The sequence below is a fragment of the Parus major genome, chromosome 3 (assembly GCF_001522545.3).
Source record: "Parus major isolate Abel chromosome 3, Parus_major1.1, whole genome shotgun sequence".
In the NCBI taxonomy this organism is placed as follows: domain Eukaryota; kingdom Metazoa; phylum Chordata; class Aves; order Passeriformes; family Paridae; genus Parus; species Parus major.
In genome coordinates this window covers 65,735,933-65,808,021 of record NC_031770.1, presented here as the reverse complement: position 1 = coordinate 65,808,021, position 72,089 = coordinate 65,735,933, and the positions used below count along the sequence as shown (strand labels likewise).

The window sequence follows — 72,089 nt, the reverse complement described above, 5'->3', positions numbered from 1 at the left end:
TGCCTACAGTACTCTGATAACTATGTGAGAACACATAGCTACTGAACTCTGGTGACTATTAATTCTGTCAAGAAAAAGGGATCAACCAGTGTAAGTAAATTAAATTGAAGGAAATGGATGGATGCTACAAATGGTGCAATTTGTCCAAAAGACGTTTCAAAAACATTAATGAAGATTTTCTGCTGGGTAAGCTGGTATAATTGTGCTGCACTGTATATTGATTATACAAGAGAAGAAATCTAAGATAAGACTTCATGCTGTTAATACCTTGTCAGGCTGGGTTAAATGTTGTTTCTTGGACTATTCATATTTGAAATTGAAGTACTGATGCTATTTTTATGCTTAATTTCTTATTTTTTATTATTAATTTAGAGCAGAAGTTAGATATCATCTGTAAACATCATCTATGTTGCTGGTTGCTTTTACAAACAAAATTATATATCATTGTCAAGACTTAGCCTTCATAGCTAGAGAGAGAAACTTAAGTTGTGTAAAATCATGAGACCTTCCATAGTAAATGAAAAAAATACTTCTCTGTTTACTAAAAAAAAACATATTCAAAGCAAGTAAAAAAACCCAAAAACCTCAAGTATTTGGAGTGATTCAGTTCCAAAACAGAGGTTAGCATTTTTGTATTTGAAATTGTATTATTTTTTGTTTCTTTGAAAGTTGTTCGTTCTGTTGGAATACCATGTTTTATACTACATAAAAAGGAAAAGAGAAATGACTGTGTTTAGAATGAAGAGGTTTGTGATCAGTGGGTGAATTGCAATCTTTACACTGGTTAACAACCACCACATCTGTTCTCAAACAAGGTGCAAGATATGTATGTTTATTTCACCTAGATGTTTAAGTGACAGAACACAAAATCTGGTGTAAGACTTCCTACACTTAGACATGCCAGCGAGTCAAAAAAATTCTGGATGACAGTTTTTCTTCTCCCTAGTTAAGTGCCAGATACATTGGTTTAACTAGAGGATATTTGGTCTTCAAGGAAATATAATAATTTTTATTATAATGAAGATATATGATAAGATCATGATTTCAGCAAGGAGAAACAGGATTATCCTCAGAAAAATTAAGATCTATCTGTCTTGCTGGGGTAAGATTTTCACTTTCAAGTGGAAATCAGCTTCAAAATTAAGACATTCCACTAAGATGAAGTATTATGCTAATGAAGGCTCTCTCACAGGAAAGACCTAAGAAATCAACTTGTCCAGGCAGAAGAGCACTGGTCTTAATGAAACATCTCCTGGTCCAACAGTAAGAATGTGTAGATTAAGAAATTTTCATCTTTCACTTTCTCAGTCATTTATAAAGATGCCAATAATGTATGCAATTGATAACAGTGCTACTGCAGTAAGTTATGTGCATGATATTTTAACATAAGGTAAGCATTAACTTAAATTTATAATAGTAAAGATTTTCTTTCCCAACACAGTGGCAAATCCAGAAACTAAATATAGGCATCTTAAATACCCAGATCTCCAGCATATTGCTTCATTCATTTAAAATGCTACAGTGTAACCTTAGCTCAGTTACAGGGTCCAGATGAAGAACTAATATTAAAATTGTCAAATGAAAATTAAAATTAAAATGATGATAAAAATGAAAATGAAAAGAAAATGAAAATGAAAATGAAAATTAAAATTAAAATTAAAATTAAAATTGTCTGGTAAAAAATAACATCCAGAAAAACTCCTTAACATACAGAGGGAGATCAAAGTGTAAACCTGAGCTGCAAGGGCTGCCAAGATGTATGCATACTGTGCCTCTGTATCTCTGGACCCCTTTAGCCCATGTGCCAACAGAAAAAAAAACAATGAAAAAAACACAGCAAAATTCTGCTGCTTTCCCCAGTGCATTGGAGGAAGTTTGCAGGCAACCATTAGAATTTTTTTGCAAAATATTGTTTGGTTGAGGTTGATTAGAGGGCTCTATATATGGCATGAATAACAGTCTGTCAAGCATGATATTGCAATCAATATCACAAATCAAACTGCTTCATTTCTGCTGGCTCACATAAGATGGAATAGATCCCTTGGTGAATTAATGAGAAAAGTTTACCTGTGACTACTCCAGTCAGCTACTTGTTAGGTACATTGTATATGAGGTTTATAGCTTAAAATATAAACTCTTGAGCAGACCTGTGTATTACAGAATTACATAATCACAGAATAGTCTCAGTTGGAAGGAATCCAGAAGGATCATCAAGTCCAACTTGTCACCCTACACAGGACCACCCCAAGAGTCACACCATGTGCCTGAGAGCATTGTCCAAACACTGGGGAGTCTGTTCCAATTCCTCATCCCCCTCTGGGTGAAGAACTTTTTACCAATATCCAACCTAAACTTCATCTGATACAACTTCAGGACATTCGCTTGCATCCTATCATTGGTCAACACAGAGAAAACATCAGTTTTTGCCACTCCTCTTCCCCTCTAAAGGATGTTGCAGACTTCAATGAGGTCTCCCCTCAGTCTCCTCTTCTCCAGTCTCAAGAGACCAAGTGACCTCAGCCACTCTTCATACAACTTCACTTCAAGGCCTTTTGCCTTCTTTGTTGCCCTCCTTTGGACACTCTCTAATGGCTCAATGTCTTTCGTGAATTGTGGCACCCAAAATTGCCCCCAGCACTGGAGGTGAGGCTGCCCCAGCTCAGAGCAGAGCAGGACAATCCCCTCCCTTGCCCAGCTGGCCATGCTGTGCCTGATGTCCTCCAGGGCAGAGTTGGCCCTCCTGGCCACCAGGGCACTGCTGGCTCATGTTCCACTTGCCATTGACCAGGATCCCCAGGTCACTTTTCATGGGCCTGATCTCCAGCCTCTCATTCCCCAGTCTGTCCATGCACCCATCCCAGGTGTGGAATCTGGCACTTTCCTTGTTCATACAGTTGGTGATTTCCCAGTGCTGTGATTTATGAAGGTCTCTATGCGGGGACTTCAAGGGAGTCAACAGCTCCTCCCAGTTTTGTAACATCTGTGAACTTGCTCAGTATCCCTTAGAGTCCTGCATCTGAATTGTTTATTAAGATGTTGAAGAGCACTGGCGCTAAGATACAACCCTGTGGAACCCAAGTGCTGACCAATTGCCAGCTGATATTCTGAAGGATCAGCTCAGATAACAACCAAACTGTGGGTACCTTGCAGAGTTTCCTGTTCCTTCTTTGGACACTGTTCCTTCTTTGGACACTGAATGATTGCCAGGCAGAGAAAATTTCAAGGTCTTCCAATAAGGAAAAATTAATCTTTTTATTTCTGAAGCATGAATTTAATAGCTGCTGCCTTATTATCATTTTTCTTATGAGATTCCGTATCATTCAGCCACAAAAAGAGTTTTAATAAATAGCTATGTTAGACTTGACACTTGGACAACTTGAACAGACTGCAGTGGCCAAACATAAACAGGTACAAGTCATTTTGAAAGAAAAAAGTGAGGGATGGTAATTTAAATTAGCTGTGGAAAAGCAACAGGCTTTATGATGGACTTGACTCACGACATCAGAAGAAAGCACAGTGAATTACTTTGTTATTAGACTCTAAGACAATTTCAGCAAAGAAAAGACCAGTGGTAGAAGGCTGCACCTTGATTATTAAATGCAGTTAAAACAAAAGTTCCTAGATTGGTTCTTAAAGTACAATAAACTTCTAAATATTTTGGAACTTAGCTTGAAGATCTTCCTATAACAAAATGGTCCAGGAGGAAATGAGCAGAGAAGAGGTGTGGAGGAAGCAGAAGAGAATGAAAAGGTAACAATAAAAAATCATTCAGGAGATAAGGACAGAGAAGCAATACAGAAGAAGGAAGAATGACAGGATGTCATTTTATTGGCCACAATAAAACTGAGAACACATGGTGCAAACCAAAATGTAGGAGCCAAGGAAACACCATAATGACTGTAGAGTATAACATATAATAACTGCATGTGGGTTTTGCAGGTGAATACACTCTAACTTGATCAGTGCTGAAACACGGGAATGCAGAACTCTGTTTCCCATACCAAAAATATACTCTTTTATTCTCCTGGTGCACTAGACTAGATTATGTAGAATACTATTAACTATGACTTTCTTGATGATTCATTAAGTACAAACTAGAAAATACACATACACTGAGTGATAGTACCAAAAAGGGCATAATTTGCTAAAAAGAGAGCTATTTTGAATCTTCATTATATAAACAAAGAATTTGTTTGTTATTTTACTTAATTTGTATTTTTAAAAAGAATAGATCACGAATTCTTCTCAGATTCTGGTCCAAAAAGACAGGGAGTACAACAGTAGCTTGTGGAAAGGGAGACTTGTAAAGATGTGAGGGAAAATATTTGGAAACTTGAAACTTACAAGGAGCAATCAATTACATAACTTCATTCCATACTGCTAAGAGGCTTTAGAGTTTGTACTCTACTTTTATTCTGAACATTACTCATCTAGACACAACTGAAATACCAGTCTTCTTGCACAAGCAGTGTCCTGATTACTGAAACACAATCCCACATCAAGGGATGCAGCAAGCTAGGACACAGTGATTCCTCTCCCTGCAGGAGATGAAGTCCATTGCCAAGACACTTCAGAACAGCATGCTGAGGCCTGTGAATGCAATAGGACATGCAGAGGAAGCGGATGACTGAGATGAGAGAAAAGAGACACATTATGCTGATGAAGGCTCTCTGGCAGAAAGGCTCTATCAGATTTAAAATAATGCATAGGGTTACTCACAAAGAGGAAGCTTTGGCTGCCAGCTTGTCAGGAGAGAACAGCAAACCTGTGAAAGAGAGGTTTTCTAATCCAACAGGAAGCCAGTGTTGAATTGGACTGGTAGGGTAAAGATATGACAGAACTGAGATGCAGTGATAGGGTAGACTGGACAAAAAAATTAGTGGTAAGGACTGAGAGAAAAATAAAAGTAGATATGAACAAAACTGAAGACATATTGGGGAAAAAAAATTGTAAAGTGTAATGTGTCTAATATTGCCATAAAAACCCATCTACTATTTGCAAGGCCCATAGAAAGGCTTGCTGATAATCATCCATTGGAAAATAATACCAAGATTAGGCAACCTCAGCTGTGGCAGAGGAAAACTTAAAAAAAATTAATAAAAGGCAGGAAAAAAGTGTTCCAGAACCTGTGTTAAGGAAACTTCCCTGTTTGACCATTCTGGAGGCACTCTGGAAGTGACACTCTGATCACCAAGACTGTTACTGATGGGACTGAAGCCACTTAGCAGCGGGCAGCCCCAGTGAGCTCCCCGGGAATCCCTGCACATCCCACTCTCACTCAGTCAGACCAGGTTTCCCAGAGCAGAGTCTGAGACCTCTGGGTCCTTAAATTCAGTCATAACACCACAACAGCAGAGCAGCTTGAGCTTGTGCCTCCGAGGAGGGACCCTGGGCAAAGGAATCCCTGGGCTTTTACACCCTGAGAGTCTGTGCACTTGAGGGTCTGGGGTCTCCCATCTGAGTCATGGGGTCCTGTTGTGTGTCTGGGTGTCCAGTCACCTGGTGGGTACTCAAGTCCCTTGTCCTTTCGTATGCCAAGTATCCTCTGGCTCTTGCCTGGGGCTGTCTCCACTTCTCCACCCTCTCAGCCTGCAGCTCACACTGGAGCTGCACACCCAGCTACCCTCACCAAATGCATTCCTCAGCACTTCCTTCAGCTTTACCCAGAGCTTCAAACACTCAGCTGAGGTTTTATGTTTCAAATCCTACAGCTATCCCACAGCAATGCTGCCTGCAGCAGTCTGACAGCATGCGAATTTATGGCAGCAGAGGCAGCTCTGATGGCTCAGTCACACCTAAAACCCCAGCAGGTTTCAGATCTACAAATAAAAAACCAACAGGTGTAGCCTTGCCCATTCCTGGGGCATCAGTGTGCTGCACTGAGATAATGCTCATCAAGGTGTTCATAAAATGTAATGATATATATACATAATGAAAACTCTTATTCATAAGTAGTTTTCAAATGTTTGCATGAAAGAAAGGTGTTCAACACAGAGATTTCCCAGTCCAAGGCCCACTGAAGTCAATGACAGCTTGAATTGGACTGTATACTAGAAAAAAAAAAAAAAATATACAGAATTTTGATTTTTTCAATGTTGAATTTTATTAATAAGTCCCTTTTAAAATATACTGTGGTTGTTAAATGGCAATTTAGTTGCAGGCCCAGAAATAAGAAAATTTGTATAAGATTTAGTCATGGCTAGATTTTCAGGTTGAGTACAGATATGTAGATAAACATGTAAACTACAGGCAAGCAGACACCACGATTCAGGGCCACCAGTAATTACATCAAGATTGAAGAACTAAGCCTTTTTTAGCATACCATACTGAGAAATTCATGGGCTTGGGTTGGATTTTTTCCTTTATGAAAAGGAAACAGGAATTAATGGTTGATCAATGGCACACAACAGACTGATGCTGCTGCTGTTCAAAACGTTAATGATCTCCCCAAATGTCATACAGTTTTATTTCTTGTCATATTACTTTATCCAGGGCTCGTAGATGATATGTATCCAACTTCCTTTCAACACTGAAATATTAGCAGGTATTGAATAGATATCATGCTAGAGTATTTCTGTTCGTTTGTCCAATGTTTACCTAATTTAGATACTTATGATTATTATTTCTAAAGGATTAATAAAGCAAAGTGCTTGCTCTATTGCTTTTTAAAAATAGATTAGGCAAAGGAAGAACCAAAGAAAATTTTACAGAGATGACAACTTTGCTGCTGTACCATTAGAAAAAGTATTAGGAATTTACAAAACACATTAGTTTAAGACTATGAAATGGTTACTACAGAGAAAATTATTTGATAAATCAAGTGAGGAAAATAAAATAAAAAACAAACCTGCACTCATACAGCAGCAGTGTGAGAGGCAATCTGGAAATGTGTCAAGGTAGATACAGCTTTTTTCATTTTAGAACTCAAAACTTATCATTATAGCCTCAGTTTGGACACATGGCTCAGTTCCAAGAAAATCATAAAGCCAAATCCCTTGCAGGAGGTTTCAATATGATCACTAAAGAAAGATCTCTGGCTAGCTGATAATATTTAGCTGAACTTTTTCCACAGCACCATTCATGAAAACCACTCTCAGACCTGTAATCTCCCAGACTCCAAGGTTAACTGCCTCCCTAAGATGCAGCTGGTTTCTTCCATCAGCTGCAAAACACCTTCATAACATCCTCTCCAGTAATATCTCATAGCTTTCTACAACATACCCTGTCCTAGGTACTTCAGACAGCAAGACTAATGTTTATAGCATATGCTCAGGGATATCATTCATTCTCTTCTACCAACAACTTTACTTTCAATAATGAAAATGACCTCTAGATAACAGGAACAAAACCATGCCAATTTTTTTAATATGCCATCTTGGAGAGATTTTAAATAGTTCTCACACTGCTTCCTCTACCTGAGACACACACCAGAACCTGCAGTGGATAATTAATACTTCTAACAGCCTTGTCACTAAATTTGTCTTTTCAAACAACCTCTCCAGAGTCTGATGTGCACTGAATGAATCCAGGTTGTGCCTCAAGTCATAATTTAATCTTGCCAAAGACCTCCACAACCACCACAAGAATACTCCCTGCAGCAGATCCATCAAAATCCTCAGATTCTTTACCTCAGTTTCTCAAAGAGCATTTCTATATTTCATCCAGTGCACTCAGTACTATTACTGAAATTATGTGTGTGGAAACAATCATTATGCACCAAAATAAACTCATTCAGACAATCAATAAAGGATGGAATGACCCAGCTACCAGTAGGGGGAAAAATGTTTCTGAGAAAATAACTTCTTGATCATCTCAGTCTACATCTTTACAAAATGAACTTTGGAAGTATATTCATAATTTTATGAGATAGAAAAAATCATAAATTCTATAGGAATATTGGTTCTAGAACATAAGTAACCACTCCACCCACAGACACATAAATATGTTCCTGAAAAGTGTGCTATGCACCTAAATTTCAGCTGATTTTACTCCCTGTCTTTGGCAGATAGTTACTTTACTACCCCTTCTATGTTAAGTTCCCCTTTTATCTCAAATTATTTGGTATTTTCTGTAATATAGAATTTAATTAAATTTAGTTAATCTAATTAAATATAAAACTGGTTCTAAATCTAAAACTATTCTCAAATTTTATTTATTATTAAAGTTTGGTTTTTAGACTTCAGTCCTCAAAGATCTACATGCCCAAATTATTTGCTTCATATATTGTACCATGTACTTAAAAATTTTGGCTGGTCAGAACAATTTATGTCCTTTCTAAAGCTTTTCACTTTTAAATGATCCTTATCAAAACTGAAGATAGATTCTCTTATACCTGTCATATACTGTTGCCCATTTTTTATCTGATCTTTGTCAGTATCTCATTCTCTTTTTGCTGTTAGAACAGCAGGACTGCTGAGCAGTATTGTACATGAAATAGATGGCTGATTAACCATCCCCACAAAGCTGTTGAAATAAAAAGTGGTTATCATCATTGTCCAAACTGTCTTCCTGTTAAGAGATGACACAGTGCATTACATCCTTATTTCTGCAAATCAAGATGTTTTTGTTTGGGTTATACTATATTTTTAGGTGCCTATCTTGTGATGAGTTTGGTTTACATCATATAACTATGGCTACTTAAGAATTGGGCATGACTAAATTAGTGATGTAAGCTCTTCCCTGGCTTCTGTGGGTTCTGTATTCCCTGGTCTTACAGACTCCTCCAGAAGGTGATTCATCCCATTCCAAAATAAGTGTCTAAGACAGGTGGAACAGATTTCTCCCACTAGTCTGAGAGTTAACCACCTGCCTTGGTAACTTGTTTGAGTCATTGGTTACAGCCTCACATTACAAATACTTCACTGTAATACTGATCTGAATATTCTATTGCCAGTCTTCATGACCTTTACCACCTTATTTTTTAAGATTTAATTGGGAAAATATTTCTATGCAGTATGTTGATAATACAATTGTTTTTCTTCAGTTTGACTCCAGACCTTTGCTAGGCTTGGGTATGAGATGAGTACTCTCATTTTGATGTCTGGAAACTCAAAGTTTCACAATCGCTTTCAATCTGAGCTGATAGATTCAATAAAGCATTTAATTTTCTTCATTAAGAGCACAGACCAGATGTATATATATTCATTAATTAATCCTTTTAAAGTCTTAGGAAATCTTTGTACAATCCTCAGCAAATTTCAACTTTAAAAAAAATAAAAAAATGCTAGTCCCTTTATTAGGGAATAGCTTTATCATGGCTATTTGCCAGTCTTTTCAGACTGGACTTTATTCAATCAGTGGAAGTTTGTCTAAATGTTTTTATGATACTTCATCCCGGCTGGAAGTATATTTTGGGGTCTTTATCAATTAACTTCCTCTTGACTTTGAACAATAATTCCTGGTCTGTTTTGCTATGTATACTTTCTACTTTATGCTGTAAAAGTCATATTGGCAAACATCCATTTTACTAATTTGTTGGAATAGATGGAGAATAATTGTTTAACCCCTGATATGGGTCACATTTTTTATTATCTCTCAATAAAAGAGCTGCATAAGGTATGGAACAGACTACTCTCCTACCCTAGGGAAAAAATTGTCTTTTATTAAAGCTATTGACTTAAACTAACCCATTCTAATAATGACTGCCCTACTAAACATAGTGGAACAAGAAATAGTCTTAGTTATAGAATAGATACAGTTCCACAGAATTGTTTGTGTACAGAAGGATTAAACAGAAAAGATGATCACATTTCTTCAGTAGAAGTCTTGGTTGACACCCATTCAAAACTTTACACTGGAAATTCAGAACAAATACTACAGAGGATGCTGCAAGAAATCTCAAGAGATATTGTTCTTCCATTATCAGTTAGTGATTTTTTTTTCTTTACGTTTTATACTCATTTCACCTCTTATGTCTATTATTTTCTTGAAAGGTCTTGTAGAGGGCTAATGGAGCAATGAGACATAGGTCTGCCACAGGCTGACAAAAATATCTGAGCTCAAAATTTTAACACACCACCTTAGCAGATCAAAGTGCTTTCTATGCCTCCTTGTGTTTTGTACGAAAATTAATTTTGTTACTGCTTTGTAATGAATGTTTGCAAAATATGCAGCGAGGATCTACATATGTTTCTGTACAGAACTTTTTACTAAAGTCGATGGAATTAGATGATCATAACCAATGCAAGTGTTACATGTTTAACTGTTTATCTGGATGCCATATGTACCTCTCTTTTTATGAGTAAAATAAACAGCAGAATTATTTTTTTTTGCCTTGTTACATTCCAACTAAAAGCTTTAGCTAAGCAGTAAAGCTGCCAAGCCCACAGGTTTACACAGCTTTAACCATCTCTGCTCTTTCCTGCTGCTCATTCTTGGGCACAGGTGTAATTCATTTAAATTGGGGCATTGCCCCTACTCCTTTATATGTTCAAGCTCAAGTGCACAGTTAAGGTCTTTTTTCTCCTTTCTTTTCTTTCACTGTAATATAGGTACAGCATTTTGATGTGGTATGGAGTAACTTCAAAAAGTGGTCTGAAATGAAGAGCAGAGGAAATTTTTCCTTGTATAACCTAATAGAAAGGTACACAGATTTTTTCTTTTCCTTTTCCTCTCTGCATTTGTTCTATTAAATGAAGAAAATACACATAGGACCAGTGAGGAGGGCAGTGTCTTAGTTTCACCCGCTTTCAGCTGGGCTAGAGCTCATATTTTTCTTAAGTAGCTGGTACAGTACTGTGTTTCTAGGATTTAGTATAACATTGACAGCACAATGATGTTTTGGTTGTTACTGAGTACTGTGAACACTTAATCAAGGGCTTTTCAGTGTCTTATGCTCTGCAAGTCAGGGGATACACCAAAGCTAGGAGGCAGCATGGCTGGGACAGCTGACCTGGTCTGTCCAAAGGGATATACCACACCATGGAGTGTCATGCTCAGTATATAAACTGTGGGAGTTACTCAGGAGTCACTGACTGCTGGCCATCTGTCAGTGGATAATAATTGCAGCCTTCTCTGGATCCTGTTCATCCCACTTCTCAGGGTGAGGAAGCAGGGGGAAGGTACACAGAATCATAGCACCATAGAATGCTTTGGGTTGGAAGGGACTTAAAGATCTTCTAATTCCAAACCTGCTGCCCTGGTTGGGGACACCTTGGACTAGGCCAGTGTGCTCAAAGCTTCATCCAGCCTGGCATTGGATACTACAAGGGATGCGACATCCATGGATGCTCTGGGTAATCTGTGGCAGTGCCTTACCACATTCACAGTAAAAAATTTCTTCCTAATATCTATTCTCCACTGACACTTGTACAGTATAAAGTCATTTCCCCTTGTTCTATTACTACTTGTCCTGCCAAAATGTTCCTCTCCTGCTTTTTTGAAGGCTCCTCTGCTTGCTGGATGAGGGTCTGCAGGGCTCTGGGCCAGATAGCAGTGCCCAGCTCCCAACTTTTACAGGAAAATATCCTGCATGACATCACTGCCTCTTTGGAAAGTTAGTTCTCTGCCACCCTGCTCTCTGCAACCATTTGACACCAGCTGCTTCCCAAAACTAGGAATTGGAAATCTGAGAATCTTCTGTGGGAAGCATAGCACAAAAAAGTTTCTCTGACATTCTGACTCCATATACATCCTGCTTATCTTCCTCACTACCTGTTGTTTTTCCCTGTGTGATCTGCAAGAACCCTTGCACCCAGCTTTTGTAGTGGAAATAATCAGGAGTTAAATCTCCCTGATGGTGTTGGCATTAGCCTTGGCATCTGAGGGTGGTTTGAGGCAGGAATGACTCCATGCCATAGGCAGAAACATCTTGCACCAGAGCACCTTGCAGCAGACACTGTCAGCAGGATGGCCAACTGTGTCCTGAGGTGCATCTGGCACAGCTTTTCCCCCCCATGATTTTCTTGCCAGAAAATTGAGCACATTTGAAACAGCAGCTGCACAACTTAGAACTCACTGCCTACTTGCTGTCCCTCAGATAAGATTCAGTATGTCAGTATTACTGGCCAATTCAGGACACAGCATAACAAATAAATCTAATGGTCTTTATTCTCACCTGTTAGATTTTGTCCCAAAAATGGATGAGAAGTATTTTCAAGGTCAGGTTCAGCAGAGAGATTTTATAAGAAATTCTGTTTGTGCCTTTCAGCTACTGTCTCCCTACAGCTACAGTACTCTCACTGATAATTGAATTCTCTGATAAATCTAAATTTGCTTTTCCTCTCACTGATGTGTTTTTCTTCACTATATCATCTTTTCTATTTTTTTTTTTCAGAATAGTAACCTAGGTAGTGACAGTCAAACTGTATTACCTTGTATTATTTCATGCAATATAGAGTGAATAGACAGTTCTAACTTTTCACATCTTGCCAGCTGTGTGCTGAGGATTCAGTTACGTTTCACTGAGACCCCTTGAGCCAGGGCTAGTCAACACTCACTGGGATCTATTAGATACTCTTACTCATGTTAGCTGTTAGAGAGCTCTGTTGGGTATTTGTGCCTTGATCTGCCCAGACAGATAGATTTTTCATGGCTGGAAACCATGTGCTGCCTTTATGTGCCGCAGCTGCTCTCTGAGTTGTTTATTTATCTATTTCCCTTGATTAAAAATAAAGGTCATCTGAGTCCTTGTTCAAGCCTTCCTTTTCAACCAATTCTGGGAACAGAATCACAGAATAATTTAGGTTGGAAAAGTTCTCTAAGATCATTGAGCCCAACCATTAACTTAACACTGCCAAGTCCACCACTCAACCATGCCTATAAGTGCCATATCCACACATTTCAGAGTACTTCCAGGGATTGTGACTCCACTGCTTGCCTGAGCAGCATGTTACAATGGTTGATAACACTTTCTGTGAAGAAGAGCTTCTCTGATAATTTTTTTTCTTAATAGCTGATCTAAGCCTTCTCTGGCACAACTTGAGGCCATTTCCTCTTCTCCTATCACCTGCTACTTGGGAGAAGAGACCAACACCCACCCACTACAGGCTTCTTTCAGGGAGCTGTAGAGAGTGATATGTTCTCCCCTAAGCCTCCTTTTCTGTGGCACCAAGGTCAGCCTGACAAGAGCTCCCTTGCTCCTCCTTCTAGCCCTTCCTGAAGTTTCCATTTCCTAACTTCCAGTCAAATGGAACCTTCCTGATAAGCAAGAACTAATCATGTAAATCATTGTAAATGGCTTGGTGAGCCCTTCTGCCAGTTCCTTCAGTACTTTTGGGATCCCATCTGGCTTCACAGACTTTTATGTGTCTAAGTGGTATAGCAAGTCTGCTTGGACAATTAGGACCCTCTTTTGGCTCTCCATCTCTGTCTTTCATCTCAGAGACCTGGATACCTGGAGAACAACTGATTTTACTATTAAGAGCCAAGGAAAAGAAGGCAATTAAGTACCTCAGCCTTTTCCTCTTTATCACCATGTTTCCTCCTACATATAATAAAGGACAGAAATTCTCCTTAGCCTTTCTTCTCTTTTCTGGATTTATAGAAAATTTTTATTGTCTTTTACACAAGTAGCTAGATTAAGTTCTGAAATTGCAACAATCAAGCCTCATCTCTAGATCCACAGACAGTGATATCTTTCCTTTCCACTAAGTAACATCTTCCTTACTTATACAAGAATTGAGAACTCTATTATTTTGTGACTGTTGTGTCCAAGACAGCTTCCAGCCATCATATCACCTACCAGTCCTTCTCTGTTCACCAGCATCACTTATCAGCTGTGCCAGGAAGTTCTTTCCCACACACTTCAGGAACCTCCTAGACCATTTTTTTTCTCTCCTATGTTGCATTTTCAGCGGACATCTGGTAAATTGAAGTCCTTCATGAGAACAAGAGCTAGAAACTGTGGGACTTCACTCCCAGCTACTTACAGACTACTTTATTTTCTTCTTTATCCTGGCTGGCATCCAGTTGTACAAGGCATCCCACCATGTCTCCTTTATGGCAATTATCATAGTTTTTCTGCTGCACAGTGTCTTCCAGCTCCTCCTGGTTTCTTAACCGTTTGTTGCCTGAGTCTATTAGGTCAGATGCACTTGGCCCCTTATTGATCTTGCCCCCTTTTTGGGGGAGAAGCCCTAATTCCTATATGGCCATTCTCAGGAATTTCCATGGTTTCTAAGACATCAATAGCCCTCATGTCTTTACTCTTGCATGGATCTTCATCCTCTACCTCCACTGAGACAGCAGACCAAAGCATCTCACTTGCGCACAGTCCCTCAAATATTGGCATGATGCTCTACAGATCTTTAGCAAGCCTGGTTTTATCCCTTTTCCCCTTCAAATCCAGTTTAGATTTCTTTCCGAGAGCCTTGTTGACTCCTGAATGAAGATAATTTTCCACCTTGGAGACAGGTGTACCTCATCTGTCACTGACAGATGAAGTCATGTAGAATAATTCATGATCAAAAATCCCAAAATTCTGCTGGTGATACCAGACTCAGATATCTGTATCAATCTGCTGGACCTTCCTGTTTCTTTCCTCATCATTCCCTGCAATTGAAAGGATAGAGAAGAGCACTAATTGTGCTCTACGTCCCTTAACTGGTCAGGCCAAGGCCCAGCAGTCTCTTTTGATTGACCTAGAGCTTCTTATTGCAACTTCATTGCCTGCCTAACAAAATCAATAATGGATGATAACCTGAGGGTTCTAACAGAACAGGAAGCTTTCTCTTCAGATCATTAAACCAGGCCCCAGGAAGACAGCAGGCTTCCCGAAGAAGTGGGTCCACTATGAATACTGGGTCTGCTGCTCTTTTCAGAAGGGAGTCTCCTGGGACAATGACCCTGTTGACCAGCTCAGACACAGGGCATGGGCTGACTCAACCTCAGCAACATCTCTGTGTTAAATGAACCATCGCCCTCGTCACTCTTCAGTTACGCTTGCAGAGCCTTGTACGTGATGCTGCCTGGACACATGGGGCATTCACACAGGACATGCACCTGCTGTGCCACATACAGACTTGTCACCACTGCCCCCTGACCCTTAATTCACCTGGACACCCCTGCATTCAGCCAGGCAGAGAGAGAAAAAGGAATTCTCTCTATTAGGCATCCTGTCCACCTCTTGGCCTTTTGGGCCTCCCAAATGAAACGAGAGCTTTTCTGTCAGGGGCAAAGGGCAGTGCAGGAGTGGTAATTTGTGCTAAGTCTAGCTTAATATTCTTCATATTTCTGGCATTTGGGCAAGCATAATCCTGTTTGGTTTCTTTGCAATTTTGCTGATGCTGTGTGAGGTCTGACTACCTTTGGCGTTGTTCCAATGGTTAAATCTTTAAATACTTAAATTTCAAGCTAGTTTGAAAGTTTACACTCTTGTATCCCAGTTCTTACTTATCTAAGAATGTCCACATAAGCCTGTCTTTTTTTGCCCATGCATCCTGAGGAAAAACTGAAGAAAGGGGTGTAACCTGCATGTACAAGAGCTGAGGGTAGTAAGTAATAGATGAGTAGGTATTTTTATATGTAACACATTCAACTGGAATATCTTCAAAAAGAACACTGATATGAAAAGAACCCACAAAAACAAAAAATCTAGTAAATAAACACAAAAACATTGGTAGAGCTCACCATGCAACTTTTGCTTTATTTATTCCATGAGTATAAATACATTGATACTGTTCAAAGCAAGAACACACTGTTGCAGATCAAATTACACATTTTATCAGCCAGAAACCTATTCCTTTAATTAGACTTTCCTCCATATTCAGTTTATATACTAGCTTTGTTGATGGTGAAGAAAGGCTGATGTATGTTTGGGGAGAAAAGAAAGAAAGAAAAGGGAATGAGATAATCAGGCACTAAGGAAAAACCTTGCCCCTCTCTCATCTGGGAAATGTCTGAAGGGACCTTTCCTTCATGTCAGGTGGGAAGAGTATCTGAGGATGCTCAATGTTTGCCTCGGGATAAAGTGCATCCTGAAGTCAGATGAGAGAGATCTTCTACTGAAGCCACCCTCTTGTAATAGATTCTTTAGCTGTGCAACCGAGGTACTTCAAAAGTGATTGAGGAATATGGGCAAAGAAAGGATTTCACTCATGAATACCCATGTAACAGAGACATTAATCAGAATTTTAGTCCTTTCCTGATTAGGGGATAAAAAAAGCAAAGATCTGAGATAAATTTCACATATGAACAGCAGTATCTGACATTGTTGTCTAATAATACGATCAAAGGAAAAATTGAAAGAGGTGAGCAAAAATCAAAGGTTTTGTAGAGCCTACTTACATTTAAAGGTAGTCTCCTGCCCCTCTGCTTTCAAATGAAAAGCAGGTGGAAGAGCAATAATTGATAAGCTTGCTTTAGAAGCTCTTGCTGGTGATCAACAGTTCGGGTTTAATTAAATACATATAAAGTAGAGGAAGCAGTGAATGACACTTGAATTTTTAGTTTGTAGTTCCTCCAAAATCCACTGAAGTCAGGGTAATAGTATTTGTTATGTATTTTGACATTAAAGATAAAATTCAATAAAGTAATAGAAGTAAAACTACAATAGAAGTTGTTTAACTTTTAAGAAAATAAGAGGGGATTTTTAATTTATTTATTCAGAACAGGAGGTAGAGAAAGCATAATAACTTTTGCTGCTTGGGGTGTTCACAGTGACATGCTGTTTGTTATTAACAAGGACAATGGGCATACCAGCAAGAAAAACTCCCAAGATTGTTTTAGAAATTAGTATTGCTGAGAGATTTACTGGAGTTCACCTGTCTGCATTCAGATGGATTTTTAGATCAATCATATCTACTCTTAATAAAACTTACTACCTTTACTTTGTTATCTAAATAGACTAAGACCTGCTATTATTTTTCCTTTATTCTTAAATATTTTTTATGAATATCTTAGTAGGAAAGAATAAAGATATGCCACTAACATAAAACAATCTCTCATGTACCAATACAGAGTTTGAAAGTGATGACTTGTAGGTGGAACCTCAACCAAATTTGACAGTCACAAGGGCAAAAAACCCTGAAAATGAAGCTGTTGAAGCAACTAATAAATCCAAAAGAAACTTGTATCCAAGTCTTTAGAAGGGGCTGAAGTGGATGCTAATGAACATAGTTCTTGTTAAGTATACCACGGTTTGGGTTTTGGGTTTCTTGGGGTTTTGTTTGTTCTTTTTTTTTTGGTTGTTTTTCTTATTAAATATAACTCTGTAGATTAACTGGACTTTGAACTACTGGAAAGTAAATGTCTTTTGAAATGTCAAGGTAATTGGAGAGACAAGAATTCCAGCAAGACAACAAACAAGAATTCTCTCTATAACTTCCTATTGCTAAGGTACTACTCGTTTAATTACATGCAGATGTATTTATGCTCAGTGAATCATTAGTCTTCATCAGCATACAAAGGAAAATCATTACATGATTTTCAGCTGCTGCAAATATAGCACATGGTATTTGCCTTCCAAGTCAGTACTTCAGTATATGAGCTTTACCTTTTTCATTTTTCCTTTTTAAAATAAAAATACTAAAATAAAAAGCTAAGACTTAGTTTTAATAAGAACTCTTTTTACTGAAGAATAAATGACTCTTCAGTAAAAAAAAACAAAAACAGGAAGCTTGCTCTGCACCATAAATCTTAATATCTTATGTACTAGCTGGTACAGTTTTAGGAAATGTTTAAAATCTTAAGTTTAGAGAGGTAAACCTAGTATGCACCAAAAAAAAAAACCCACAAAAAAACCAAAAAAACAACCCCAACAAACTGAAACTGATTGGAAGACTGTTCTCTCTGTGTAATTGCCAAATTTCAGTTCTTTGTTACACATACTTTAGGTTGTTAATTTTCTCATTCAATCCCCAGCAATAAGTTTGATGTCTTATTTCCTGATGTCTTCTGTAAAGGCAAATCTTTCTACAGTGCAAACTATAGTTTACAAATCAACTTAATCTCATTTACTTTTACCTGCTCTACTGATCCAAGCTTTTGTGACTGAAAATATGACCTCATTATTGCTTTCTATTCAGATATAATATTTCCTTCTGGTTTAGGTTTTTTGAGTGGGAAAAGATAACAAAGTTGCCAAAACAAGCCTCTGTTTTTGCCCTGATTTGAGGGTACAGAATCAACACATAAAACTCGCGGGTTTTTATACAGTTAACATCCCAATTCTTACTAACAGAAAATAATTTACTAGAATGCATGAATATGGAAGAAATAGGTTCTTTGAGAGGGAATAGGTTTGCTTAAAATTTTAAGGTGATATACTACAGGAGCATGTCCTACTCCAGATTATCGGGTCTGTTGACCTTAACATCTTCTTAGATGGTTTCCTGTTTCTATTTAACTATGATTTTTGTCCTGAAGAAAAGAGATATTATATATGCCACTGCGTGTGTTGAATGTTTCCTTGGTGCCATTCTGTGGTATTTGCAGCCCTCTTTGACATTATCAAATGGATTGACATTTCAAATATTTGCAGTGCTCAGCGGGTACTAATTCAGTGAAGGTGAACCATGAGTTGCTCACATAGTGGCACAGCAAGTGATGTGTGTCTATTTAATCACAGCTGCCGAAATGAGATCAAAAGGTACTGTGTTGTTAAACCCTTAAAGCGGCTGTCACAGTGGAGACATCAGGAGGGGCCCACCACAGGAAGCAGAATAAAGAATAAACTTGGACTTGCAGCCAATGCAATTCTGCTGTTGGCTGTATCCTGGTGGAGATGACTAAAAGAGGACATTCAGATGAGTGACTGTACATCTGAACTGCACCTGACCAAAACTCTCTCCCACACAGTGTCAGGAGCACCAAGAGAAATTTCTTCAAATGAATTTTTGGAATCGTTGTTCCCTAGGTATATGATGGTTTTAAGTTCACTTCCAGTATTATCCAATTTTACTGGTTTTCTCTCTGAAAGAGAACTTGTTCAGCTTTTAGCTGGTATTCTGGGCTGTGAGAAGGCTTCCTGTAACCCCAGAGTTCAACCACAGCAGATACTTATTTGGTATCTGGATCTCCCTGGCTGTTTTTCCTTTACCCTCTGAGAGCATGTACTAATTGCACAGCTGCACTGCACAGTTTCTAGCCAGGAGAGGGCAATAGCATCCACCAGCTGCTGTGCAGGTGCAGGAGAAGGCTTGGAATATGTGGGGTACATGATGGAACAGAGGGTAGGGAAAGAGAGGATAAAGCAGCAAGTGGTTGCAGATGATGCACTATAAGTGTGACAGCATCTAGTTCCACTTAAATATTTGGTCAGGACTCCATTACTGCTTCAAGCTTTATTTTGGCTCTTTCTTGTTTAATATACCACCACATGTTAACAGTTGTGTTAGCACCAGCAAACAGAAGCTCCACTAGATAATTCAAAACACAGCCCTCTACTGAATTACATTACTTCAAATGATCATGTTCCTTACCTTTGCTGAAAGAAGTAGGGATAATGATACAGAGAATGAGGTAAGGTTTTCTATTTATCTAAAGCCAAATCACCTGGCTTTTAAGATCAAATATTGAAAAAAACTTGACAATGAAGCACCTGTGACTTATGACTCCACACTGGATATCTGGCTCAGTACAAAAAACTCTGCACAATATTTTATGATGTGTCACGCAGAAGGTCAGAAGGCATGATCTAATAGTCCCTTCTGGCTTTGAAATATTGGAATCAGAATCTGGACTAGACTCTAATGGAACTCTTTCTCTCTGTGTGTATAATCTAAATGCACAGAATGTTACCAGATTCTGGGCCTGGAAGTGTTGTCTCTGCCCTCAGCTGTGTAACAGCAGACATTGTCAGTCTGAGTGGTTTACTTGAGAGCCACTGTGGTCAGGGGTTTCCTGCTTCTAAGACGACAGAACACACATGAAACTTTGAAGAATTTTCTATCTTTTCTCAGTTATTTGTAAACTATTTCTTCATCACCTACCCTCATTCAGAATGCTAGATTAAGACATCTGGAGTTAAGCAATGTAAAAATTATTTCGGATTATTTTTGTAAACATTCCAATTGTCAGTTACCTCAAAGCAAACTCTGTTGGTCATCAGATCATACCATGAAAAATCCAGCACCATTTTGGAAGGGAGAATGGAACTGCTCACACTGAATTAAAAGCTCTGAGTTTGCCTATCCCAGTGATGCTCAAGAATTTTACAGAGTCTTTACTGTTTATTATTTTTCATGGAAAATTGTCTCATTGAGAACCTGTCCACTTGAAGTCTCTAGTGTTTTCTGTCCTCATTTTGGAAAGTATAGCTGCAAAAGTAACTAAGGACTTTATTATTTTTTATACTCCCCTGGGAGATATTTCTACATCTTTTTAGTCTCCAGTGACCACACTGCACATAGTAGTCACTGTAAAATTAAATGAAGCATGTATTGGAGCACCTGAGAGCAACTGAAAATAATTGAAATGAGCTGTAAACTCTCATTACACCCATTAAGGTTTATTTCTCACAAGAAACATTACTGGTGAGTTTGATGTCAACCCTTTTGATTCCTCTTGATGTGGGCTGGAAGAAGAGTGGCGTACAAGACATTAGAATAGGACACAACAAAAAAACCTGCTGGTGTTGATGTATAACTGGGCATAAGCTAGTAAAGGAATCAGAGTGAAACTGAGGAAGAGACATTTCTTATGTCTTTCTGTGGGAGGAGACTGAGCCCTCCACTCTCTGCCTTTGTACCAGCTGCATTATGAATTAATAAAGAGACACTTTATGAATATGCACATGAGGTCTTTAATGAATAATTCATGAGGCCAGCAGTCAAGCAGCTGCACATTCAACACCGGAAATTGAGGTTAGGCCTGTTCTGCCCTGCTTTTTGAATTATAACTGGAGGCACAAGGTGGAAGGGTGGGAGAAGAGAGAATAAAATGTTTATCAGGAAAGGGGTGGATGGGAATGAGGCATTCTGACACCTTCTTCAAAAAGTAGCTGAGAAAGAGTGTTTGAAATAAAGGTATCTTGACAAGTGTGGGGGAAGGGGAATGGGAAGGCAAGACAAAATGCAAGTGATGTTTTATAGAGTTTGTCATACAGTACATCTTCAAGGTGATGTAACAATCAGTGGCAGAAAGCTGCTCTGATCCTCAGGTAGTAGGAATGGTATGTAGCTGCACCTTAAAGAGCTGTTGAGAATGTAGAAGACCATTAATTTCTTTTTAGTAAAGGCTACATCAGGCATTTAGCTTTCTAATTATTTTTTTCTTTTTTTTGGAGGCTAGCTTTGAAAAAAAAAAAAAAAATAAAGGGAAAGTGTGGAAAAAAGTCTAACGCAGTCCAAACACATTTCTTCTCTAAGTATTTTATTTCTGTGAGTAAATCTGTGGATAAAATAATCCATGCGTTTGAGAGACAAAAATCAAAGGTGATTAAGGTTATGAATCTTCCTGTAAAATAGTAGTTCATTGAAATATGAAAGCTTACTGGAGTTAATATTTTGTACAACTCATAGTAAATGCCTATGATATTGTGTTTTTGTTTCTCACATTTCTCAGTTCTCAGAGAATCAGATTAATAAAGGATTTAGATCTTTTAAATTTAAAATAATGTCATCTTCATCTTTTTCATACCTTTGAAAATCCAGTCCTTCTTTTTCATGCCATTGCCTTCTCTAGTTCCTCTGTTTGTGGTACTTAATTTGCAGGGTGAAATGCCACATACCATAAAACATTGTGTATTGTGTTACTGCTTTGAACATGTCATGGTTGGGGGCTAAGTGGCAGTGCATATAATGATATAGGGGTTGACGTCCTGGTAAGGTCAGTTAAGGCAGCACCTCATGTGAAGCTGAAGGTTTTCTGTCAAATGAAGAAATGTGGATTTAAAGTAATGTGAAGCATAAAAAAATAATAAGTTTTTAGGTCTGTTTCAAGGTTTGGACTGTAATTGTGCACAGCATAGAATTTTGAATCTGGGCTTGAAACTTCTACTCAGTGCAGCTTTCTAACTTCAGAGGTAATAAACTGTTGAAGCAACCTGTCTATTGAAACAGGAATCTTTTGTGTTTTAAAATAATTTAGAGATTTTAGGCACAGACTTTCTGAAATCTGCACACTTTGGACTCAGTATATTCTGTTCAATATAATTATGTCTGTTTGAATTTCAGAGTTAGAACTTTAAACAAGTCCTTGTGTTCTTCTCTAAACTTTAGAAGCTGAGTTTTCAACACGGAAAATTTCTGGTAGAGGATATTAGTTTGGATTGCCTGACTACATTATTGTTCTACAGTAGTAGTAAAGAAATGGTAGGTATTCTCTGATTTTTTCCTGACAAATTATTACATGTCTATTTTGGACAAGTAAGATTTTAGATGAAGAACTTAGTTCTTCACATCAAATTTTAGTTTGAAGAGCTGCACATCATAAAGAAGATTGCAGTCCACTAAGTGTCTGTTAATACTGATGAAGCAAGTTCTATATTTGCCCTTTCTAACAATTGGGGGTTTTTCAAAATCTCCATATTATGGGGGAGGAGGGTATATGAGAAGAAAATGAAATTTCCAACTGAAAAAAAATTGTGCAATTTTAAAATATAATATTTGTGTATTTTTAATGCTAGTGACATATATGATATAAAGCATAAATAAGATAAATTTTAAGATAAAGTAAGATAAATTCTATACTTCAAAATTATCATTAAATCTCTTTTCTAATTGTGTTTTAGAAAACTGTGAATTAGAAAAATAAGACTTTTCACTCTTTTCTCTGCACCAGAACTATATGCAGAGTAAAACATTTTTAAAAAATTGAGTCTACTTCAGCAAATAGTTCCAGTCTTTCCCTGTCCTTTGGCTTTGTTGGCCACACTATCCTTTATGCTTCCACTTTGAAGTAAGCAACCAAAACAGAAATGTGAGAGTGTGAGCTCTGCTACTGCATCGGTTTCTGTCACTATGGACAGGGATCTGGAAGTCACAGAAAGCAAACCTAACACCTTCATGGTTTTAAAATCCTAAAATTTGATTTCTTCAATATTTTTTTTAAGGCAAACAACTGGAATTAGCACTCATTACCCAGTAGGGGTGAAGAGAGGAAGGTAAAATTTCCTTTATAAAACATTAAAGTAAATAATTAAATTAAATAAACCCTAAATAAAAAATGAAACTGCAGGAAAAAATATGTTCTCACATTATTTAACTTGATATTATACTAGTGCCATATGGGGATAAGCAAGATGTAAACTTATTAGAGACCAGTTCTTCTGTATCTTATAATAATGATCACTTAGTAAAAAGGAGTTTTTTACTTAGCAAAAGGTTTTTCATGCACTCTGGGTCTTTCCCCCTTTCCTCACATGTCAAACATGACACCCTTCAACCTTTCTGGCTCCTTCCAGTCAGTTTCCCTACAAAACTTCAGGCCAGCTTTCTGTCATGGCCAGGGCAACTCCATGGACTTGGGTATCTTGTTCTTTTTCATCCTAGCTTATCTCTGCTAACTTGCTCTAAACAACACAGCCAGAACACTCACTGTATTGATGGATTATAGCATTTCCAGAGAGAGACTGATTCCATATGCCTACATCACTACTGACAACTTTCCAATTAAATTAACACAGAGGCTTCCAAACTGTCTTTGGTCAGTGGCCCATTTCTGAAGCTTTCCCAGGTTTCCCTTGTCTTTCAGATAGTCACATAAGAAATGCATAGCATGGCATTGACATAGAAGGTGAATTATCTACAGAAACACAAGGTATGCATTACTGATCTGTTTGCAAAGTTGAGGGCAATGAGCTGTACTTCTGTACTTTTCATCTACAGCTGACTGGTAAAGTCACTAATTTTTTTTCTCTTCATTCTCACCTTTTACAAAAATATCTATGGAAGAAAAGCTTTTCTTTCCACAGGGCACCTTTCCTGAAAAAGCCCACAGAATAATCATCTTTTTCCAAGGAGAAGAGCTGGGGCAGAGCACTGCTACATCTCTGACATGTGAAGCTGCTGGGAGCTAATTCTCCCTACTAAACGACCTTACATGGTTCAGTAACAATCCACTGCAGGAATCACTGACATGGATGATTGTTCTTTGACTTTTAACCTCCAGGTAATAGAGATTAAGTGCCACTTGGATGGAGACAATATTTTATAACATTGAGTTTCTAATAACTACACTATCCTACAACACATACACACACACACAAAAAAAAAAAAATGGAGTTTACAATAAGAAGCTACTGATTCTTTTCTTCCTGTGTTATAAGCTCCATTTGCCTCTGGGAGATATTTATTCAAATACATTGTCCATTGAGTCTGAAAGTTTTTCTGTGTTTCAAAGATGACTTGATATGCAGGAAGAAATACTGTTATTATCCATCCCCATTTAAATTTCACTCCAGAAATTTGAGTAAGGCTAGATGGTGAAAGAATTCATATTATTTCTTCCTTTAAGGAATACATAGAAAATCACAGCTGCCAGGTTAGTCATTATATGCATTCTAAGCTGGGGGTTTGTATCAACTAAGTAATAGCTTGTTTATATTTTAAAGGCTTCTTATTAATTTTACTTTCCACTAAAGCATATATTGTCTTTCCTTTGAAAAACAGGACAAAATTGTTAACTTTTTTTCCTCTTTTTATTAATGTATTCTCTGAAATCCTGGACAGTCTTTACTTTGTCACATAATAGAGCTCAGAATTGCTCTCTTTGCATGAGTTCTGTTGTCCTTAGTGCTTCAATGAAAGGTTTCACTCTATGAGGGAAGAATGAATTTTCTTTTCAGGCTGATCAGTCTCTCCCTATCAGATGAAAAAGGTAGATAAATACTTTACCTCATCTTGTGTGGGCTGAAATTTGTGCAGTCCATCCTGAACTGACACAGCTTTGCTTTATCACCCCAGAACAGCCTTCAGGAACCAAGTTCATTTAAGATCCACAATACACTTTTTTTCTTTTTTACTTACAGGTGAGTGATCTCACATGCAATCTTGTAGACAGAGAGATTACTGCATGGCTTATGGTGTGGTGCAGTACATGCAATGACCTCATGCAGCATGTTTTACAGCACATCAGATGTGTTGTGCTGGGACATCACCAATAAAGGGCCAGGGCCTGACAGCTTCTGTCCTTCATACAGTGGCAGTTCCACCTAGACCACCTCTGGCAGACAACCCACCTGCACAGGAAATCATCTTCAGCTTTGAAAAGTCAGCTGGAGACCCCAATGCATTAAATTTCCAATATATAGGTGCACTTGTAAATGTCTTCTTTAATACTTACAGTAGCAATACCTAAAGGCCACTGTCTGCTGTAGGGAGCAGAAAAACTTTTCATGCCTACTGAGGTGCTTGCTAGCTCTAACTAATGTGAACTCAGACTGCCTGAGTTACAATTATCTGGACATTTGATAAACAGCACCAACAAAAAAGCTGTTACTTCCACATGAGCCAAAAAATAACATCACTGATCAATTTAGATGGGGAGCCTGGGTGAAAAAAATACCAAAAAATATTAATGAATAATTTAAACTAGGTGGGATGAGCCTATGAAACAACTACAGCTCTGGCTATGGTTCAGAGTAGCAAAAATGTTCTTTCTCAGCAAGGAAGTTTAATCACTTTTATCTGCTTAAGTGGAAGAAAAAAGTATGCTATTATCAAAACTTGAATATTTAGTAGTAGTCAATGCCTTCTAAACAGCAACCTCTAACTCTAGGTTAATGTAGGAAGTAAACACAAACTATAAAGAGCATAATGGTTTCTGAATTTATGCAAGTTCCTGCAGTAGTGACTGATCAACTCAATCTCGCATTCAGGATAGAGGGATCTTTATGTGAAGTGCAAGTATCAGTAATTACATTAAGGTTTGACTCCACTGGTGTTGTACTGTCATCACATCTACAAATCTGTTCAGGAAGGATGAAGCTCATGGGGAAATCTTAGAATTGTAAAGGATTAAATTAAATGAAGGACCATTAAAAACACACACCAAATAAGGTGAAAAATGTGCCTTCCTCTTCTTTCCTTGTCTTTTTCAACACATTTACACATTAGGAGTTATAAAAATTTAATGCTCATGTTTAAAACAAAAATAACAGAAAGTAATTACAATACATTTGTGGCAGGCACTAAAGTGAGGAGGACAAACATTTATGGTCAAATAGAAAAAAAATATTTTTTGACACCAGATTCCAACAAGATTTCATCATTTGGAAGATGATTTTAGTGCTGGCAATACTTGAGAGAGTTACATAATCCTACTTAGTACTTGTTGTTTAACATATTCACTGTATCTTACTGGTAAAAGAACTTTTCGTTCCAATTTTATCCTGACATACATGGGTTTATGTAGAGCAAGATAATATGAAAAGCTAGCCCATTAACCTACATTGTAATGATTTGAGGTGATCATGAGGGCAGGAGGCTTGAGATATAAGGTAAAATTTTCAAAAATTTTCAATGAAATTGAAAGTAACTTCAAGGCCAAGTGTCATTTTCAGAAATATCTGAGATAATTAGCATGAGTTTTCAAAAGAAGTCAATGGGAACTAAATGTCAAGTGCTTAAGTCTTATCTGCCAATAGGCCTTAAGTATTAAACTCATTTTTCAGCCTTGCCATTTCTCATGTTTTCCAGAAGACTACTTTGAATATAAAGTTCCTACCCATGTATACACATCTTGATATTTTGATATATAAATACTAATTTTACTCCTTAAATCACAAGTAGATGTTTTCTAATATTCATCTCTATAATTTATTATTTTAAGAAGGGGAAAGCTATACTCAATAATGCTCAGCAAACTCACAGCATAAGATAAAATTTATTCAAAAGAGTGGATGAAAATACCATTCATATCAATGAGTATTGTAATCTTCAAGGAGCAGGATAGATGGTTTTAAGGTCAGAGAAGAGTGGAAATGACAAACAGATGTATGAGCCACCACTTTAATTTTTTTAAATCTCTGATTAGTCTCTCTCAGGAGAAATGAAGAGGTCTTCTCCTCTGAAGAGAAGAAAAACATTGAGAATAAGCTCATTATCCTCTCTTTATATCTCCCTTCTCCCTCCCCCACCAACATACTGCAATATCTCATCGACTAGAGAACATAAAATTTACCCTTGACTTTTCCGTAATTTCTAATGATTTAAGTCTGTATTCATTAATTTCTTTGTACATGTGATATTTTCCCCAAATCCCAGCAGTAAAAAAGTTAATTGTTTTTCCTACATTTTCCTCTGTCATTTCACCCTTTCCTCTTCTTCGGCGGATAGGGACAGCCTATTGTTTCAGTCCTGTAAATGGATAACCAATATGTGCAAAAAAAAAAATCTTTGGAAAGCTAATATATCATGGAAAAATAAATGAAGCTGCTGTGTACTCCCTAAGGGATAACAGACTTCTCTTACATTTCATGGAAAATTATGGTACCTATGCTGCTTCAATAGCAAAGCAATAATATTTTACTTTATCAAGTAGAGTGGTTAAATTAGGCTGAGAACATTTCATGTTGTCTCTATAAGATTTAAATATTTGCTTTAGAATTCACATCAAAAGGACAAAGAACATTTAGTTATCTACTAAGCATAGGAAATTCTTTCCACCTTTTCTTCACTTTTGCTACGTCTGGAGATAAAGGCTATAAAGAGGACATAATTTCTGCCCTATGACTCAAATGAGGCAAGTATAAAATACCATAAACTACCTGATAAAAACTACTTTTTCAGAATAGAAATGTATAGAATTTGTAAGCAATCTGACAGATAAGGAGACATGAATCTTCAATTTATACATGAAATATCAACACCTCATACCTCTAAATCCTTTCTGTTTAGTAGTGAATAGTACTCCTTTCAGTGGAGAAAAAATGTGTTTTATGAGAGCATCATTCATTTTACTCACACTGACTTTATTCCAAATTGTTGCACATTTTCTAAAAACAGTTAATATCAAGTGCACATAGTGTCTTTAATAAGGAAAAGAAATCTTAGAAATATGGAAGCATAAGGATGTGTTTGCATGTCGGTGAATTATGGAATTATAGTTTTATGAATGACCACTTAATTTTAATATTCTGCTAATTTGTCCATGCATTTGATTGTACAGTTCTCTCTAAATGGTTTCTTTATATTAGGGACAGTTAGTCAGACAGAGAGAGAAATCATTCTCCTCATTGTTTCTAATATAAACTGTGCAACTTATTTTCAGAAACAGCCAGTCAGTAGCCATTGATTTTCCATCTGTGCTGGAGTAGGAAATATTCCATTCTAGAGCTACAAGTTTCAGTTTGAATCCTTGTCTGGGCTAAAGTCCCCATAAGGGACTGGAGGTCAATCTGGACAAAGATCAAGTACTTCAAACCACAGCTGTTTTCCACGGCTTTTCTCACTTAGTTGATTTTCCAACACTGCCTTTTTCAGAAAAAAACTGTGTTAGTACAGCATGTCGATGAAGCTCATAAAAGGCTGTGCTGCAATGTACTATTCAGTGTCCCTGGGTAAGCCTGGTCTCTTTGAAGAGTCTTTGCAGGAAGGGTGAGAACAGTCTTCAGATCAAGATGCAGCATGGATAAATAGTGCCTCTTTCTAGCCTAGTATTCCCCTGTCAAAGGGAACCGTCAGAGATGACACAAGAGCAACACCAGGAGGGTAAGATTCAATTCCAGATTACTCTCCAGCATGACATACTTTATATTGTCTCACTCAGAAGCAGGTATTCTAAGACAAAGGAAGTCGGATTTCCCTGGTTAACCCCTTATTTCTTCCACAGAAGAGTTTGATTGTCCACCAGTATTTGTGCTTTAGGCTGACTCATCAGTGTTTGCTGTACAGAGAACCTCATAAACATCTTAATTTATGGTGAATTTACAGAAAAATACAGTTTTATTAGCAATTGCTGCGCTTACTTTAAAGGGGTTAATTTCATTAAAATTTCTATTATTTATTAAATAATTAGAGAGTTCTGTTACCCACATTGCTGTTTACAATGGTTTATCAGAGTTAAAACTGTGTCTAGAAGAACTGGAAATGCAATTACCTTTTTTTGAGGCATCTTCTTTAAGAAGTGTGCATTTCGTTATAAAATGTTTAGTAAGCAGAAAACCTCACCCATTTGGAATGAAATGTGAAAACTTGTTTTAATAGTAAATGTATTTGTGGAGGACCTGTTACCCCCCCCTTACTACTGCATAAACGTGAACTGTGATTTTGTTGGAAAAGAGAAAAAATCTGATTCTTACACTGAATGCATACCGAGAATGCTCTGGTTTTTAGAAAACAACAGATAGCCTTTATTATGCCTTTTCATTTTTATTTCCTTTTATTCTTTATGGATCATAAAATAAGACAAGGAGCCAAATAACTCTAATATGACAAGAAAAAAATGTTCCCAATGTTTATATGAATGAAAGAGTGGAAAATCATCTTTGGAATTCTCAAATGAATCTTTATTTCTTCAGCAAATGCCTGATTAAAACAGCCAATATTTTAACTTTCAAAGGTCCTTAATTGTGCTGATTTACTTATATCTAAATACTTTTACAATAAATGTAAACAACCACACATTGAAGAATTCTGTAACTTATGAGTGAGAATTTTCTGACCACACTTGGTAAGTAGCTAGTCTGTTTAAAAGCTGTAAGACTATGAAATCTCAGTTACTTAACTCCATTTAAAAATAACATGCAAGAGAATGAAAAGGTTTTGATATCTGGGATAAGCTTATTACTATAGTAAATGGAAATGTGAAGCAAGAACAGAAAAGATTTGTGATGCTTTCCCTGAGCCATATTTTTTTTCAGAAAAAAATGGAATTTAGAAAATAACACAGCCTCTAAAAGTATGAAAAATCCTAAGAGAGGTTTTCAAGTAAGTATAAGTTAAATCTACTGAGGATCTTTTGTGACTAAAAATTGTGAATTTAAATGTCCTGGTATGCATGAGTAACAAAGGAAAATAAAATAGGAATGGAACACAATAATTTTTTAGTTAGACAGCTATGCAGATTATAGATGTGTGTGATTGCAGGTACATGTATTTAGGTTATACAGTAACAGTTCACCTACTAAAGCTAATAGTTGATTTGACTATTTTTTTGCATAGACCTGAATGTTAAAGTAACATTCACGATGGGTTTGCTGCCCATAACCATTATCTGTAATGTCTGCCATTTCAGCCATGTGCATAAAAATTCTTTGTCTCTAGAGTTAGGAGTCTAAAAACATCAAGATTCTGACTTTATGTTTCTTTATTTTTGAAGAAATTAGATTTTGTTTAAATTAAGTTGCTTAGCAAGCAGTGGGGAATAGCAGAGCCTCTATACAACTGCATATGGGAAATAGGCATGGTGTGGTATGACACAAAACCTAGCACTTCACATCAAAAGTAGTTTAGAGAAACTCATGCAATACTTGAAATTAATAAGTCTGTGTCAAGCAAACTTTCCTGTCTGACTGTTCTGGAGCTACTCTGGCAGTGGTGACACCCCCCACACGAGATTGTCACAGCTGGGACCAAAGCCTCTTCTCAGAGGGCAGCTCCTTGGGACTCCCTGCACACCCCACTCCATGCAGTCATGCCAGGTTTCCTGAAACAACAGCCCAACAATTTGAATGGGTGCCTCCAGGGGATGCAGAACAAAGGAATCCCTGGGTTTTTACACCCTCACAGTCTCTGCATGTGGGGTCTCCCACCTAAGCCATCAGCTCCTGCTGTGACTCTGAGTGTCTGGTCACCTGGACCTCAATGTCACACAAAGGGTTGGTGCTCTTGCCTGGGGGTCTCACCATTCATTTCCCACTCCTGCCAAACCTGCAGCTCTCACTGCAGCTGCATACCCAGCTACAGATGCATTCCTCAACGTCTCTAGTATCTCTGCACCATCCCAAACCAATCTGAATGTCTTATTAGTATTTCTGCTATTGATTTGGATACAAAATTTAGCTGCTGCTATGCCCTGAACCAGTAAGAACTGAGGAAATGAACCAGTCTTTTGAAGGGTAGCTGAAAGAGGTTACACCTATTTAGTGTCACAGTTGTTTGATTCACTAAGGGAATAATTGAAATGTCTCTTCAGCAGGCTCAAACTTGAGATTACTTTCCTGATGGGATACACCCAGGAATTCAGAGGAAGCTGAGAAATGTGGTCACAGGAGGTGGAGGAAATAATCCTATAAACCATTTTTAAACACAGGAAGGACAAGGTGATTTGGAATAGTCAGCAAAGGGAGAATCATGCTTTAGCAATCTTGTTGATAGACACCTATAATGAGCTGACTAGGTTGGTGAATGAGCTGGGATTTCTGCTGTGGCCACTACTATTTACTGTCTTTATTAATGACACAAGTAAGGGGACAGGGGACATTCTCAGAATATTTCAGATTATATAAAAATGGAGGGAGTGGTTGATACACCAAATAGCTGGGTAGCTTTTAAATATCTTCAGGGACAGAACAACCACAACCTCTCTGAGCAAAGTGTTTCAGTGTTTTGTTAACCTCACAGGAAAAAAACGGATCATGGCTGTACCTCAGGGGTTGATACTGAGGCAGTGCTGCTTTGGCTGTGCTGCTGTTCACAGGGATCTCCACAGGTTAAAGAAATGGGCTAACAGGAACCTCATGAAGTTCAACAAGGGGAAGGACAAAGTTCTGCTCTCAGGAATGAATAACTCCATACATCAGATGGGCTGGAGGCAGACTGAAAATCAGCCTTGCAAAAAATGGCCCTGTGGGTCCTGCTGGACACCAAGGCAAATATAAGCTGTCAAGCATGCTGCTCTAGGGAAGAAAGACAACAGCCTCCTGAGCTGCCTTAGGAGCACTGCCAGCAGGTCAAGGAAGGTGACCCTTCCCTGGGAACAGGTTGCCCAATGTAGTTTTGGAGTTTTTATCATTTGAGATATTCAAAATTTATTTGGAGAGCTCCCTGAGCAACCTGCTGCAGCTGAGCCTGTTTGAGACCAATACTCAGAGTAGATGATACCCATAAGGACCTCCCCACCTCAACTACTCTCTGAGTCTGTGGCTCTGGAATTGTTAACTGACAAGAGTTTCCTTTAAAAGCATAGATGGAAGAAAGTATAAAAAGGAACAGGGTGAAGGTCAAAATGGGTCACCCTCTGTCCTTCATCTTAGAACTCCTTCATTGTACCAAAAGTATGCACACTAATAGACCATTGAAACAGTAAATAAAGGGAATCTGCACAGTGCTTGTTGTCATCCAGTTAGAGGACCCATCAAGGACAGGAATCACCGTGGTTTCATTCCTAGAAAAAAGCTTGAAGGAGTAAAATGCTTAATTTTCTGTATATTTCTCCTAACACAATTTAATGGTGCAATCATGAAAATGTAGAATTCAACAGAGAGTATTAAATCAGGAATCAGTAAAGGAACAACTTCTGAAGTACAGCATGCAAAATCTCTGCACAATATGTCTGGAAGTTGATAAAACACAAATTATATATAGACTGCCTGAGTTTAAGGTTATACAGAATGTCATTGTTAGGCAGGAACCATAAGGAAGCATTTGAATTTCCTTTGGGTATGGAATTCAAAGTTTTAAGAAATATAAAAACCTGTGTGCTCCCAAGAACAGGTGACAGCTATATTTAGAAAGCTTTCTGTGTTTTGTATGATCTCTGTTTCTAAGACAGCAAAATCCTGTATGTAGAACTAAGTACAGGATAATAAAGCAAAAACAGACTAGAAAAATATTTCCAGTAGCTAACATTAGATCAATAGATAGAAAAACTGCCAGGAGAGGAAATAGCAAGTGTGCATTTTCAATGTTTAAATTTACTACTTCCCCTTTTCATGACAATGATTGTAGTTTATCTGAAACATAGCATTCATAAGTCTCAATATTCTTTCAGCTGCAATTAATTTTTGTGCTACTGACCTGACTTATTTTCCACCCCTCATTTTCACTCCTGGTTTATGTTTTAAAACTAGTATATGTCAATAGCTAAAATTAACACTCTTCCTCTGGCTTTTCTCTGCCTTTGTTATAGTTCTCCAGTGCTATAAAAAAGGACACATCTTAGTAATTTATATGTGCTTATAAACTAATCTTGGGAAAACTATAATGTGCCAATGTTACTAACTCCTACTATTAACAAAGGCCTTCAATAGGAAACTTCTCTTCACCATTATGAAGACAGTGTGTAAATTTCAAAGACTGCCTGAGTCTGCTGGGGAATATCACATGGAGTAACTCAGCATCAGATTCACAAAAATGGCCTTAATAAGCATCCCTACATGCAGGAGAATGGAAAGAAAGAGCTGAAAACAGTATTGGTGGATTTCTGAGAGAGTGTCAGAAAACAATGTTTCTTTGTGTGATTATGTAGTCTGCCTTTTCCAGGAGTGTGGTCCAGGGAGATGGTTCAGCCTACTCAATTTCCTTAGATTCTTTCCTCTTGTTACATTACCTGTGGACAAGTAGGACAATAATGGGATTTTTGAATGCATTGATATTGTCGTTTTTAACATTATATTTTTCTCTCTTTTTTTTTTTTTTTGTTTGTTTCTTTTTTTTTTTGATATTGTCGTTTTTAACATTATATTTTTCTCTCTTTTTTTTTTTTTTTGTTTGTTTCTGTTTGTTTGTTTGTTTTGTTCTGTTTTGATTTTTGTTTTGGGGGCTTTTTGTTTCTTTTTTGGGTTTNTTTTTTGGGTTTTTTTTTTTTTTTTTTTTTTTTTTTCAGTTTCTTGCTTTTGTTTTGTTCTAAATTACTCTTGTTCTATGTACAAAGAATGCATGCTTAGCTGGAAGCAATTCCAGCTAAAAATTAGTTCCTTCTGCCTCATTATCTTACTATTTCATGCATCTCTGAAACTCTGCATTATACTCTAAAAAGCTTCCTAGAGGAAATTCGATGCCATAAGGCATCAATCAACATAACTTGTGATTAACCTCATACTACAGAATAAAAGTATGTCAAAACCTTCTCATGTAAATGACTTGATGTGTACAGCACAGACATTTACCATGCCAGATTCCATTTATATTTATATTGATCTATTAGCTGTCCTGGCATGCAGAGTTGAAGAAAAAACCCTACAAAAAATATTTTGCTGAATACAATATGACACATTGTGGTAAGTGCAAAAAACCAAAGTACAATCTCAGTGGGGCAATTTCATATTGCCTGGAGTTGCTACTTCTGCAGAACTCTATTGCTGTGTTTGGACACTTCTGGGCAGGTGGCTTTCAGAGAAAAGACAAAGCCACGGTAAAGGAAACAGAGGAGTCAAACTGTAGGCAGGCAGATGGCTACGTGAAGAAATGTAATTCCTATCAAGCAGTCAACAGAAAATGGAAAAAAATTCCAAAGACCTGAAGAAATCATGCATGGAAGAGAAAATGAAGAAGTAGATTAGTAGCACTATGTTGTAAATCATTTTCCAGAGCCTCAGGATAAATGAACTAATCCTTCTCATCTCAATGCCAAATATGCATAATTTGAAAAGAAGAAGAAGAACTTGCTTAAAGCATTTTTAGACATTTATTGAGTAACAGATGAAAAATATGGCAGCTATAGCTAGGTGCTCTTTAAATTGTGCATTTCCACAAAATATTTCATTTATTGAACAGCTTTGGTAAGGTCTCACAGGAGACTAATGCTTAACAGATGTGGGGTGAAAGGTAAATGCTAATATAATGTAAAACTAGGAAAGTGAAAGATAGAAAAAGAAGCCAAGAGTAGGTATACTACAGTGTTAAGTTAAGCAAGGAAGGAATCAGTGAATTGCTGCAGAGTATAGCCACAGTCACTGTTGCTTATCACATTTATTGATGGTGGGAAAGACCCACCAACAGTCAGTCAGTCAGACAGAGATATTTCTGTTTCCTATTGGCTTATCTTTTGTGAAAGCCTTTTTTCTTCCAGAAATGCTTTTCTCTGTTCTCTGTTTCTGCACTTTGGCTTTCCTTTATCAAGAGGCATTCCAATTTGGCTTTGATTTCATTAATATTTTAGTTTTACATCTGAAAAACCTCCTTCTATAAAAGTGTGACAAAGCTGGGTTTGTGTTGAAGAAGCAACTGAACAAATTTCCTTTTCTGATATCAAAAGAAATAAGTACTGCTGAAGTGACAGACATCTTTTTAATCAGTGATACGTTAAGTGGGGGAGGAATGAATGTGGGTTCCTGTATTTGTTCATCATAAGTCACATGAATCACTAAGAAACATAAATACATATATAATTAGAACTTGTCGAAAAAGAAATGCCAGACTTCCAAAGAAACTTGCAGTTTCAAACAGATTTCATTTTATGATTTTGGAGAACACTTTAAAGACAGCACTAAAATTTGACATCAGGTAATAATCATGATCTGGTTCTTCACTTTTTTCCTACACTTTGGGGTTTTCTTGCTGAGCATTCTTAATAGGTAGTTGAATTTTATCAAGTAGTATAAGCATATTCTTATATAAGACATGCATTCTAAGAATATATGTGTACAAAACCAAAACCAACCAACAAACCAACCAACCAGATTCTCAAGCATTTCCATCCTTAGAAATATTTGCATTCAGTGTTTTCAGATGCTTATGAACTATGTGCACATTCTTGATCGACCTACAGACAAATCATTAATAGTGAAAAGAATTTAAGCCAGTAATCCAATTGTTTGCTACAGATACCTCTTTCAGCCCTAGGCACAGGAATAACTGACAAATTAGACAATATGCATAATGCAGACATAAAGATGAACAGTAATTCAGCTGCTGCTCAATTCTATATTATATATTACAAACTGTAGAGAATTAAATCAAATTTCTAAGGAACATGGCTTTAATGGATGCATGTCTGTTGTGTTGTTCCTGCTAATGCATTATTATTCCACATAGTTTTATCTTCTAGTGTGTTGGGTTTTTTTTCTCATTTGGTGACAATTCTCTTTTAAAATCGTAGTCCTTGCTACAAATTTTGCTTCTGCTGCTCAAAATCTTAGGTGAGCATTTCATATAAAGGCATACAGTTCTTTATTTTGAGACAATTATTCTGTAATATGTCATCTTATTTAAAATCTGTTCCATAAGAAACCAGTAATATTTTAACTGAATTTAGTGGGGAAACACAGTGATGAAAATCCAGTGTAAACTCTCACCTTAATTTTTTTTTGTACTCATATTCCACTTTCGAAATATGTGCCAAATCTAAATTTATTGTTTTAAAGGTACATTTCTTGCTTCAACATGAAGAATATTGAGATTTTTCTACTATTTCCTATTTGTGAATTTTCCAGATACATGTCAGCATATATCTGGTCCTTCACTGTGTGGCTGAATTTTTTAAAAGGCAGAAAAATTAACTAGGACTAGTTTACAATCATTACAGATGTAACAATTTGAGTGCATTAGGGATCAACGATCAGGGATTTGTATAATCACATATATATATATATATATATATATATGTGATTATACAAATATAATCACATATGTATATATATGTATATATATGTATATATATGTATGTATGTACATATATATATGTATATATATATGTATATACACATATATATATATATATATATGTATATATACAACATTTGAGATAAGTTCATCATCTGACACTTCAGGAAGTGTAAACAAAAGAAGGCATGAATTTAAAATAAATTTATTAGGAAGACTTTTGTGAACTATTTAGGTATAGATGTTGCTGTTCTTTGATAGGTCTAACTTGTACTCTCTGAGATGTGTTTAATTATTCCTGATTCTTGTTTCAATTCAGGTGCTACAGGGTACTACTCCACCTTACTCTCCATACTCTTCCTTCCAGAAGAAGGAAAAGGGAGCTGTGGAAAAAGAGCTGGTGGGAAAGGGATTTTGCTATCCTTGCCTGATGAGGCAGCTGCAACAAAAACATGAGCTTGGGCTACAGGAATGGGAAGCTAAAGACCACTTCTTGCTTAGTGTCTCTAAAATCATGATAACTCTTGTGTGTTTTCTTCAAGTAAATGAAGCTGAAATTCCCACTAACTCATACACAGAGAACTACTGTACCCCTTTGAAAATGTTGTATTACTTTCATCTTTGTTGTTGCTGTGTATCTGACCTCTTTGATCTTTTTTTTTCTCCTTCACTGTAAAGCTTCCTCTCTTGACTTCACAAAAGTCAAAGAAATCAACAGAAGGCTTTCAGATTTAATTTGAAACATTTCTCATTTTGAGTTTCATCGGTCAAATCCTCTGATCTGATTTTCTCATCCCTTCAGACTCTTCACAATCTCAAAGGAAAACAGCTCTCAGGCCACAGGACTACATCTATAAATCTTCAAAATCCTGTATCCAGGGCTGTTTCATCTGTTGTAAACCTGGAGCTTTGCACAGGTGAGTGATCATCTCTGCCCTAATAAAGTTGGTAATGTAGTTTGAAATGAAATTTGATTCCTTCCTTTGTGGAAGAATCAGTGCTGTTTGAAAATGAAATACAGAGCATTTGTTTGATGGCTACTCCATTATATTATAGCCAGCCTTCCTGTACTCATACAAAAAGCAAGATGTGAAATAGTGATATTAAGAAAAAAAAAAAAAAAGACATAGTAATTGCACACAAAAATGGCAAACCTAATATTTTTATGTGATTTTAGTAAGCAGATTCATCCTGAGAAATAGCTTTCCTGACAAAATCAAATTCTACTGCTGCATTTCATATGGGTTTTAAGGAGCTGGTTACATAAGCTGCAGGCCAAGTACATATTTAATGCCTTAGTTCAAGCTGATATTGCACAATACAGACCCTTATAAATAAACTATTATTCATGGAACAGTATTTTACTGTATAATGAAGTCATGAAAATACCTCCATCTGCCCAAAATACCTTTAATGTGTTTGCTAACTAGCATGGTTTCATTACCTTGCTGTTAAACAACTTCCAGGCAAAGGATTTAGCAAAAAACAATCTTTTTTCTAGTACATGTGGAGACATTGAAGTGCAGCAGGAATTAAACCCACTAATCTACATCTTGGCTGGGGTAAACCACTGGGAAGCTGCTATCTACAAGTGTCTATTTACCCTATCTTGGTTGAGTATTTTCCAGCCATGCTGCATTTCCCTACAAGAAATTCTGTAACAACATGTTCTGACTCTCTTTGTTTCTGGTTTTGCTAATGCAATTTATTTATAATGTGTTTCAGGGAAGATTACCATTCAGTATAAATTTAATAAACTCCATTGACATAGATGGAGTCTTGCTGTTTATACAAACTGACACTCTGGGTCTATATATATGCAAAGGTTGAACTCGATGACCTTGGGGGTCTTTTCTAACCTTAAAGATTCTATGATGCTACACTGTACTGTTTTCCATTTGCACATGATTGACATTCACTATTTGATTTTCTGAGCTAAAAGACAATAGTCAAGCTTCTTGAAAGTATTCAGCAAGTCCTTTTTAACTTTGTTATGTATTTCCTGTATTTTATTTCAACAATTTCAAAAATGGATTTTTAAAAGTATTTATTCTAGATAGGCTACTGCCTGAAAGATCCAAGCAATAGATTTTTCCCCTTCCCTGTGTTTCCATCGTAGCAGAAAAGTTATTAAAGCAGGAAGAAATCTGATTGTAGTCTCTGTTTTCAAGCATTCTGGAAATTGGTAAATTTTTCTTTTTGTGATGGTGAGAAAAAATATTAGGGTGTATCTAAAATATTAAAGTTTATATAAAATGAATTAAGTTTTAGGGTTTTTTTATTTCAAGAAATATATTCATGCAAGCAGTCTGCACAGGAAAAATAAATCGTTTATTGCCCTTTCAGTTCCTTCCTCTTGCTATTTCATTTCCTCCAGTCTGTTTACTGATTTTCACCATCCCTCTCCAAAATACTTAAAGATTCAGCTACCTTTTCAAGTTATCTCTTATGTTATTTTTAGTTTAGATGAACCAAGGAGAATGCTGAAACAGTGCCCTACAGCTGTTGGTAACCAAATGAGGACAATGAACATGATTCAAATATCTGACAAGGAGTGGAATATGAATACAAAGTTTGATAAATAATAAACCTGAATAAATATTTAAGTTAATCATGGACAACCTGTGACTTTGGAAAATAACCCAAATGACCTGAGTATATTATTTGTTCACTGAATTAATTTCTCATCATCAGTTAGAAAAGCATGCAGATGGTGTCTCTTGCTGTAGCCTGATGCTTGTTTGTGAGATACATGGTATTCCAACAGCACTGAATGCACAGTTTTGCTTCAAGAAATATATAACATATTCAATATGAACTCTTAAAATGCATTAATATTAATCATACTTACAGGTACATTACCAGAAAAGGAGACTCATCTCATTTTTAAGGCTCCTTCAATATATTTTGGAATATGTATTCAGAATTGGTCTACTTATATGATAAAGATGCCTGAAGACATGCAGGCAGGCTTTTGAATACTGTATCATCTGATTAATATTTAAGATCTAAAGAAAATTGATAAGGCAGCTGCAAAAAAGTGACATCAAATATAAGGAAATATTTCTTTCCCTGAAGGGCTTTTGACCAATGGAGCTCTGTGAAATTTCTTATCAAATGTGAATATTTCAGGCTCTTTTAAGGTAGTTTTGCAGCAAACATTCTACTGTGTGTGATATGCAGCTGTTGGGGATATTTGGATTTCGTCATATTTTGCTTACCATTTATAAATAGTTTCATAGTTTTCCTCATTTATAGAAACTTCCCATGATACTGGGAATATATGTGTAAGGGATATAATATATGGTAGTATCTAAAATAGTTATATTAGTATTGAACAGCTGTTCACCCAAAATGAAATACACCAAGAATTTCTGGGGTTCAGAGATAATAAAGAGAAACTGTAGGTATACAGTTCAATCACCTTGAAATCCAGCCCATGTATTCAGCTTCATGGTGCAGATTTTAGGACAGGCTAAGGAATTTAAGAAATCAGTTACTCAAATAAGACTCATCTAAAGTATTTTACAATGATCTTGTCTTGAGAAATTTCAAGTTATGTATGTAAACATCTAAAATCATTTCTAATAGTTTAGTACTTGTAGTGTTTTTAATCGTTGTTGATATAAAAGAATATTTAATACATTCATATAGCATTGTAGTCTAGCAAAACCCTATACAGAAATGAAATTTGTTTTGTAAATATTTTAATACATTTTTGATTTAAACTTTTTTCTTAATCTGTATAGAATTTAAAACTATTAAAACTTCTTCCTTTGTGAGAAATTAGCAGAAATATTTAGAAACCCTCAAGGAATGTTATGGAAAGAACTTATAAAGTAATGCCTTCACAGTTTCATCATTTTTCACATTATTTGCTTTCTAGAAATGTTTTCCAGATCCTGGAAATGTCCTTGGGTAGATCTCTTATTCACATTTATACTGTACTTTAAAGAGTTTTTATTTTTCCCTGTGTGAACAGTTTAAGGTATTGAAGATCTCTACCTTTTGGATGCAGAGTAGCCTTGAGAGTATGTGAATATGGCAAGTTCTTTGGGTCAATGTCTGTCTTTGGGTTTCTGTAGTGGTTTTGCCATAATGAGGCAGCAAGATAAAGAAACTGTAGTAATGAATCATCCTTACCATACTGGAACCTGGATAGGTGGGATGAATCATCCCCTGGAGATTCTCGTCTCTCTTCATTAAATGAGGGCTAGGGGAGAGGTGAGAGCATGGACCAGCTGATTTTCAAAATGTCAATGCTAAATGAAAAATGTAAACAAATTTTGCACAAGTGCTCAGGATCGTTTTTATTTTCTTTTTCTTTGGATAACTGGAGAATGGTATTTCTTTCAACAGTATGCATTTATGATGTAGAAAGTATTTTTCATTAGCTCAGAACTATTCACCTTCAAATTTTAAAAAAATAGTTATGGCTGTCAGATAAAAGTTTATATCAATGTGTGAAACATTTACATATGAAATCATAATTTATGTGACCTGAAGTCAGCATTTCACCAGTAGTCAAATGGAAGAGAAAGGCACTTGAGAAAGTTCCTCTCAGGGCAAGCTCAGTGAAGGTATCCTACACACCTGATATCTGAATGATTTGAAACCCAGTGTTCCAAGTCCTGCCCTCCATCACAGTACATCAGGTCAACAAGCCTCTCTCTCTTATTTGCAGATTATAAAAGGAAACTGAAATAAATAAGGTTCTTAAAACAATAATTTTAAATCAAATACTTAAAATGCTGATGTTGTTTACACTTTCAATGGTCTATTTGTCAAATGTGAAACCCAGAGTGAAAACTTTTGGACAGACAGAGAGTTACACAAATATTTCTGGGGAGACACTTCCCCAGAATGAGGTACATTTCCTCATGTTTGGTATTGTGATGCTTACATGTCAGCTTCTTTTTCTGGGAATGGCTCTTTTGGGGTAGCTGTTTTTTAGGGTGCCATTATTCACATGGATTTTTCTTAGGAGGTATCATGCCTTAGTCTCTGGAAACCAGCAGGAAGCACAGGGGTGAGTACCATCTAAATACACATAGAGTGACATACATATTTGCATGTTGTTGCCTGGGTGATATTTTTGCACATATGGAAATAACGTGGTAAAATAATCATTCTGCAAAAGATGACCATATGAATTATCAGAAAGAAATGCATTAAATATAAACATAAACAAATCCTAAATTTCTTTCTTTACCTGATTTTTTTCTCCTTTCCTGCCTTGTCAATCCCTGTGGCAAGGGACGAGGAGTAAAACAGGGAAAAAAAGTAGAACCTGTGCATTGAGATAAGAGCAGTTTATGATTGAAATAAAGTTAATTATTATTATAATTACAACAAAAACAATAATTATAATGAAATGGAGAGGGAAAGAGAACTGAACCCCAGAAGAAAAAGTGATCCACAATCCAAAGGTTCGCTGACTGTTGGCCTACCCTACTGGACTGAGAAAAATATTTTCCTCATGCAAACATTTGTTGAATCAGACTTGCACACTGAGCAAAGAGATGTGTTTGAAGGGTGGTTCTGGTGAAAGTAATACCATACAATATTATATTTTTCAAATACTCATTCTGTTATCTGCATAGTCAACTCCTTAAAGCAGATATGACCCAAATTCTTGTAAGATTGAATATATTTCCTTTATAAATGCTAGTAGGATATGAGCCTATGCAGGTATAAATTAGTGTTCAACTTACATGATTTTTAACACTTGAAAGACTAAAACCATCAGAGAAGTGACTTAAAAATCAGTAGAGTACCACTGAAGACAATGGCAAAATGCTGAGTTAAATCACACCAGGTTTTGGCCTTGACTGCTTGAAAAGATTGCTGTTTTGCAATCCATACATAATGGTAATTTGACTCAGATGTTAAGTATGGTGCTGTCAATTCCAAACATTTAGTCTTAGTAAATGTATGTTTTCTCTTAATGCTTTTAGAGAAAGGAAACAAAAGTATATGTCTATGAAATCATGAAAGAAGCTGGCTAGAGAGTACACTTAGGGTACAAAGCTCAGTGCTGATTGTGTATTTCAGCAACTAAATGCACTTCTTTTACTGATTTGATTGTTTCAAATGCAACCTTTTTTAACTAATTCTCCAAGATTTAGATTATGAAAGTGCAAAATCTGACCAATTTAAGGAATGTTAAATTTGTAAATGGATGCATTTTATGCTTCTTTAACAGTTTTAAACCTTTCATTTTCAGATAAAAAGATTCTATAATGGGAAGACTATAAAGTAAATCCAAATTCACTAACCCAATTTTTTTTATGGGTAACACTTTCTTTTAATGGTACATTTAGCTAACACAGAATTACAGGGGAGCTCTGACAGAAATACATATGATGTCTGCATTAATATAAAATTAATATTTTTTGATCAATGTTATTGTCATGAACACAAGACAATTTAATTAAACAAGTCACATAAAATAAAGTGCAGCTTTTAATCCTGGTTGGGTATTAATTACTCATGTTCTTGAAATCAGAAGATCCATTTGTTTCCATTCAGTTTTGTACCTTTAAGACAGACTTGAGCTGCAGTGTTCTTGGAGAAAGAGTTATACATTGTATGGTGGCCAGCAAAAATGAACAGTTATCAATTATTAGCCACTATTACAGGTAGTAAAATATTCTGTATGCCTCAAAATCAACACCTAATACCCAAAAAATATTAACTGATAGTCCAGTTTTATATTGATGTTACTTGGCTTGTTCTGGGGTCTTGGAACAGATGGAAAGACTAGTTTATTATGCTGGATGTATCACTTATCTGTTTGTTCATATCTTGTGGCATGGCCACACATCAGAGGGCAGAGGTAATCCCTAATGAGCTATGAAGCTGGCCATCTTTCTGAGGATGCCTAGCATGTTTTTCCCATTGCTAGCTCACAGAAATCAGGTAATACAAATCACCAAAATGCAGTGAACGATGATAGCAATGTCAGACATGGGTTCAAGCTATAGATCACCACAGAGTTAAAGAAAGATCCTGCAGAGCTGCTTCAGAGAGCAATAAATGTCCATTGATCTAAAAATCATATAGATCTGTAAAACTCACTGAACATAAAAACCTCTTGTTTTTGAGAGATAAGTCTAACTAATATGACTTGCAGCCTAAGCAATTTTGATGTTCATAATTTGTTCAATTAACTTGTTGCAATTGTTATTACAGAAGGCCAGAGGACAAGTACTGGATTCCATGTCAGTCATCAAGGTATAAGAAGTGATTTTTGTATTGGGATGAAAATTGAAAATATTTTTTTGCTGTTGCCAGGCCTTTCTTTTGAGCTTGCCTTTCTTCCCCTTTTTAAAAAAGGAATCATATTGGAATGAGTAACTTCAAAAGTAAATTTACATGTCTTCATAGGAGAAAGTTTTTAGAACACAGCTTCTCTTATCACAAGAGTTTTGAGTTTTTTTCAGTGGAAGTACCATCTTGGGCCTTAAGATGTCTTGGGCATCAAAACCGATACTAAGTTTCTGATATTTTTGAGGTTTCCATCAGACATGGAAAGTGTGACAAAAGACAGTCAAATCAATATCAAATCCTTCTGAGTGAACTTTTAGTAAAACTTGAAGAGCCATTAAATGACATTTATCAGCATTTTAGTAAAATGTTTTTTCAGTTGCATTATGTTGCAACACTGATTTATTTCAATCAAAAATAAAATATATTTGAGGTGTTTCAGCCAAATATAATTAGTACATAATATTTGCATTTGATTTTCATTAAAGAGAATACGTAATAACAGATGATAGTGCTAGTGTGTATAAATTCTGACAGTGAGAAACAGGTAATGAGTAGATCCTTATAATAGAGATGTAGTCTTTGATAGCTACATCTAATTGTTTAAACAAAGTTATTATATTCTACTCTTTAGACTAGCCTGAAATAGCTTTTTCTCTTACCACACTGCTAATGACACAAAAGTGTCTAAGGATTCCCCTTTTGATAAAATATTGTTATAAATGACAGTGAATATGAAAACAGCACTTTAAAGTACAATAATATATTTCCAGCATAGCTGAACAATCTATTCTATGAAATTATTTTAGGATTATATTTAAACCTGTGTTATAGGAATTAAAATGGTAAACATCATTTCCAAAGCCCATCTAATTAAGCTGCTTTGGCGGGAGTAAATTTATATTTACTTGGTTAATTCCTCCAGTGGATGTTTCTTGGACACCTCTATTACTTTAGAAGTCCAGTAGTACTGAAATCCCCCAAAGGTTCCTGATGTTGCCCATTACTGTGCCTTTCCTTGGAGGAATAGCAACTTTATCATAGATTATAGCTTAAACTCAGTTTTCCAAATCAGGATAGTTTATAAAATTATAGTATGGGGTAAAACATTTCTTGTTGATTCATGCTCAGCCTGAGGCAGAAATTCGTCTGCCTTACAGGAGAAATTATGTTTCCTTGAAAGAGAAGGGTATATGACAACTATAAAAGCAGGCACTAGCAGTTTGATATAAAAAAATAAATTGTTTGCTGTTATCTGAATATTCTGCAGATCATGCAGCTAGCAGGCTATTCTTAATATTCAGTTTAATATTCTGTGGTGTCTGTACAGAGCAGCAACATCACCATCCCATTTGCTGCAGTATGTGCACAAACAGTAAATACTGGATTACATGCTGTCTCATCTACACCAGTGTCATTCCAGAATAACAGTTCAAATCAGTGAAGCAATTTCCCTGGCATTAATCAGGTTGAATCCATTTGCAGGGGCAGAGAATTTAGCTCTACCATGGCCTTTCTCTGAATCCTTTCAGCTCCAGAGTCCTCTTACTGATTTTGTACATGGGAAGGGGACATATAAAGAAAGCATGAACATAGAGATAATCCTTAAATTAGCTTGAAGAGTGGCTAAGGTTGCATTAGCTTTAACATGTTCACAGACTCAAAAGTTTTTAGGAAGCTATCTGTGCTTTTTGTATGCATGCTGCTGTGTGAGAAATAATGTGGTATGGAAATGTTCAAGCTTCTTCCAATCACCTTGTCTTCTTTACAGACTGAGAAATTAAGAGTCTAAGATACACATCAGACAACTTCTAAAATTAATATGCATCTCATCCTAAGATTTAAGCTAAAATATGAATGTTTGAGAGAACTAAGGCTGACTGTAAGAATTTTCCTAAATTTTACAAGCAGAAAAGGATTCATCCAGTGCAAGTGTTAAGAAATCTCTTCAGATGCTCCAGGGTGTCAGAGACACGTCAAAGGGCTGACAGATAGGGCCTGGGACATATGAAAGACTAATGCTCCTGTGAAGAATCAGCTGAGACAGAAGGAAAATATCCCTGAGTTTCTAAACTACAGTTAATTGCCTGTATATAGGCAACTGAAACCCTACCTCTGTTAAGCAAGTTTTAGACATTTGATATTTCTAAGCAGAGACAATTTTGCTTTGATTTTTGACATGGTAATGTTCGAAGTTTTGGCTTTACTGAAATCACCTTATTTCTATGACAAGATAATATTCTTGGGTAATTACTTCTAAGGCATAAAAGGTGATATTAGAATGTTAAAGGCTACATTTCACTTTGCATATTAGACTCAAAGCTATTTGAGAAAGCTCAGGTTATTTAAAATACCACACTTTCTTTGTTTTCAAATTTTGCATAGTAGCTTTATAAATATGAGCTCTCTGACAGCTTGGACAGAAATCTCCTAGGAATGATCCAGACATCTTAGTGTCATAAACTATAATATCTACACTGATTCTAAAATCCATCCCCTAGCCTGAATTTAGCATTTTGGATTCAAGCACTGCCTTTTTAGATCTCTTCTAGATTGTGAAGCAGAATTACTCTCTCTCCTTAGCTTATTCAAACAATTGTGGTTTACATTGTTTTCACCTTTAAGTATGAATTTGAATAATGCATGACATTATGTTACAGGATGGGCAGTTTAAATTGAGTTAGCACTGCATACCATCACATTTTGAATCTCCTGGCTTGTATGTTCTTGATTACTCAGACTCAATGTTACATTAATGTTTCTTTATGTCTATTTAATACTAGAGAGTATGTCCTCCAAATCCCTGTAATGGTGTCTTTATAGCCAAAGTAAAGCTCACAAAAATTGGACAGGATATTAGTGCAAATATAAATAAATTAATTGAAATTGTGTACTGGCCAAATTCCAGATGTTGAGAGTAACTATCAGAGAGAAGTAGGTACATCTCTGCATGCTTAAATAACATCTTTGGGTTGGAAGTTTGATGTAGAAAGCTAAGGGGGAAAAAAATGTAGTATTTATTATGATCAAGGGAAATCAGCATTAAGAAGCAGATCAATGTGAACATTTCTTACTTGTCCATATATGCATGCGAGGTACATGCTTCTTATACTCAAAAACTGATTTCTTGCAACCTCTTGGGGAAAACTGAGAACATCCTTTGTAGCTCTGGAAGCCTTTATAGTTTAGGTTTAGGGTCTATTTCGGGAGTCTTTCAGAACTTTTCAGTTTTGCAAATAAGAAGTATAGATTTTCTTTAAACTTCTCTTTTTGCATTTGCAGTCTCTTTGCAGTTGGGAACTGTGATGCAAAACCTCCTCTAAAGAATGAAAGAAATAATAAAACAATAGATGGGTTTTACTAGACATTAAGGCAGAAAAATAAGTAGTGGAACACATTCTAATTGTCGTCTTGTAAATTGAATCTATCAGCTGAAGGAGTTAGGTCTTTTCTCCCTGGAGAAGATAAGGATCATCACAAGCCCTCCCCAGGGCCATGCACTTCCCTGCAGGGACCAGACACAGGGATGTGAATCAAGCTGGACTCCCACAAATCTATCATCTACTTCTTGATTTGTATCCAGGTAGCCAGCAGGATTTACTCTTAGTACCTGTTTTGAGTTTCCCACCCTCAGAGGAGGACAGAGAAAAGAAAAAAAAAAAACACAAGCTCTTTCAATATTGATCTTGTTCCTAAATCTCATTCTTTTTTTTTTTTCCCCTACTTCTTTGGATGCAAATGGAGATTGTTGATGAGGCCAAGCCAGAAGCTCCTCACCTCTGAGGGTCATTTCTCTGTGTTCCTGGGCGGAAGAGTGGTCACATCACAGTTTTCCAACATTTAAAGATGGCTGCAAAGAGAATGGAGACTCTCTCTTCATGAGGAGCCACATGGAGAAGACAAGAAGCAAAATTTACAAGTTCCACTGGGAGAAGTTTCACTTAGATATAAGAAAGATTTTTTTTTTTTTACAGCAAGAACAATCATTCACTTGAGCAACCTATTCAGGCACATGGTGTCCCTACTCATTAGAAGCTTTCAAGATACAACTGGATGCTGTTAGATGGCTTCATCTGGATCATGTTCCCATGAAAGATGGGACAAAGTGAACTTTTGAGATCCCTTCACGCTTGGGTTGTTCCATCTTTCTGTGAATAGACATATGCAGAAAGCATTTTGAAACAAGAAAAATGAACTTTGATGGGAAAACTAGCAGGTAAACACTTAAAAAGTCTTGTGGATAAGAGGATTGTGTCTTGTGAGGAGATTAAAATGTATTGGTTTATCTAGCCTAAAAAGGGGCCTAAATGAGATATAACTGCTGTTTTTAAACCGAGTGTAAATACTGGAGGAGTGATATTTAAGCAAACAGATAACTGTGGTGCAAAAGCAAATAAACATAGACAACACTGGATTCATTAAAGTTAAGAGCTTTAAGAGGGTTTTCAGTTGCAGAATGAATGATGTTCTTTACATTCCAATAGCAACCAGAAGAGTAGATACATTTACAGGTGAACAGTAACAGCAGTAAAGGGAAATTAAGGGTATAGTGAGTATAGATATTTTTGGAGATCAGGTAAATTCAGGTGTTATAACTTGATCCTCATAAATATGTAAGTAAATAAGACAACCAAACCATCAAAATTCCAACAAAAAATTTGATTTTCCTCCTTCTTCCTTCTTACAATTTCTGAAAAAAAAGCAATTTCCAGGAAGTAGCATGTTCTTAGCACTTGCTATTTTTAGTCCCTGAAGGTGATCATGATGCAGAACTCGGTGCCAGGTTGCCTTGTCCCATGGTAAAGGGACACATTTCCACACTTGCAGCACTGCTACATGACCATTTATTGTCTGGGTAGAAAAATGAATGGTGTGCCTGTAAACATCCCAAGGGCTAGAACTTCACAAAGACATCTGGGGAGTGGAGTGGTGTAGCCCAGGATATATGATGGAGCTGCTATGGAGAGGAAGTCTGAAAAGAGCTGACACTTCTTTCCTCAGGAATTGCCCTGACCTGTTTCTCCACTAGCATAAAACTTATTCTTTAATAAGTGTTGGTGACATCATGTTATTACAGCCTGGTGTAACCTTGCAAGTGTCATTGCGCCCTGGGAGTCAAGAAAAGAAAAAGCCTTCAAGCATAGAAGGGTCTCAGTGCCAGAAAAATTCATTAAAGAAACTCTCAGGGTACCATGAAGTTCCCATTTTAAAATGCCAAAAAACAATGCAGGCAGTTTGAATGTTAACCTGCAGATAAAAGATGCTTTCTTTATATTCCCAATGATGCAAGTTTTGACCTTCCACTCATCATTCCATATTTGCAGATAGTGGAGAACGGAGCCTCCAGGGCTAGGAGGGTGAGAGAATAGGGGCGTCCAAGGGAAAGCACATCTTTCATTGTGTGTGACAGGCAAAGAAAATGCTCCCTTTTTCTCAAGTTACATTTCAATAGATCACAGTCTTTGTTTATCAAACACAATATTTTTGTGTTTCTGTTGCAAACTTAAGTTTAGGCTTCCTTACTGCAGGAATGACAACTCTAAATATTACCAGGGAAAAAAGAAGGTGGTTTTAATCTAAATTCTGTCTGCACAAAGCTCTTTTCATTACAAGAACAGAAGCCAAGCACAACATATCTACAACATTTGATTAAGATCCACTGAGTATTAAGTATAAACTTACACTCATAACTTTCTTCCTGCAGTGCTGCTGGTAAGATATTCAATGCTGTTTTTTCCCTTTGTCTCTTTTCCCAAAGACGCTTCTCTCTCTCAGGTATCCTGTGCTGAAAAGTAAGGTTTTTTTTCATGTAAAAAACCTAAATCTGCCATAATGAACTCTGCTGATCCAATTTGCTGCAATACATTAGCAGGAAAAATCCACTGGGAGAGGAATGGTATAGAGCTAATCTAGAGGATTAGGAGTCACACAGAGTCAGTCAACATTTAAAGACTTTACAGATGGAAAACTAGCAGAGGTCTGAGTAAGGTGGTTAAGATTGTTGTAAGGTTCACAGAGACAAGCAGGACATACAAACATTGAAAGAGATGTGAATGCTGAATCACCAGGAAACTCTTTTTGTCTTTTAAAATACTTTTTATTATTTCGCAGTTCAGAAGGAAAATGTTAAATTATATTGCCAGTTAATAAGAAGTGAAATTCTCTGCTTATCTTGGGGAAATTTAAAATATAGAAAGACATATTACAAGTAGGTATTTTAGTAGTTAGAGGTGGAGGCAGCTGTAGAGATTATTTTGGTTTTCATCAGCTCATTTTAGATCTATTACCACTGTGCCTGTCGAGCCAGTGGGACATACTGCAGCACAATACGATTACAGCTATTTTTCATTAATATTTAAGGATCTACTATATCATTTCTGTTGTACACTGAGCCACCAACATATGTGCAATAGGCAGCTTTAACAGAAGTGAAATTAGGCTACCTAGTCTTTACCATATGCATATATGTGCATGCCATATGCACATTCAAAGTCCATTTGCATAGGGTCTGTTTCAGATTTTTGCCTTCAATTTTGCATTATTAAGATGTAGTCATTAATAATACCCATTCTAAACAACTATTAATCTTTCCTTACTATAAGTCAATATGAATGAGAAGTGACAAGCACATGCAAGTAGCCATTGTTTGTGCAAATTTTAGATTCAAATTGCAAAGAACTGAATTCTGAACACAAATACACAGAAAAAGAGGTCTTTTTTATATGTAATAATAGCATAAAGAAGTTTGGGGGTTATCTTTTCAGGGCAAATGGTAATGATTTCATACCAAAAGAAGACAGTCTTAGACCAGATGTAAGAAGGAAATTGTTTACAGTAAGGTAAACCAGTCACATAAGCTGCCCAGAGAGGTGGTGGGTGCCCCAACCCTGAAAACATTCAAGGTCAGTTGGGACAGGTTTCTGTTTGTAGATGCTCCTGTTTATTGCATGGGCATTGTGCTTCTCTGCTTTTAAAGGTCCCTTTCCAGTCTAAACCCTTCCATGATTCTATGATTATTCTGTGTTCCAGCTTTGTTTATCTATAAATTCATAAAATGCATTATTTTGGAGAAAAACACAGTTTTGTGTGGATTTGGGGCTTCATCATAGGCATTAGCACTGATTGAATTTTATATGATAATAGTAGTTTAAAGATTTGTAAATTATTCAGGAAAGATTCAGGTTTTGTATTGTTGGTTTTTTTTAAGACTAATAGCAGCTTTAGTTAGAGATGTTATTATAGTTTGCCAAAATTCCATCTAATATTTATTTGTAAAGGTTAAATGAACTTTCACAAAATGCTTAGTCAGAGATGTCTTGTAGAAAGTAATTTTCAGAGATCATGTTTAAGAAAACATTAATTTCAAATCTTCACAACAACTAAGGTAAACTAGGTTCATTTAAAGCAGAGAAGCTTTTTAAAAAGCTTTTCTGGATGTGGAATAAAACAATGAAAAATAAAATAAAAGGTTCTATGAGCCTCCCCAAGTTTTTGTTGCCCTAGTCATTAAAGCAGTCATCTGTCTCTACCTGATTAAAGCTGCTGATTCTGCACTCTAGGTGATGTTGGGCTGGTAAAACATCTGTAGACAAATCTGTCAGGTGCAGACACCAGCTCAGAGAGGTTATAGTGCTTCCCATTTTTAAGCTAACAGGGCTTAAGCAGTCCTATCTACATCCCCAAAAGCACATCTTAAATCCACAGCCATAAAGTCCCTGAACTTGCAAGGATGAAGAGCAGCCAAGATATGACTGCATGGCTCAGCATATGGACGTGATGCTCCTTGCAAAATTGTCCTTTTTCTGATCCACAGTGGAAAACAGTCTCCCAAGGACTTTGTACATAGTGATATTTCTCTATGCAAAGGTACTTGATATATTGACTCATTATAAATTTGACCCTTACAACTTAGCTGCCTGATCAAGGCTGTGATGTCTGTTCCATACCACAAAATTAAACAAAGCTAGAGGAATTTATTTTTCTCCAGGCTTGGCAGGAATTTGCAGCATATGAGAAACTCTACTTGACAAATAAATGTAATGCCTGTGAACCTCCTCACTGACCTGATCAAAGACAAGCCCAAAACCACTAAAAACACCCCCCCAAAAAAGCCAACCCAACCAACAAATATAATAAAAGATACTTCATGCTTTAAGTCTGGTCTACTATTTAAATATCTTTTTTTATTCTCATGGTGCCCCTTAAATTCTTTCTAGAAATTCCTGTGACTGTAGATACACTAGAAATCTCCTAGGTTAATTAAACCAAGTTCTTATCAGAAATTAAAGTAATGGCCAGCTAGCCAAAATACTAATCTCCCAATGTGCAGCTTAAGCTTTGTATCTGAAATCAATCATATTTGTAAGCAGGCAGTAATGTTATACATACTGCAGCCTAGTGTTAAATACCCTCCTTTATCTAGCTTTTGAATTTGAATCCCAGGACTCACTCTGTTATGTTCAGTAGAATTTCACCCTGCAAAGAGCCCCATAGATTTCCATTTTCCATTGCCTTTGGACATCATAATATCATTCACAACACAAGCATTACAGTATTTTTTGTGTTAACCATATGGCCTGTTCATTGCATCCTTAAAGACTGTGCAACTTGTTATTGCTCCATCAAAGATTAATTGAACATAGATTTCATGCAAAGGGAGGACAGTCAATCTAATGCTAATACTTGGGCTCAAACTCTATACCTTACATTACCACTATCTTGCTCCCTTTCTCTTTTTATTTTTCATAAACAACTGTGTCCCTAGCTGTAGAAATGTAAGTCTACTCCTATTTTCACAGTAGGATCTAGCTTCTTCAGAGTAAGATAAAGGCTATTGGAATTGATTGGTTGTGGAAAATGATGAGTTACATTTTATGTGTTTCATTTTGCTTTTAATTTTGTCAGTATACTGAGGCAATGGCTGCTGGTGAAATCTGTTTGCTTTAATTTCCTTTCTAAATAGTTATGTTAATGGGAAAAATCTCCAATCAGAAGAGTGAAAAAATCCCAGAGGTACATTTTGGATTCTACACGGAATCAAAAACCTGCAAGGACTGTAAGCATTGCTTCTGAAGCTCTCGTGTGGAGAGAAATCACGGGGCTTGCTGAATCTCACAGCAAAACCTGCTGTCTCAGCAACAATTACTGTAGATGTGCTTACAAACTGACACCGGTGATAATGTCAGTGTGCAGCTGGGATGTTAAATGGAACCTGCTGCTCCACACCAGCTTATTCAAGCAGATTCAGGGGCAGGGAAAAAGCAGGCAGAAGGGCAGAGAAGATGCCAGTGTGGGGGGTGTGTGTGTGTGTGTATTATAGATATATGAAAATGCAGTCATGCATTTGGAAATGAAATGTATAAAAAAGTGAAGACAGTGAAAGAATACCAAATGCCACTCATCAGGGGATTCAGGGCATCAGGAAAGCAGCATGATGCCAGCAGGTGAACAGGGCAGCAGGAGCCTGGTAACTGGCAGCCAACATGTGGCCAGGCCAGCAGGCAGCAAACACCTGGAAGCTTCTTTGTGAACCAGCCAGCAGGAGCCTGGTGCAGAGCAGAGAGCAGGTGGATGGGGTGGCAGCCAGGCTGGATACCTGGCAGCTGCTCGGGGTCAGCTTGTCAGAGAGCTCGCTACACAGAGGCATAAAAAGGGCAGTTTGCTTTTTCTCTGTTGCCTTATGATCACATATTTTAATGGGAAAGATGAAACACACCTTATTCAAAGTGCTTTTTGTGGGGAACTGAAAGCCTGTGTCATAGTTTAAGAATTTTCCAGCATTTTCAAAGTGTTGTCTCAGTTTCAGCATCTCTTGAGCAATACTGTAATGTAATGAAATTCCTTTACATTGGTCAGACATTGAACAGTTCTGGTTTTAAGTGTAATGATACCTATTTAGATCTCCAAGCAAAGGTAACACATGAAGCAGTGTAAAACTAGCCACAGCAGCAATATCATTACAAACCTCTTCCAGAGAGCACTACTGAAATGAGATCATTTTTCTAATCTCCAGATGAAAAAATAGACATTATGGAAGAGCTGATGGCATTCATTACAGCTCCACACACTTTAAGGAACTACACTGACTCTCACTACCTAGAAACTGGCTTTGTGTGTCTGTCCTGTCCCTGATGAGCCCTGCAGAGCATGGCAGCCAGAGAATAACAAGTGCTACTGCTGCTGTGTCAACTCCCTGCTTGTGAAGGGGACTAACTGGAACCAGGGTGCAACTCAAAGAGCTTTTAAAATTTGAGGTTGCACAGCTCATTAAGTTATTTTAATGGAAATTATATTTTTCCTATGTGTTTTACAGACTTCAGTCTTTCCCCATAGAATTAACCATACAGCTGACCTATTCAATTAAAAAATCTTTCACCAATTTGGGTCATCTGGGATAAAACTTGATATACATGAAATTAAATCAGAATCCTTCCTTTGAACAGGACACACAAAACCTCTATACTGATCAGAATGTGTTTTTGAGGTTTTTCTCTTTCTTTCTCTTTTCTTTGCTGATACATCACTCTCTGAAGAGTGCATTTGCAGGAGGAGGAGGATAACCTCTTCACTCCCTGGCAATGACATGCTGCAGGGTATAGCACATTCCTTGGGTGTATAAGTAGATGGATATTACATAGGAAAAAGAGGTGGCATTACCTCTGACCATAACATTGATAGAATCCCACAGCTAAATCCACTGTTTGCATTTTAAATAGAGGCTTTCTGAATAAATAGTTGAAAAAAAAAGTATATTTGTAAATATAACCCAGACCAGTGCTTTAATGGAAATAAATCAAGTCTTAAGAGGAAGAAAACTGAGAGAAAATCACAGAAAAATTGAAAATACATTGAAAATACTTTGGAAGTGCTAACAGTTACATTGCTAATGGTATTTGTTCCAGAAACAACTGCTGAAATGTTAAAATAATGCATTCTTGTCAAAGTTATGTTACTTAAATACCTAAACAAAAATAGCTTGTTCAATGGATTGGCCATTATTAGAAGACTAAAATACACAACTTGGAAGAACACGTGAAATACTCTAAGAAGCAATCTGCAGGTAAAGGGCTATAATATATATTCATAAAGGGCAAGAGTTAAAACTGTGCAAGCAACCTTAGCTGTTAATTTCTTGACTGCAGTGCTTACCTTTGCAACCTCTGCATTTTCTTCATTAAGACATCCTCAGTAATTGATCATTTTTATAGTGTTCAGAGGTTCAGATACCATGGAAACAGGCTGAAACTAGGGGAGTGGTTGTAGTATTAGAATAATTAGCAGAGAGTTGTGGAACAAAGTTGCTGCTCAATGCTTATCCTTCCCAGTTCATCCTCAGACAGTGACTTGGCATTATTTGTGCTGTGATTTTTGTCTGTGTTCTTATGTAAATCTACACATGTTCACATCTGCCAGTATGCCTGTGTATTTTTCCCATGCAGTGTAATATGTACTTACTCTCAAAAAGTGTGCTCTGTGATGTAAAAGTATTATACTCCTTACTGAAATCACATTGTCAATGAACTGTTTCTCATTAGAGTGGTTTGCTTTCCCGTTCCACTGTTCCAGTAGAATTCCAATAATTATGTACAATAGTTTATCAACACAGTTCCTCCTTTTTGACATTATGGCTATTTGCATGACGTTATCTAATCTTCCAAATATGCAGCTCAACATCATGATATATTATTAATAAGATACCTTCCTTGCTAAGAAATTCTTTGTGAAACTGCAAATCAGTACTTGTTAGAACATTTAAAAGAGGATGGAGGAGAATTTCAGTGTGAATTGGCAGGAGTTTTATGTCCTGGAAATCCTCAGGTTTGAATTCAAACAAGAAAATCATTTCAACCAACTATATTTGCCCCAGGAAAAATATACACACCTGTGTGGTGTAGTAATGCTCAAAGTGCATTGCATAAATCATAAACTTATAGGATCATTTAGGTTGGAAAAGACCTTCAAGACCTTCAAGTCCAACCATCAACCCAGCACAGCCAAGACCATGACAAAAACATGTCCCTGAGTCTCACATCTACATTTGCACATGTGTAAAACCATCACAACATGTCTTTTAAATACCTTCACCAAGGTATCAACCACCTGCTTAGGCAGCCTGTTCCAATGCTTCTGATGATGAAAGCACCATTTTATTTCCATTTCTGAAGTGGCAACGGTATTAGAATATCTTTTCAGAACCTGGGCAATAAGAAAACACCCAAAATTATAATTTTCACACTCAAAGAATCCTGTAATATTACAGATCTGAAAGCTATATAACAGTACTACATAAGTTTATCTGAAAATAATTTCTGATTGAATTTTTACTGTAAGTAAAGACCAGGTAGCAGGTGTTATTTTGATTTATTTTGATTTTTTTATTCAAAGTGTTTTTCTCAATGAAGAGTATCATCAACTGGGTAAAGACAAATTTTGAGCACTTTTAACACTAGATACTTGTTTTCCAATGGAATCCTTTATACTTCATCCATCTTGCAATACAAAGTATGTAATTCTTGAGACTATTCCACAAAAGTTTATCTGAATAAATTTATCTAATCCTAAAACCTTCTCTTAGCTTATCATGTAATGAAAAGAGTGACAAATTGGCAAAATGAAATGATATATGTAATATGGGAATTTATGGAAGAAACTGAGGCTTACTTTCTTCTAACATAAAACTCAGCAGACTGCAATTCATTTAAGGACAATGAGAAGGGAGATACCTTTTTCTCAGACAAGTCTCTTACACACATTCATGTGTGATGCACACCTTCCATGATGGACAGACACTCTGTTTTTATTTGTGACATCCCAGTTAGTTTAGGCAAAATGAAACCAAACAAAACAAAAACCAAACAACACAAACAGTTGAGTAATAGCCAGTATGTGTTTCTAATGTGCATTCATAATGTAACATGGCATCTCTGCTGATAGATAGAATGATTTCCTTCTACCATGGGATATACTCCAGGAAACATGATGTGAGCCAAAGGACAGCTGGATAATACTGATTTTACCTGAAAATTCAAAGGAATATCTAGGTAGTTATTTGTTTTGTGAGAGAAAGAGGTGTTTGAGGGTTTTTGGTAGGTCTACTTTCTCTTCTTAAAAAAAAAAACAAAACACTTCAGCCTCCAGAATTCTCTCTGAAATACAAACCAAAATTCCTTTATTTATGTAAAAAAAATCATATATAACATAGTTAGCCATATCCATACTAAAGTATTGTAAATGTAAAGCTAATCTATTTGAAAGCATCAGGAAGATATTCAAGCAATCCTTATTAGCATTTAAGCTCAGCTCATAGTAATACACATTAGCAGTGTTTTCAAACAGGGTGAGACACCATTTGGAGATGAAAAACATAATTTTAAGGTATTCTAGGTATCATAATGAGAGTTTTTTCTTAACACTGAATATTCATGGTGCATCATAAAACTAATGATAAACATAAAAACTGATGTGAACATTTGACTAATCTGTTCTTATTTGTTTGGAAGAGCTGTAATAATTGCCTGGTTTGTAAATTAAACATCTGCTATGGGAATAAACAAAAACATAACTGAACATATTCAAATAAATTGAATTCACCTTAGTTCCATAAATTTTATTATATGGACAAATCAATTTTATTATACCTGAGTGCTGTAATGTTATAGAAGCCAGTATATAATTTTCTCTTAGATACCCTATTTATAACAAGAATTCTCTTCTGGTTCTAATAAAAATATTGCTCTTATTAAAGGTTTTGGTTTGTCTGTTTCTTTTTTTCCTCTAAAAGATTGTTGATAAAATGGATGACTGTGCTGGTTTTGCATTAATTGACATTTGGTGAGAAGGGAAGAATCCACCCACGGAAATGATTTTTCTGAGAGAAGCTGCTAAGAGCTTCCTCTGTGCCTGGCAAAAACCACCTACATGATTTGGTGCATTGGCCAGGAAATTCAAATTGGAGAACCTAAACTGCTACAATGACTTAAGTAAATTTAGCTACTATGTTTGTTTATTGCTGAATTTTTGCCCAGGTCCAACAGAATGCTGTTCTAGTTTCTAGCTGCATACCATCCCATTTCAGAAATGCCACATTTTTTTACATATACATAAGAAATTCACTTTGTATTTAAAGTAGCCTTGTTTTACTACCTGCCAAGTTTCAAATTGTGAAAGATTTGAATAAAAGACAAACACAGACTTTAAAAAAAAAAAGACAGAGACTAAGGGGAGTTTTTTATTTTAAGTAAAAAGAGAAGAAACTCTCTAGGACCAATACATTTTTTGACATTAAGGTGTTAAAAGTACTATACAATAAGTAGTTAATTTTGGTTTTCAATCATTGTTATTCAGTACATGGGCACCAGAAGTAGGAGATTTTCTTCCTCGATTTTTAGTCTTATTACCAGTTCCAGAATAGAAAGTCTTTATGGCTTCCTGTTGCATGACTCCACTGATCAAGTATGGTATCCTGCTACTCTATCATGACTGAAGAACAAAAGATCAAGGCATTCCTATGCAAACATTGAAAATGTTGAGGCCAGGATTACATCCCCATAGAATATGTAGTATAAGAGTAAATAGTTGTTGAAGATGTCTGTATTTTTACTCTCTATAAGATTATTAAACTTCATAAATATGAACTTAAACATTTCAAAACCCTTCTGTTCTTCTGCTTCAGAAACAATCTGCCACCTTGCTTATTTCTGTACTTGAGTGCCTTACCCCTTTGATATAATGTAATTTTGGAGCATTGTTACTTCAGCTTTGGCTTCCCAGAGAGAATTTTTTTCACCAAATTTGATTTACAGCAAAGAGGTGCAAAAATTCACCAAAATTCCCTTCAGACAGGAGGACTAGGAGCACAGCACAGAAGCTGCTAAACAGAGTGAAATCTGAAAAGAAGTTCCACTCAAGAAATTAGTTGGAATTGTCAGCATTCCAGGTAATCTCAATTACGGGCATCATATCCTAGAGGCAAACATATTAATTTGCAAATAAAAGACAGCTCAGTCTTTCCTCCTGTCAAGTTGATCAGTCTTGCAGGGAGAAGTGGGCCATATAGGTGGACTTCTGCCCAACACCCCACGCTGTAACATGCTATGAAACTGTGTCATGATGTTCAGAGAGACATTCAACATTCACGAGAGTAGCAATAAAAATTGTGCTGCCTAGGAATTTATGGAGAAACTGCCATTGGATTCAGAAGCCAAAGTGCATTCTCTGTTCCTAGTATTGTGTTAATGAACATTAATTGTGTGTCAAATGAAATAAGTATCTGAGCCTACTGATTCCAAATTAGTTGTAATGTAGTAAATAAAATGGTTGGATTTAATTTTCACTTGCATCAGACAGGAGTTCATTGGGCATTTTGGGAAAATTTAGGACAAAGGCAGAACTCCAGCAAAAGAATCATTCTTTATGAAGCCTGATAAATTACTTAAAACGCTGTTGTAAATCAGAAATTTCATAAAGATGCAGTTGCCTGCTAGTATTAAAACCCTCTTTGTCAGCTCTTAACCTTAAATGTCAGAAATTCAAATCACTATGTTCCTTTTGAAGAGTTTTAATCAATAGCTTACAGGTGATCAGTATTCCTGTATACCTGCACTTCAGAAGCCAAGCCACTTCAGAAGCCAAGAAGCAATATATAAAACCTTGCACTGTGATTTTACAAATGCATTTAAACATTGAGTGAGCTTTGGGAATAAAGGGAGGAGTGACACTTAGTCACTCATGAATAGAGTAGTATGAATAGTGACCTGTACCTAACTTAAGGCACTTGACCCCCACTCATGGGTAGTAAGAAGACATAAATTACAAGTCAGAGGGTTGGACAGTAAGGTATTCAGTTGTCCAAAGCACAGTAATGTGGCAGATATTGAAAAAAAATCAGGGCTTGTTTGAAAACATAAAAGTCACTCCTAAGTCATTCAGAGAGACAAAGTGATCATATTACATTATCATCCTAGACCTTTACATTGCTCTGGGGTTTTAGGTTTAATAGCAATCATTACCATCAGAGAGGGAATATTTCTTGTTTTCATTCCAATATCCAGAATATCTCTTTCTTAATAGCATAGCATAAGACAGTAGCAGCAAAAATTAGAAATAAATTATTTTCATCATTTCTGGGGGAGGCAAAAATCCACTCTGTTTCTCAAAACAATTTTTAGACTGAACACACCAAGAAAATAGACTTGTTTATTCACTTGAAATATAGAAACGTACTATATAATTTTCTGATGAAATCTGCCACACACAAAGCAGTAAAGGACAAAACCAGAACAAAAGCTAATCTGAACTCTGGAACAGGTTTCTAGTCATATGTACTATCTTTGCATAAAACTTTACTCCTCACTCTCTCCTACTTTTTGTACTTTTGGTCTTTTGCTTCATAAGAAAACACACCCTGTAGCAAAGCAGTAATCTGCTTCACCCTCTAGATACACTCTCAAATGACCTCTGCTGGATGAAATAAGTTTTGATGCATAAAGGCATCAGGAAAAATAGCCCTTTTTCTACAGCCTTCCTCAGGTTTTTAACTGGTAAGCCAGAATAGTTTTCTGTTTAATATCCAAAGCTTCCCTTCCCTTCTGTCCTGCTGGGAATCATTTGTGTGTTCAGAAATTCTCACATAGGGCTGTGGACTTCACCTTCTACACAGATATTTGCCTTAAGCTGCACATTTTTAGGAGGTCTTCACTCTCTTTCACAAAATTCAGTACATGCAAAGAAATGCAGGAAGTATTTTCCATACCATCAGCACTGAGAAGCCAGACTTATTCAGAGCCAGGTACTGTCCTGATTTTCCAAGGCCCCTCAAAAAACTAAGTCCTGTCTCACTTCAGTCTAGTAAAAACTCTCTAAAGCTGTTGGCCACATTTCATCCACCCCAACAAAGAAAAAGAGAGTATGATTGGGTTGTTATCTGAAGTAAAGATTTCCAGCTCCAGATTGATGACTGTCTTCCTTGGCCATGCAGCTTTGGAATGCCAAGTAAGCCCATGTGCAACTGTGCCTGCACTCTCAGGTGGGCTGCACTGCTGCAGGCTCTGCACTCTTAGGTGCCTGGGGATGCACAGCATGTAAGTATAGACTTGGATTTTATAATAGCTTGGAAGTAGAATATTATATGCCATAATTCTCTGCAGCTTTTCCACAATGTTGATGGCTTTCTTTGATTTCTCTTGTTATTCTCGCAAAGGTAGCGTCCTGAATGCTGATGGCAGAAAACTTGGCACTCCCTGAGGCTGTAATTCTATGGTAGCAAATATTGGAGACGGTCTGTAATTTGTGATATACAATAACTGCAATAATGATACAATGCCTGTGGGTAAAGCAGTGGAGGGAACATAATGCAGCTAATAACTATTCATTTGATGGGTTTTTAATTTGTTTTTTTCTGAATGTATCCTGTGTGAAATATTTTAACCATTTCACAACATTTTTGCAACGAGAGTTGTTTATAATTATGTATTTATATCATCTGCCACACTCAGCTTCCTAAAAGGCACACATAATTTTCCAAAGTTTTTTTCTCAATCCTCAATTTTTTTTCTATTTATTTAAGGTTTCTATTTTGAGGCACTTATTCTATACTAATAAGAGAGAAAGGTTATGTAAATATTAATTTGTCCAGATTAACTCTTTGATATTTGAAAATCAGTTTTTTAAGAACAGTGTAGTTCGTTTTTACATTTCTTTTTTAGAAATACTGATAGTTTAGGTGAGGAATTTTATAGCATTTCTCTGTACAGTAAAAATATCTCTTATGTTCTATTAGAGGGCAGTAGTAGCCCAAAGAATACTAACCAGAGAGGAGGAGGAGGGAGTTTCTTAAAGTGTTTGCTGAAACTCTTATCTGCAACTAATAGTTCAGGACAGCTGTAAGTCCCTTAGCAATAGAGTGCCTCTGTGCTAAAAGAGTTGCCTGACACAGATTGATAATTTATGCCTGTGAACGGCCACTGGGATGTTTCTAGCACATGAATGATGGACAGTAATAACTGAGGATTTGTATCTGGAGCATTACGAGATCTCCACGGTTTGAAGGCTTTCAAGTGCTTTATACAGCCCATCGGGGTAAAGTGATGTAAAGTAGGTCAGGTGCTGGGAGGAGGGAAGTGAGATGGGAAATCATCAGTTGTGCAGACATTAGCACATTGTGATCTCATCTGCTGCTGTGAGGCTGTAACACAGACTTGATAAAGTCTGCCAAAAATATTTTTCTTCATGTACCTGTCAGTGACTCTGTCTCTTCCCTACAGTTGTTATGTCTGACTGCAACATGTTCTAAATAATAATATGCCATTTGGGAAAGTGCTAAGGCAATTTGTATATGAATACTAAGCAACACATTTTGTAGTTTTCCACCATGCTGTGATCTCCCTGTGCTTTTTTATGATCTCTGAGTTTCGATCTTGTCTGTCCCAAAACAGGAAGCTCAAGCATGTCCAGGAGAGTGCCTTGAAGTTTCTAAAAACACCTACTCTATTCTCTATATAGAAATTCTACTTCTCAAAACAGAGGATAAACATCAGAAGGCATAATATAAGGGTTTTCCCACACTGTTATTCTCCAAGCCTGGGCATTCCCAGCTGTATGGTCACTTGAGTGAATCTACCATCCTCATTGCCATTCTTCCCCTTTTAACTCTTTCCTCCCAACAGCTGATTAATGCAACTCAACAGGGAACTCCTCCACAATTAATTCCTAAATACATCTTACTCATGTTGCTACTCACATTTCCCTATATATGCATACTGGACAAAACAAGAATGTTAATGGAAAAAAAAGTAAACTTAAATTTACCTGAAAATTTCAGGCATATTGCTGCCTTAAATTTAGCTAGTCTTGCAATGTATTACCCTTCCCACAGTGATCCTTTCAGACTGCTCCATGAGATGTACAGAGAAAGCTATTAAGTGTAACAGATAAAAACATCCTTTTACACAAAATTAGGGATTTTTTTTCTGTTTGCTCCTGACTGAGCAGGATTTCATGTGTTTAATGTGCAGAAGTCAGCATGGTGAAGCATGAGGCATCCCACTACTTAGATATAGCCCTCAGATGAATTCATTCAAAGAAGCTCTGTGAAATGATCAATTAGAAAAGCAAAAACAACCGTGCTAATAATTTTCCATAGCCAGAATCACCTCTAAATACCATTTATAATAGTTCCTTTAATACAGGTTGTAAAATATCATTGTCTCTTCTAGTCTGAGTATCCCACTGTTCTGACAATTTCATTAAACCCTTAATAATCCTTTAAAATGAGCAATGATTAATCTATTCATTTCTAAGCCTTGTTGTTGAATACAGTGATAGACATCATGTTCTTTCACTGTTAACAAGTGCCAATTCTTGGGCATTGTGACAAGTTTCATTTGTCAGTGTTCATGCAATTTTTCACAGAGTTACTACTCTTTCCATCAGGGCATCCCCATTTGGACTAAACATTTTTGCCAAAGAATTCCCACACAATTTTCCACAACTTCTTAATAAAAATAGCCTGTGTTAATACTTTGTGCTATAAAGGTGTGTAAAAATGACTCAGTATTATTCTTAAAAGGAAAACAGAGGTAAGCAAACTTACAGATTAATTTGGACATCTTACCTAATAGTATGTCTTAACCATTTAGAAACCCATTACAATTGTTACTGAATCAAAAATAATGGTTTCCCAAAACAGAGAAGAAAATTACTTGCTAGAGAAGCAAATAAAAATGTTTTTATTTTTGTATGAATAAATTCTGCAAAGTAGTGAAATTAGGCAAAAGCTTTAAAGAAAGAATATTAATTTCCCTCTCACATTTCCTAAAAACTAATACTTAGAGATGCAGTCTCACCTAAAAACTGCTGTACTGTTGCTTGTAGTTTTGCTTGTAAGTATTGCTTGTAGTCTTTTCAGATTTATTTTATTTATACAAAAGGAAAGAAAAGAATCATAGGTCAATTTTCTGGAGGAAAACTCCAGGTTTCCAGCCAGGTTTCCCCATGCCTTGGCTTGACTTCTAGGAATGCCACTAGCTGCTTCAGTTCTTGCAGATCAATTGCATGTTGCTACTCTTTTGAACCATCATCTACTCTTTTAGCTTTCAGAATTTCGAGCCCAGTGAAATGAAGAGGCCTGAAAGAGAAGGCTGCTACAGACATACTGATATGTCTACATCAGTCACTGCCCTCAGAAGTGGAGATAAGGTCCCAGTGCCTCTTCTTTATCGAAGGCTTCAATGAATTTGTAAAGCAGAGCAGAAGAGTGACATTCCAAACATTTGTAGAGCAGAGTAGAAGAGCAATATACTACATGGCTGGACGACACACTAAAAATATGATATAGAAAATCTTAAGCTATAGTGCCACTATGAAGGCCCTTTTGGATCTCAATCCAATGTGTTCCTGGTATCAAAATAAAAAGAAGAAATGGTGAAGTGGGGTAAGTGGTCTTGCATATCCTACTGAATATTTTTATGCAGCTGGAAGATTTGCAGCTCACTGCTGAGGTGTGAAATACCTGATGCCAAATAACAAGTGTACTTCTGGTTCTTGTCTTGAGTTCCTCTCTTGATAATTAGTTGCTCTTCTGATTAGTTCTGTAAAGTTGTTATGGGCGTGATAATTTCTTAGGCTTGGTGAACTGAGAAGCGTGTTAGTCATAGATGCATAACATTTCTTTTCTTTGCCTGGCTATCTCTTTTCATGAAATATTTAATTTCCTCAGAGATCTCTACTCCTGACTGATATTGGTCATGATATCTCAAAGTTAAGGGAGAAAAGAAAGATCTATATAAGTACAGATATTGATCACAGGTATGATTGTGTGAGCCTGATTATCCTGAGGAGTCAGGCTAAAAGTCATATAATAGCAAGGTTTCTGAGCTTATGGATTGTTTTTTAACAGTAATGATGGCTAAAATGTCTTTAATTTCAGACTTGCCATGTCCCATCTGGGCTGTGCAATGCCCTAACATGTTAATGTTGTTCTCACAAACTATATATAAATAATCATCCTGAAGCCCTGGGGTTGGTTATTGTACATCTACATGAGCAGGCTCTTGCTGGTCTGACTCAAAGATATTTGACATGATTTTTTTTTCCTGAAACTTTTTTATAACTTTTTTGAAATTTTCAAATCACTTTATTGATGCTAGTTAAGCCTTTACAGCCTTGTGAATGAAGTACTGTATTTGCAGTTTCAAAATTAAAAACAAAGAAAAAAAAAGAAAAAAAAAGGAAAAGTCATCATCAAAAATTCTGCTGGTTATATTTGAGTTAGAGCAATCAATTTCTTGTTGAGTGTTCAAAATTACTCAGGCCTCAGAGCTGAAAAAAAACCTGCATAAGTAGCACCTAGCCTAGTTCTGTCCAACTAATCACAATACCTTACACATTTATATTAATAGGGCTTCCTAAGCTGTATTATTTTGATGGGACTGGATTTATGGCATAATTACATGGACAGTTATTCCAGAATAGCTGAGGGGAAGGTAACCTCTGAAAGGGAGTCAATGTTAAACTCTTGTAGGTGGAAATGGAATCTTAGCGTCTTAAATTGCCTGAGTTGCAATGGCACACTCTGCCTGGCTTACAGCCTCACTCCCTGAGCTATAAGGAGAGGAGGCCATGATTTAGGTACACTGACAGATTAATTGGGTGTGCTGTTCATTTGAAAAACATAAATATAGCATAGAATCACAGAAACACACAATCATTAAGACTGAAAAAATACTTTCAAGATAACTAAATCCAACTTTAAATCAAATACCATGTCAATTAAACCATAGAATTAAGTACTACACTTCTTCCTCGGACAGTGATTCAACCATTTCCCTGGGCAGCCCATTCCAATGCTTGAAAACCCTTTCAGTAAAGAAATTTTTTTCTGATGTCAAACCCAAACCTCCCCAGGCACAGCTTGAGGCCGTTTCCTCTTGTCTTCTCACTAATTATATGTGGGAAATGAGGTTGATCCCAGTGTCTCTACAAACTCCTTTTGTGTAACTGTAGACAGAGATAAGGTCACCCCTGAGCCTCTTTTCTCCAGACTGACAATCCCAGCTCTTCTTGTGTACATACACACTTGAATGGACATGCTTGAACAGATGACTTTTTTTTTGACTGAAGCTATGTCTGGAAAGGAAGGAAGGATTCTGGAGGGTCTACCAGCATCTCTAGCAATTCTAAAAGTCCAACTCCCTAAAGAGGATAAAAAATGTGGAATGAAAAAGGAAACCATGACCAGTAGTATTTTTAGTTTTAAAAATTATTTCACAAAATAAAAAATTGCAAAATCAAAGTTATCATAAGATACTCCAAAATCTTTTTGTATAACAGATAGCATAGCACACAAATACACATAGTAATTGCTACTGCTTTAAGTTGCTAACCAAAATTAATTCCCAGAGTGAGACAATTTGAACAGTTGTCATGACATGAAACTGGTAAAAGCAATCAGGCATTTATAAGAAAAACTATTTCATTATCTTTGAGTTTCACTGTAAAGACTGCCAAATTTAGGCCATGTTATGATCCAGTTAGTCATGCTGACTATTATCATTCTGTAAGCATAATTAACAAGAATGAGTCACTGAAGAAAGTCTTATTCAGTATAAGCAACAAAGCAGAATCTGACCCCTTTGGAAAACGGTCTTCTATTTCAACAGCTTGTAGGGACATACTCTTTAGGGCTGATGTCACCAAGTTCCTGCTGGCCTCCCATACGGATACACTGTCTGTATAAAACAGATATAAATTTGTTTAATTATTTTTGGGTTTAATATCTGAACCTTGGAGAAAGAAAAACTGCAGCTAAAGGAAGGATTTTTTAGTATTTCAATAAAGTAAGCATACAAGTAACACATGGAACAATGAGAACACTATTGAAACAAATAAACCAACCAAAATCAGCAAAAGACAGAAAACTAAAAGTTAATATCTAATCTACGGATTTTTTAAAAGATAATATGTTCACAAAAAATTGGCTTAAAAGAAATAATTGTCTAAGGGAACATAGTGGGGAAAATCCCTATTTTAACAAAGCTGGCTTTATTTACAGATTTTGTAAAACAGTATGAATATTCCCTGAGCCCTAAAATGCTACACTTCAGGAAACTGCTGATTTCTTCTCCTGTTGGCTCTGAATGAAAATCTGACACACATAGTGAAATATTTGTTTAAAACTTCAATTTATTTGCTCCACAGGCTTCCTTGTGCTTATCTATCTCTAATTATTCTTCTGCTGAAGTTGCTGCATTATCATAATAGAAAACCCATTAGTTACTTGTGTAGTATTATCTGCCTGTAATCTGTCTCCTCCTGAGTTTCCGTATACCTTGGTCTTTATTTCTCTGCAGCACTCACAACAGGTTTTGCCTGTGGTACTTCACAGGCTGAAGATTTAGAATATGATTATTTTGTTGTGCACCATCATACTTTAGCAATGAATAACAAGGAAGTCTGTGGCTCTTCAGTGCATGCCAGCCTGAGATTTTTTCCATATGTTGTCACAACAGCAATGTGCTGAGATTAGAGCTAACCATACATTTGTACCCTAGGTCCTCAAACACCGATGTGCAGGTTGTCAGTGATTCACAGAATTCATGGAATCACAGAATGACTAGGTTGGAAGAGACCTTCAAAATCATCAAGTCCAACCCATGCCCTAACACCTCAACTAGATCATGGCACCAAGTGCCACATCCAGTCTTATTTTAAACATATCCAGGGATGGTGACTCCACCACCTCCCTGGGCAGACCATTCCAGTACTTTATCACTCTTTCCATGAAAAACTTTTTCCTAATATCCAACCTGTATTTCCCTTGATGCAGCTTTAGACTGTGTCCTCTTGTTCTGTCAGTGGTGGGTCCTTGTGTGTGCGAGTGTGCACGGCAGCATTCCCCAGACTGCTGTTCCAAGCACCAGAGCTGCAGTCAATCTCTACTGTGCTCACTCACCAGAAACTCTCCATTAGTAAGAAATAGCAGATATAATATTAGTATTATCTTCTAGTATTTCTTTTCGTATCAATTTAAGTTCTGCTTAGCCACTGCCCTGCCAGGTGTGTGTGTGTACTCACTCACACCTGAGTTGCCCTACATGCAGCCTTCCCTCATGTGCAGGGAACTGCAGTATTCCCACCATGATGGCAGCCCTGCAGTTTGTGAGTCATGTGCTGCAAACCAGAGAACATCCAAACTTCAGGCATGCTGCAAACACTTAATGCATGACTCCAAGTTTGGTTCCTGGACAGCTGTGTAACCCTTGAAACTGCCAGCAGGCTATCACTGTCATTCATAAGGGCAGGCTGTCATATTTGGTCAGCCTTTGGCTGACCAAGTAGCAGGACTTTTCCTGGAGCAAGGTCTTGGCAGTCCCAGGGTGCACTGAAGCAGAGCTTCACTGCTATTGTTTCTGCTCCAATGCAGATCTTTTGTTTTGCTGTCAGATTTCTACCAGAGTCAGGAGGTTTTGGATCATGACTTTGCAAACTGTTCACCAATTTCGCCTCTCTTTTGGTATCCAGGTAAAACTTGGAAACAGACAATAACAAAGGTTAGTGTGTTTAAACAACAGCCAAAGATTAAAAATATGCACTTCCAATGAGCCTCACAAGACCTGCAGACTGATATTTAATAGTAAGAGTCTCATGTTGTTCATACAAGAAACATAAGTTAAAAGGACAGCCTTTCTATTGCATTTAGATTACAATCTATTCCAATAAAACATAGGGACCAAAATAGGGGCTTGTCTCGGTTCTGAGTTCACCTTGCTGCATGTGGGCAGTGGTGCCTGTCCTTTGTGTGGGAGCTGGGAGGTTGGAACACTAACTCAGGTAAATGCATCCCCACTGCTGCAGAAGAGCGTGGACATAAACTATCCCATTAGACTAGGGTGAAGGTATCTACAGGATTTCAAAGTTGTCTTAAAGATGTCTTTTATCATAAAAGCACTTTCTTGGTTTTAGAAGAGAAGATTGAAAGAAAACATGGAATTTGTCAGTAACTTTTCTTCTGTTGCATTTTTTTTCAGCAGAAAAGGTATACAATGTGTTTCTCCAACTTTATCAAGGTGACATAGCATGTTAGTAACTGAGTCAAAGTTGATTCTCCATTATTTGGCTAAGATTTCTGTCTCTTTACAGATTAATATTAGCGTGCCAAATTACAATCAGAGAATATGAAAAAGAAAGACTCTTTCATTCTGTCTTGAATTTATTCATTATATAGCAGACATTTCTTCTAGTGAAAATGATTAGCCTTCAAGATATAAAGCGTATGCATTTCAAAGACAATTAATTTTGATTCAGTACTGCTCAGCTAGGTAAAGTGAAGGATGTGTGCTGCAGAGTGGATTTTTTATGTTATGGAAAAGTTAAACTCCAAAGGGTTTTATTTAGCTTCAGTAGTTTAAGCTCATCAATGTCACTTCAAGGAGACTAAACATGCATCTGACTTTGAGACTTCCAAATATAATTAGAAAATATTCAGCTGCTTCTCTGGTTATTAAAGCAGATGTCTTCACTTTTCTTTTGCTTACATGTCCAGACTGTAAATATGAAAAATAACATATAATAACATATAATAACATAAAGTATAATAAGAAGAAGAAGAAAAAGAAGAAGAAGAAGAAGAAGAAGAAAATTTAATTTTTAAAGCTACATACACGACCACTTCTGCCATTTAAATACTACATTGTCTCATATTTAAGAGGGGAAATTATCCTGTATTCTAGACAGAGACAATATAAAGTTCTAGACATCTCCTGTAAAAGTATGTTTCCTTCAGACTTTAGGTCTTAAAAGTACTACTTTACTCCAGGCCGTTTTCAGAAGCTTTAAGTAGGAACGACTATGCCAATTTTTCTTCAAAATCTTTTAACAACTTTGTTTACTGAAAAAATTACTGAACTTTGAGTGTATTTTGTTTGAATTAACTGAAAATTCAGATTAATATTACTTTCATTTACTAATTCAGAGACATACAAAATGCATTAAAAAAGTCACACATTTATTTCTTTACATGTTTTTCTATGGCTGAAACTAATACCTCTACTTGAAGGAGTGTTATCAGTCTGTAGATTGATTTTGTGGAAAAGCATAGCTAGAAAGAAATGTTAAATCAAAAGGAAAAATACTACCTTTAACATTAAGTCAATGGTCTCTCAATACATATTAAGGAGCTTTCTTATAGGAAAAAGAAAATTCTTTCCAGACTTGTGTAGCTTAATTTTCAAAAGAATTTATAGCTGATCATATTTCTGGAAAAAAAAATAAAATCAAGACATTTCTGTGTAAGTGCTTAAATATAGCTTGAGAAATTTAACTTTTCTAAGTCAGATTTAAAATATTTCAATCTAAAGCTGTGGAATTTAATCCATATTTCAATTTTTCAGCAACAATTCTAGTTCCTTAGCCTTTATCAGCGAAGTCCTACCAAACATTCCCAAATCATGCTGGGATGTGTTGTTTAGAGGTAGTCTCAGTGACAGAAAAGGAGATGCTGGACAGCAAATTATAAGGATGCTCTGTGAACTGCAGCATAGAGATAAGTGTTCTTGCTGGACATCCCCATAGCTACAAAAAAAAAACCTGACTATGCTGAATTTAAATTCAATGTCAGGACTAGGAATTTACTGTCATAAAACTAAAAAAAAAACTAAACAAACAAGAAAACCAAGCCAAATCAACAAAACCAAAACCCAGACAACACCATCAAAAAATCCAAAGACAACCAAATTAAATAAGACCATTTCAAGCCTTTGCATGTTGATGGTAGAGCCTGAAAGGAACTAGGTCAAAAAATATCAAGCATTTTGGAATCTTACAGCTATGGCTAGACACTCTTCCTGGAACCTCTGGCAAAAGTTTGTGTTTAACCTTGCCTATTCTATACACTTTATAAATGCTTTATACTTTGCAGGTTGTGAGAAATTAATTACTTCACTGAAGATTATTTCCCAGTTCCAGCAGAGGACTTGCAATAGCATCATTGGATAAGATCAAATTGCTCATTGAGTAATCTAAATTCAGTAGTGCCTGAGCAGTATGATCTAGCTCATTTTAATTAATTAACCCCTCAAAAATTGCAGCATTGAACACCCAGTTGAGAGAACAATTAATGTCTACAACAAATTATGTCAACATTCTCTTATGTTTTATTCATATACAACTTCACCTAATGTAATTAGAGACTAAGGGCTTCTAATTCTGCCGTTATTTACACTCTGCACACTGCACACTTCACTGACTAATTTGAACCAAAAAAATGAAGATATAAGACTTTCTGATTTAAATTACCTTAAGTTGATGTTCTGCTGCCTACAGCTTATCTGTACATATGCGAAAAAGTGTCAGACACCCTGCAGCATACTATGGCATGTTGAATAAAAATCAGAGAAAACACAAGAGAGGTTAACTTGCCGTGAAATAGAAACACACCAGTTTTTATAAACTGGAAATTTTCAAAACAAAAAAATAACCATGAGAGAAAATTAGAAGCTTCTTATTTTTAAATTGAAATTATGACACGCAATTCAGTTGTCCAGTTTTCTTACATTTATGACCTTTGACACTTGGACTCAACCGTAAAATTACTGTTGCATATATTAAACAAGGAACCAAACCAGAAATTTCAGCTGAAAGCTGGACAAGTTTTTCCATGCCTTTAGCTAGTTTTGACAATTCCGTATTGGTAATAATCATTATTAGTATGAATAATACAGCATTTCCTATGAACTTCATCCAAAATTTCCATTATACAAAGAACTCTTAGCAGTAGTTAAGTATCAAATTCAATTTTTTTCCCCAGGGCTTGGAGGATAACAGGTCAAGGTCTTTTGAGCAAATAGGTAGTATTTCTGTAACAAAGAATGATTTTATTAAATGTCTTAAATGTTTTGCCAAAGATCACTCTGTAAACTCACACATTTTCTTGATCATTATGGTAAGAACAAGCATGTTTAACAATGTACTCAAGTACAAGTCACCTCTGTGAAACACCCTATCAACATGAAAAACCATGACCTTGTTTACATTTATGTTTTTAATTTTTTTTTTGCACAGTCTTTCAAGCACATACTTTCTTTTAAATGTGATTTATCTTAGCTAAAGGATTTATCTCTTGGATTCAGGAGATAGGTAGACAAGATGGACAAATGTTCCTAAGTACAGATTCAGACTACAGAAAATATGCTGCCTTAAAAAAATAAGACCCAGCAAAAGTAAATGGAGTTAAATGCTGTTTTAATTCAAATCTGTGTTGTAGTATCTCCCACTGACTTTGCTAAGTTACAGGTTTGAACAATTTATTCTATGCAGCATACTTGTACTATCCTTGTAATGAAAATAGAAATAACAAATGCAGAATCCCTTATGATTATCTTTGTAGCATTCAGGAAGTATTTTCATACTATCACACAAAGCTGACCCTCAACAAACATCTCAGTCCTAAAACTGAGCTATATTACTTTAATGCTCAGGAGATTCCCACCCTCTCCCATTAATATTGCATATTGTTCTATGGTGAAT

The 72,089-nt window shown here is 36.4% G+C and overlaps 1 long non-coding RNA gene across 1 annotated transcript; it reads left to right on the top strand.

Moving 5' to 3' along the window:
* Window positions 1–28,308: 28,308 nt before the first annotated feature.
* On the top strand, window positions 28,309–54,334 carry LOC117244055. Its single transcript, XR_004496435.1, has 5 exons — window positions 28,309–28,529; window positions 37,105–37,219; window positions 41,287–41,331; window positions 43,497–43,538; window positions 47,316–54,334. It is a non-coding gene; the product is annotated as an uncharacterized LOC117244055 (long non-coding RNA).
* The last annotated feature ends 17,755 nt before the right edge of the window (window positions 54,335–72,089 follow it).